Source organism: Oncorhynchus tshawytscha, linkage group LG19 (assembly GCF_018296145.1).
Source record: "Oncorhynchus tshawytscha isolate Ot180627B linkage group LG19, Otsh_v2.0, whole genome shotgun sequence".
Classification (NCBI taxonomy): Eukaryota; Metazoa; Chordata; class Actinopteri; order Salmoniformes; family Salmonidae; genus Oncorhynchus; species Oncorhynchus tshawytscha.
Window position 1 is genome coordinate 31,908,116 of NC_056447.1, and position 60,948 is coordinate 31,969,063.

At 41.9% G+C, this 60,948-nt stretch overlaps 3 protein-coding genes across 9 annotated transcripts; 1 reads left to right on the forward strand and 2 right to left on the reverse strand.

The window, feature by feature from the left end:
- The first annotated feature begins 5,235 nt into the window (after positions 1-5,235).
- sephs1 (selenophosphate synthetase 1) lies at positions 5,236-13,035 on the forward strand. Of its 2 annotated transcripts, none has more exons than XM_024379615.2 (10): positions 5,236-5,355; positions 9,702-9,830; positions 10,143-10,239; positions 10,318-10,421; positions 10,607-10,714; positions 10,854-11,008; positions 11,193-11,283; positions 11,483-11,582; positions 11,720-11,932; positions 12,043-13,035. In XM_024379615.2, exons 2-10 carry the CDS (start codon positions 9,735-9,737, stop codon positions 12,255-12,257), a joined length of 1,179 nt encoding a protein of 392 aa, XP_024235383.1. In that variant the 5' UTR covers positions 5,236-5,355; positions 9,702-9,734; the 3' UTR covers positions 12,258-13,035. The 2 variants fall into 2 exon arrangements, with proteins under 2 accessions (XP_024235383.1, XP_024235384.1); XM_024379616.2 differs by having other exon boundaries at positions 5,304-5,369.
- Positions 13,036-15,614: 2,579 nt separating this feature from the next.
- On the reverse strand, positions 15,615-26,543 carry cpt1b (carnitine palmitoyltransferase 1B (muscle)). Its single transcript, XM_024379617.2, has 19 exons — positions 26,368-26,543; positions 25,321-25,480; positions 24,938-25,077; positions 24,611-24,782; positions 24,377-24,478; positions 24,080-24,217; positions 23,874-23,951; positions 23,666-23,773; positions 21,663-21,747; positions 21,273-21,468; positions 20,994-21,179; positions 20,011-20,116; positions 19,207-19,323; positions 18,888-19,052; positions 18,657-18,791; positions 17,890-18,042; positions 16,628-16,741; positions 16,370-16,462; positions 15,615-16,251 (listed from the first exon to the last, which is right to left on the reverse strand). Exons 2-19 carry the CDS (start codon positions 25,459-25,461, stop codon positions 16,165-16,167), a joined length of 2,316 nt encoding a protein of 771 aa, XP_024235385.1. The 5' UTR covers positions 25,462-25,480; positions 26,368-26,543; the 3' UTR covers positions 15,615-16,164.
- A 5,522-nt stretch (positions 26,544-32,065) lies between these two features.
- On the reverse strand, positions 32,066-51,339 carry chkb (choline kinase beta). 6 transcript variants are annotated; one of them, XM_024379623.1, is made up of 12 exons: positions 51,187-51,339; positions 50,510-50,871; positions 50,162-50,270; positions 46,042-46,155; positions 44,439-44,572; positions 44,169-44,273; positions 39,338-39,396; positions 38,855-38,942; positions 37,561-37,669; positions 34,909-35,015; positions 34,485-34,566; positions 32,066-34,227 (listed from the first exon to the last, which is right to left on the reverse strand). In XM_024379623.1, exons 2-12 carry the CDS (start codon positions 50,854-50,856, stop codon positions 34,171-34,173), a joined length of 1,311 nt encoding a protein of 436 aa, XP_024235391.1. In that variant the 5' UTR covers positions 50,857-50,871; positions 51,187-51,339; the 3' UTR covers positions 32,066-34,170. The 6 variants fall into 6 exon arrangements, with proteins under 6 accessions (XP_024235391.1, XP_024235390.1, XP_024235389.1 ...); XM_024379622.2 differs by having other exon boundaries at positions 51,127-51,338; XM_024379621.2 differs by having other exon boundaries at positions 50,510-50,907; positions 51,127-51,338.
- Positions 51,340-60,948: the final 9,609 nt, after the last annotated feature.

The window sequence follows — 60,948 nt, forward strand, 5'->3', positions numbered from 1 at the left end:
AAAGATCCTTGATGAAAATCTGCTTGCCGAGCGCTCAGGACCTCAAACTGGGGCAAAGGTTCACCTTCAAACAGGACAACGACCTTAAGCCCACAGCCAAGACAATGCAGGAGAGACCTGGAAATAGCTGTGCAGTGACACTCCCCATTACAATCTGTCAGAGCTTGAGAGGATCTGCAGAGAAGAATGGGAGAAACTCCACAAAAACTGGTGTGCCAAGGTTGTAGTGTCATACCCAAGAATACTTAAGGCTGTAATCACTGCAAAAGGTGCTTCAACAAAGTACTGAGTAAAGAGTCTGAATACTGTGATATTTCTGTTTTTTATTTTTTTAAATAAATTACCTAAAAAATGTAAAACCTGTTTTGGATTTGTCATTATGGGGTATTGTGTGTAGATTGATGAGGGGAACAAAACTATTTAATCCATTTTAGAATAAGGCTGTAACGTGACAAAATGTGGAAAAAGTCAAGGGGTCTTGAATGCACTTACATTTTAATTAGGTTTTAGAGTCATAAAGCAACAAATGCTATTTTTGTCAACTCTGTAAAACATCAACTCTGTCAGATTTTTGTCTAACATCAGCTCTGTCAGAGTGTTCTATCTGATACAGTGGTTATGGTTTTATTGGGGATTATCAAATTAATAATTTTCCGTATTTTACAAATGTTTGTATTGAACTTTTATTTTTAGAGGCAAAAATATGTCTGTTTTGAGTATCTGTTGTCAACTGATTGCTAACTCCCTTTTTTAATAATAATCACAGTGGTTGTAGAGGGTGCAACAGGTCAGCACCTCAGGAGTAAATGTCAGTTGGCTTTTCATAACTGAGGATTCTGAGGTCAAGATAGCAGGTGCGGTAGAGAGAGAGACAGAGAGAGGGAAAGTCGAAAAAGCAGCACATATTCTTCCCATCACTCTCTTAATCTCTGCCTACTCACAGGAATCCTCTCAGGATCCCTCACCCTGTACCCATCTTCCTCTACCACTCTCTTCACTGCTTCGGCATACAACACTTTCTGTACTACTGTACTCTAACCCTGGCAACCTCAACCTGCCTTTCTTTCACCGGACACCTCCGATCTCCAGCCCCATGATCACCCCCACAACTAACACACACAACTTTCTCCACCGATACCACACTCCAGAGAACAAAGCAGGTTACAATTCTTGAATTTGGTGGTCCTCGCCGAAGTCCCGAATTTGGTGGTCCTCTCCTTCACTCTCATCAGGTTCCATTTCCTCCTCAAGCTCTTCCAATAGTTCTGAGCGATCTTGCGTTCCATATCCACTCAAAGCATAATCCATATCTCTCCTTTTTTCTTGTCCATCATATTCTTCACCAGATCTTTCAGAGGGCCTCTGTAATCCCCCACTCCGTGTTTATTCAGAATATCCTTGTCTTTCTTCCTTATTTCCTTTTCCGCCATCTCCCCACCCTCCTTCCGTTGCGTTGACAGCAGTGACACGACCAGTAATAAATATTACCATCATGAGATTTTTAAACCCAGCCCTCTGCTACTCTCAGCCCATCTCACCTATCTCCATAGATCACCCCCTTTTGATTTCCAAACGCCATATATTTCTTTACTGTGCTGTGATGTCTCACATGAATCATGAACTTCTCTAATCGCATAGTACCACAGATTGCACGTTAAAGATTAACATTTTTCCTAAGAGCATTATTATATTGTTGATGGATTGACTATGGCTTTCCAAATCACCCAACACTGCTATTTGTAGGGTTCATTTAAATTAATGTTTAGATTTTTTGGCCATTCCTGAACCTGTGACCAGAAACAAGCTACATGCGGACAATACCTGAATAAATTATCTAATGATTCTGTTTCTTCACAGCAAAATCTGCAGAGCTGAGATCTTTGCCAGGGGCCCAACACCTTTTTGGTTATGTTGGAACATGTCAAAAGCCTTCTCCCCTTTACTATTCACAGGGGAAAACATTTTGAAATTAGGAATTGTCTACTGTAAATTATGGTTTATGTTCTCGTGGTTTAACCCTCATATTCAATGTGGTCTCAGGGCATGTCGTATTATTCTGTATGTAAATCCAATACACTCCATTTAGTATAATATTGTAGCGACCTTAACACAACACCTAGTGACTGCGTCAAGCAGTTCATACCACTTGGCGTAACAGTTACGGTGTTGGCTTGACAGTCGCTGGACCGATTTCGAATCCCGTTTGGAGCTACCCCAAACATTTGCTACAGTGGTGTCAAAAGTGGGATTGCGGGCGTGGGGCCATTGGAAAGGCGTGTCCATGTGAGGGACTTAGTATATAGAAGCATGGGGGGACACTCTCCCAGAGGAAGGGGATTATGTAGTGACCTTACACAACACCTAGCGACTTCATCAAGAGGTTTGGGACTCTTGGCATAACGGATAAGACGTTGGTTTGACAATCACTGGACCCGGATTTGAGTTCCGGTTGGAGCTACCCACCCAAATTTGCTACAATATATGTTACATTTCGTATGGTATGTATTAATTTGTGGATGCCCATCATCCATTTCACATGATATGTTACGAATGTAAGTCAAACAATATTCTAACGACCCTGGGTTTCATTATATTGGTGTCAGAAGTGACCTTGCATCCACGAACGTGCTTGTGCTTGGCCATTGAGCATGTTCCTATAAGACGTTGAGTTGTAAGTGTGGGAGCAAGATGTACATATAGGGAGAAACATAATACTGTACCACAAGAGAAGGATACACTTAGAGTGCATTTGCCATTCTGGTAAAATGCATTGTCTATTGTATAGGACAGGAAACCAAAGTAAGGCCATGAGAGCATAGGACAGCTGGACATACCAAGGTCAGAGGGATACACAAAGGAGGGGGTGTTGGATCCTGTGTTTTACATTATAGCCATTACCATATATATGATTGAATATTATCTGCTGTTGGCTTGTGTGGATGTATGTATGTGTTATGCAACATAGCTGACTTGAAACATTGTTAAAAGTGTCAGGGCCATGGGCCTTTCTCATGATGGAAAAATACAGAGTAGCATGAAGATGAACTGTTCAATGAGTTTGGGGGGGGCACATTCAGAGCGTGGGGTTGCAGAACAAGCGGTCATTTGTTAGATAACAGGAGCCAGGTGCGAGATAACGGTATCGAGCATGAGCACATGGATGTTCTTCACAGCAACAGTTACATCTATCAACAGAAGCGCCAAGAGGCGGGGACCCGCCTGAGCGCCTGCAATAGGCTGAGCAAGTTTAAACCACGCCCAGCCTCTACTGTGATAGGCCAACAGACGGGTTGGAACTATGTCTATCACAGTATAAAGAATACTGTTTACATACATCCTGCCAGTTCTCTGTTCTGCCCTGCGTGGCATTACAGTGAGCCCGTATATACGAAAGTTGCATTTGCCATTTATTACTTAGCTAATAAAAAATACATAGTATAAAATCGGTGACTCATTGTTATATTTATCCTGATACCAGATTCGAATTTACGCAACTCTAACAGGGGTCAGCCAAATGACCAACGGATGGACTATAGACATAGGGGATATATTTTTAGGACATGAAGAGAAGAGAAACATAGTCTACTAGTCCTAATAAGGACAGACAAACCAAAGAACAAACCAAGCTAAACTTAAGGGGCCCATAGGATAAGATGGGCATGTATTATTTTTGGGACATGAAGAAGTCCTGTCACCATTATAACTTGACTAAAAGCAGATATGGGCGTTATTGGGCGTGAACAAGCAGGATGCACAGATTGGGATATAATGGTGGCAGATGGACTGAGGGAAGTAACTTCATTCGCATGTGGGATGGACTCATATGTTGTATATGTATAAAAACAGAACCAGTGCTCTGGAAAAGTGTGTGTTCCGCAGACCATCTAGGCTTCTGATATGTTTGTATTAAAAGCCTATATTGAATTCACAAGTTCTTGTAAGTGTTATATTTTGTAACGATCCTCCACGACATAAGCTAGCACGAGGACGCGCACTTTGAAAGGAGGGAGTTGTGTAACGACTCTGGGTTTATAAGCGCGGATATCGACTCTGCCACTCGAGCATGCTTTTGGGGCACAGTCGATGGCGCACTGGATTTTGGGCCAGAAGGTTGAGGGTTCGAGACCTGCTCCCTGCCTGTTTCATTACAAAATGTTATGAATTACATTTGTACGATATGTAACAAATTTGCAATTCGAACGACATGTTACGAATTTGCAAATTTGCTAAACGTACAATATGTTACGAATTCCAATTTGTTATGGCTAACGTTAGCTAGAGGTGGCTAACACTAAAGTTAGCTAGCTGGCTAATGTTAGCTAGGCTTAGGAGTTCAGTTAAAGGGTTAGGGTTAGCTAACATGGTAAGTAGTTGCAAAGTTGCTAATTAGCTCAAATGCTAAAGTTTTCAGTGATGAGATTAAAACACAACCTTTGGGTTGACTAGATGTTCACATTATATGCCTACCCATCCAACCCTGCCAACCACTGTCCTTTTGTTTGTACCTCATTAAGTAATGAGTAGCTTCCTTATGTAACCACACCAAACATAACATATACCAATTTGAACGTCCCGGATTTACGTTTACTATGTTACGTCTACTATGTTACGTCTAGTCTATGAGACCAGTCTGTCATATCAGGTCTATCCAGTTATTATCAGATGCATCAATGCTATGGTAACCCCTAATTTTATCAGTGTCTTAGTCCTGACATATAAGGTGTATAATTGTATGCGCTGATTAGAATTACATTTAGCAAGTCGGCTAATGCAAACCTTTAATTCAGGCATTAATTTAAAAGGAAAATGATCAGTCTCTTTCTACATGGTTAAAACCACACATTTTATAAAAACAGATACTGTACATATAACCTGGAATTCAGAGTTAATGTACAATCATATAACATTATGCATGCACTGTTTCTATTGTAAACGCTATAAACTTGATTAGAACATTTGTGATTGCATACTGATCTCTATCATATTGGAGGGAAGACTAAATTAAAGGTACAATCCATTGTTGACTTTTTATTGCCAGACTCTGCGGTTCTTTAAAGGGGAGTTAAAGGCGCCAGTCTCCTTGCGAAGGACCCTTTGTGATCTCGTGCTTTTACCTCAAGATTTCCCCCGTTGTGATGACGGTCCTCACCTTGTGATATTATCTGATGCATGTATATCTATTTATTTTATGCATTTCCCAAAGCGATAAATTGAAATATATTCTGTTGTAAAACAAAAAATAAAAGTTAATAGATTTTTCGTCAGGCTATCTTCAAGGACACCCGATTTACTCCAAATGCATTCTGGTACTGTCCCTTCTCTTGTTTCTGGAGACCCGCCGCTAAAGCAAAACCGGTAAGGATAAACTGGTGAGCGCAATTAAAGGGGAAATGTTATACGAATATAACTCTGGTTCAGCCCTATAAATGCAAAGGGGGGGTATTTTACATATATGTAATGCAGCATATGATTACAAACTGTGTGCAAATTGCATGTATGGCGTTATTTTATTGTTACAAAGTCTGTTGTAGCACGTCTCGCATGGCGCTGTACAGGAAGGGGTTAATTTTTTCCACCGCCGACATTTTTATGCACTGCTTTCCCGGTTACTTCGAAACATAAACTGCTATTTTTCGTTCTGTTTTCGCTAATTTAAATGATTAATAATACAGTTTTGTTTTATCTGCATTTTAACTATTGTATGAAGCTCGCTTAGTCACACAAACGATGTCCCACTTGATTAATAGTTAGCACATCAGCTAGCTAAAGTCATTGATTAGCAAACAGGCTATTACGTAGCCAATGTTAGCTCCCTGGCTGGCTACAAGCATGCAGCTGCAAGACAGGAAAAACTCACACAATTATTGATAACTAATTATTTTAATGTCTGTAGTTAGCTAATTGATTAATATTGGTAACTTTTGACTGCCGAAATTGATTTGGCTGAAAATGTCTGCTGCATGATTTAATTTGAGCCGGCGCACACCAGCCCAACTTCACATCCTCCTCGCACTGTTTCAGAAGCCAAACTCTGACTAGGACCCCAAGCGCAACTATTTATCCGGAGCCATGATAAAATACTGGATCACACAGTGACGCCTGGGATTGTGTTTAATATTTAATGTATTCTATTTTTGTTTTATTTAGCCATCAAATTGCCCGAGACCAGATCGACTAGTTAGGTCTGATTCTATGTCCAACGTCCCCGCTTCTCATCAATGGTATATTCTAGATGACTGACAGAAGGCGCTGTTTTGAATCCACCATCTTGGCACTCCCCCAAAGTTAAAAAAATAAATAAATCTATATTTTTGAAAGCTATAGAAATGCATTTATTAATGTCTAGATTTGTTTATTCTATTAGACACCTTCATGCATAGTTTAATGTGTGCCAAACATAAAATAAACAAATATACACAAAAACATTTGTCATTTACAGCTACCTTTTTTGAAAGTTTCAATGTTACTGTCTGCACTACAACAACAAAATACTTAAATACATGTAATTTTGTCCCAGAAACATTTAATTGAAATACTGTAGAATTCCATTCATTCCTATGGAGGGACTGCTTCTTCTGGTGAGTGCCATTATGGCTAACTTGTGGCTTCAAAGCCTCTTATTGGCCAATACATAGAATCAGCAAATCAAGGTTTATATATAAATCATTGCTTTTAATATGTCACAGCAAAGTGAAACAGATATGTGAATAAATAAATGGAAACTGGTCTCTGGTTGTTATGTCAGTGAGTGGTCAACAAAAGCACAGTTTTTATACTCTGCAGAACTAGAGGAAAACATAGCTCAATGTGAAACCATGTTTAGTCTATGTGTTTTCTCGGCTGTACTTGTCACTGTAAACAGGTGTTTATGTTAAAGGGTATAAATGGAAGACTTGTGAATTTGGCCAAAACTACAGGTAACTGCCAAAATAAAGAAAACACCAACATAGTGTCTTAATAGGCTGTTGGGCCACCTCGAGCCACTAGAACAGCTTCAATGCGTTTGGCATAGATTCTACAAGTGTCTGAAACTCTTTTGGAGGGATCCGACACCTTTCTTCCTAGAAAAATTCCATAATTTGGTGTCTTGTTGATGGTGGTGTAAAACGCTGTCTCTGGTACCGCTCTAGAATATCCCATAAGTGTTCAATTGTGTTTAGATCTGGTGACTGAGACACACAACCTTTAAACCCCCTATGCTACTTTGAGACCTCTCTTTCAAAGTGACTGAGACCTCTTCTTGCTGTGGTAGCCTGGGCAACTGGGCATTTTTACACATGGCCCAAAGCATGATGGGATGTTAATTGATTATCTCAGAAAACCACACCTGTGCTCTCTAGAACAATCAAATACTAGCTCTCGTTTCCTTAGAGGATCTTTGAAACAATCTGTGTGGATGGACTTATCCCGCATATAAAAAATCTAACGCACACATTATCACATATGTACACACATACGCTGCTGCTAGTTTCAATCTATCCGATGCCTATTCACTTTACCCCTGTCTACATGTACATATCTACCTTAATTACCATGTATCCCTGCACATTGATATGGTATTGGTAATCCTTGTATATGGCTTCATTCTTGTTTTATTTCTTGTTCTTTTTTCTTATTTAACTGCATCGTTGGTAAAGAGCTTGTAAGTAAGCATTTCACTGTAATGTCTACAACTTCTATTTGGCACATTTGACAAATACAATTTAATTTGATCTAAGAAATTAACTTTTCCCTTTTTTTGAGTGACTCATTTATGATTTATTGGATTTTGCAACAAGTTCAAACCATTGATCAACTGATTCAGCTTTAAAGATAGTGGCTTGCGAAAGTATTCATCCCCCATGGCATTTTTCCTATTTTGTTGCCATACAACCTGGAATTAAAATGGATTTTTGGGGGGTTTGTATCATTTGATTTACACAACATGCCTAACACTTTGAAGATGCAAAATATTTTTTGTTAAACAAATGGAAAACGGAAAACTTGAGCATGCATAACTATTCACACCTCCAAAGTCAATACTTTGTAGAGCCACCTTTAGCAGCAAACTACATCTGCAAGTTTCTTGCGGTATGTCTCTATAAGCTTGGCACATCTAGCCACTGGGATTTTTGCCCATTCTTCAAGTTGGATGGTTTCTGCTGGTGTACAGCAATCTTTAAGTCATACCACAGATTCTCAATTTGATTGAAGTCTGGGCTTTGACTAGGCCATTCCAAGACATTTAAATGTTTCCCTTTAAACCACTCGAGTGTTGCTTTAGCAGTATGCTTAGGGTCATTGTCCTTCTGGAAGGTGAACCTCCGTCCCAGTCTACAATCTCTGGAAGACAAACAGGTTTCCTTCAAGAATTTCCTTGTATTTAGTGCCATCCATCAAAAAAATGATGCTGCCACCACCATGCTTCACTGTGGGGGATGATGTTCTCGGGGTGATGAGAGGTGTTGGGTTTGCGCCAGACATAGTGTTTTCCTTGATGGCCAAAAAGCTACATTTTAGTCTCATCTGACCAGAGGACCTTCTTCCATATGTTTGGGGAGTCTCCCCCATGCCTTTTGGTGAACACCAAACATGTTTGCTTATTTTTCTTCTGGCCAATCTTCCGTAAAGCCCAGCTCTGTGGAGTGTACGGCTTAAAGTGGTCCTATGGACAGATACTCCAATCTCCGCTGTGGAGCTTTGCAGCTCCTTCAGGGTTATCTTTGGTCTCTTTGTTGCCTCTCTGATTAATGCCCTCCTTGCCTGGTCTGTGAGTTTTGGTGGGTGGCCCTCTCTTGGCAGGTTTGTTGTGGTGCCATTTTCTTTCAATTTTTGAACAATGGATTTAATGGTGCTCCATGGGATGTTCAGTTTCAGATATTTTTTTTTATAACTCAACCCTGATCTGTACTCTCCACAACTTTGTCCTTGACCTGTTTGGAGAGCTCCTTGGTCTTCATAGTGGTGCTTGCTTGGTGTTGCAGACTCTGGGGCCTTTCAGAACAGGTGTATATATACTGAGATCATGTGAGACTTAGATTGCACACAGGGGGACTTTTTCACTAACGATGTGACTTCTGAAGGTAATTGGTTGCACCAGGTCTTATTTAGGGGCTTCATAGCAAAGGGGGTGAATACATATGCATGCAACACTTTTCTGTTTCTTCTTTCTTTTAAATTTATTTTTTGAAACAAGTTATTTGTTTCATTTCACTTCACCAATTTGGACTATTTTGTGTATGTCCATTACATGAAATCCAAAAAAAAAATCCATTAAAATGACAGGTTGTAATGCAACAAAATAGGAAAAAACGCCAAGGGGGGTGAATATTTTTGCAAGGCACTGTACATACATGCACAGCTATTTTTAGTTAGATTCGTTTTTTGTATTTTTACTTACTTTGGACATTTTTGAGATATAACCTAATCTTCATTAATAGCACTTTGAGGTACAAAATTGTTCTCATCAAATGTCTGCATAAGAATCCACTATGCCTTTACCTTTTCAGTTTAGTAGTAGTTACACCAAAACAGAATATTTCAAGTTTCACAACCTCTTTCCTTTACTCATCCCTCGGTCCTTCTCTCCTTTTTTGCTGTATCCTGATCCTGGATGCTAATTGGTTGAACATAGAAGAGATGTAGTCAGGGGTGACTGTCCAGTGTTACTCCAGCCATGTTTCTCATCCCTCTCTCCCCTTCTCCCTATCTTCTGTCCTCAGGTTATTGACTGAGGTCCCAAAGTGTCTCCAGCCATGTCTGTCAGAGAGTCTTTTAACCCAGAGAGCTACGAGCTAGACAAAAGCTTCAGACTCACACGCTTCACTGAGCTCAAAGGAACGGGCTGCAAGGTGGGTTTCTCTACACCCCTGGCGCTGTGAACAGAGTTATTAGGGTACATCGAAGACCGGCTACTGGTATAATGGCAGTGAATAGAATGTTATTGGCCACTTAGTCTTTGCTGCTTTCAAAAGTTTCCTTGCTGTGTCTCTAGCGTCGACAGTAAGTCATGTTTGGGAGCAATGAGCAGACATTTACTTTATTTTCATAACTATACAATGTAACGTTTGGTGAGTTTGAGAAAAGCACTACAAATGCAACACATTAGGATGATGATTAAGCTTGACTTGTAGTTCTGAGGTAATCTGCTTGTTATTCCATAGGTACCCCAGGATGTGCTACAGAAGCTTCTAGAAGCCCTGCAGGAGAACCACTATCAGGAGGATGAACAGTTCCTTGGAGCCGTCATGCCCAGACTTGGTATGAACACACACACACTTTATTCACATCCATTCTTCAGATAACTTTTACAGTTTTAATAATAACTGTTCTTTGCAGGCATTGGTATGGACACCTGTGTCATCCCCCTCAGGCACGGGGGCCTTTCTCTAGTCCAGACGACAGACTACATCTACCCCATAGTGGACGACCCCTATATGATGGTAGGTTCTCATTCTCTACCCCTCTTTGTGTTAATGTTTTCAGGCATACCTTACATGCTTTAGGTCCTGTGAGTATCGTATCCTGTGAGTATTCTTTCACCTTGAGCAGAGTATGTGTTATCTTCATTCATATCTACAGTAAATCATGTCAATAATGCCTTCTTTATTCCTGCCTGTGTCTATAGGGGCGAATTGCATGTGCCAATGTTCTAAGTGACCTGTACGCAATGGGAGTGACGGAATGTGACAACATGTTGATGCTGCTGGGGATCAGTAACAAACTGTCAGAAAAGGTGCATGGCCACACACACACACACACACACACACACACACACACACACACACACACACACACACACACACACACACACACACCAATGTGTAGCACCCAGCCACTAAATAGTCCCTCCCCTGTCTCTGAGTCCCTGTCAGGAGCGGGACAAGGTGATGCCTCTGATCATCCAGGGGTTCAAAGATGCGTCGGAGGAAGCAGGCACGTCTGTTACGGGGGGACAGACGGTTCTTAACCCCTGGGTGGTCCTGGGTGGGGTGGCCACCACGGTCTGTCAACCCAATGAGTTCATCATGTAAGAACCCTCTCCTCACAGACAGCTGCCCTCCTGTCTTTCACTCTTTGGGGGATTTCACTGTTATTCAGATCTCTCTCTGAGCCTCTAAACTCTAATTGCTTTGATCATTTGAGCTGTGTTCTGTGTTGTGATAGTAATGATAGCTATGGTCATGATGTGATTGATGTCTTCTGTCTTCCAGGCCAGACAACGCAGTGCCAGGAGATGTGTTGATTCTCACCAAACCTCTTGGGACTCAGGTGGCTGTGGCGGTACATCAGTGGCTGGACATTGTAAGTCTCAACACACAAACCTCTCCTCTGATTTACTGTATTGTAACTTAAACACTAAAATGTCAATGTAATGAACAAGACGTCTGTATCCCTCAAAAAAATATCAATGGGAGGGACAGCTGGACCCAATCAGCGCTTTATCAGTCATTGCTGTGCCTCAAAAGTGGTCTAAAATCGTGTGTATATGTCTGTCCCTCAGCCTGACAAGTGGAATAAGATCAAGCTGGTGGTGACTCAGGAGGATGTAGAGCTGGCCTATCAGGAAGCTATGATGAACATGGCCCGGCTCAACAGGACAGGTACACACACCGCCCGACTCAACAGAACAAGTACCTGTCCTCAAGTTGTTCTCCCCCTTCTCCCCTGTCTAACTTCTACCATTGTTTGGATGAATGTAATGTGAATATTGATGTATTTGTTGTTTTTATCTCTCCAGCTGCAGGTCTGATGCACACCTTCAACGCTCACGCCGCCACTGACATCACTGGCTTCGGGATTCTGGGACACGCCCAGACGTTGGCACGGCAACAGCGTAGCGAGGTCTCATTCGTCATTCACAACCTCCCTGTGCTCGCCAAGATGGCTGCTGTGTCCAAGGCATGCGGGAACATGTTCGGACTCATGCACGGCACCTGCCCCGAGACATCAGGTATGTGTGAATGTTTGTGTCTCTGGCTGTGCATGTGTTTTTGTCGGCCTGTTGTCTGTCTAGGTTCTCTCACACACATACTCATCAGCCATCTCTGTCTCTATCTATAGGGGGTCTGTTGATCTGTCTTCCCAGGGAGCAGGCAGCTCGTTTCTGTGCTGAGATCAAATCTCCTAAATACGGCGAGGGCCACCAGGCCTGGATCATCGGCATTGTGGAGAAGGGCAACCGCACCGCCCGCATCATCGACAAACCACGAATCATCGAGGTCGCTCCTCAGCTCTCCACACAGAATGTCAACCCCACACCCGGTGCAACCTCATAATACCTTTCCTCTCCCCTGCAATGCAGACCGGAACCACAGAGCTCGGCCGAGTTTTTTTTTTAGACTCATAGAAAACCATCCTAGAGTGTGTCAAATGTATACACGTATATATATATATATATATATATACACAATTAACTGGGTTGAGGTGTATGTACACCTGCCTCAGACCGAGAGAAGCCTTAGGGGCAGGTCATCACACAATGGACGCACTATCAACGAAAACAAAAAGATCCCTAAAAAGAAAACAAGTAAAAATCCATTTGCCTTTTGTAATCTGTTATGTTTGACTGAAGAGGCAGGCAGCTTCTGGGTTTAAGAATAGATTATGATTATCCGATTCTGTTGATTCATTTAGAATCTTTAGGAGACTCGGGTGTCCGTTGCCTCCAGGGCTCTTTTTAAAGGGTGCTTGTTCTCGACAAGTATGTGTAAGAGTTTTTTTTTTTTTAAAGCGATGGGTAGTGATATAGCGTTTTTGTTTGTCCGTTCACTTTGTGTACAGTTTAAAAACTTAGTTGTAGTTTAAAGCTGTAACAGATGCCTGGAAAGAGTGAACATAAGGGTTGCTTTTTTACTTTCACATTTTGTAATCCCCCCCCAAAAACAAATAAATCAAATAGATTTTTATTTTCTTGCCAGTTTTACAAGAGCACTATCAAATTGGACTCCCTCTGTTCATATTGCTGTTTTGTACTTCTAATCAGTGATAGAATCAGTTACAAGGACATTAAATCCATTCTGTCATCTTACAGGCAATAAACAGAACGTCCTGGTATAATTTGGTATACTGGCCTATGGAGATGTGATCATACTGAGTAGGATTCAGAAGAAGTCTGAGCATGGTGTCTCAACTCTGTTGTATTGCACACACCTACCTTTTTAAGGAAGCAGGTATTGTAAGAGGCAGATGAAATGGTGAGTGTTCAAGTCTTGGTTGACACTTTGCTCCATGAAAATAGTACAAGTGCATCCATCTGCAGCAGAGCTTACACTAGCTGATTTTCTATAGAATCTTCCAGTACCTAGAGGTTCCATACAATTTGTATACCGGTAAAGTACTTTGCTCAGATTTGTCAACACTAGATTTGCCACACTATCCCAATAAATGTACAATCTGCGTCTAATCATCCTGGTTGGGATAAGTGTAGTCTTAGATTCAAATCAGATGGAGCATTAACCAGCATTGGCCGACATCCGCATAGCAGATGTTTTAGAGTTGTAACTGCGGTATGAGATATTCTATCGGTGAGTTGCTGCTTCTGTATGTCACAAACCACTCCCTTAATCCTACCGGGTTAGAAGTTCAAAACGGCTCTAGAAAGTGTAGGTTATCGGTGTTAAGAAATAATTAATCAGATGTCAAACCATTGATGTTAGGCTAAAGCATGTTTTCATGTTAATTTGAATGGGGAATTTATAGCGTATCAGTCTAATTCAAGTGTTTGAACTTCTAACGTGGCTGCATAGGATGTTGCATTATAGTCGGGTGTGGTTTCAGTGTATCCAACGGCAGTGTCCACAATAAGGTAACACAATGAGACGCTTGTGGATTTGACAGCTCTATGCAGTTCCAACATCGCCAAAACAACCGCTATGCAGATGTCAATCTGATTGAATCTAGCCCTTAGTACTCCAGTCATCTGATGTAAGGCCTTTTCTCATGTCTGGTACCATAAAGGGTTGTATGGCACTCTGCTTACAAACTGAAATAACACTGGATCCTCTCTTACACTGAAGGACTGCGTTTGTTCCCTCCTATTGTTTCTTAAAGCAGGATGTTGTCATTATGCCATGTAGTAACTAAGCATTTTGCACACCAGAATGTACTTCCTCTGCTATACATGGCAACTGGAAATGTATGTGTATGAAATGTATGTGGTGTAGTTGGCCACACAGTTCAGGTATGAGAGTATACATTTTTATGTGTTCAAGTCCAAAGAAGAGGTAAAACAAACAATCAACATATCCTTTATTATAATACATTCTAAACACATAGTTGTTTGACCTGATACAGTTGAATTCTTAAGTTTACATACACCTTAGCCAAATACATTTAAACTCAGTTTTTCACAATTCCTGACATTTAATCCTAATAAAAATTCCCTGTCTTAACTCAGTTAGGATCACTTTATTTTAAGAATGTGAAATGTCAGAATAATAGTAGAGAACTATTATTTCAGCTTTTATTTCTTTCATCACATTCCCAGTGGGTCAGAAGTTTAGACTCAATTAGTATTTGGTAGCATTGCCTTTAAATGGTTTAACTTGGGTCAAAAGTTTCAGGTAGCCTTCCACAAGCTTCCCACAATAAGTTGGGTGGCTTAAGGACTTTGTTGTCCTTAAGCCATTTTACCACAACTTGGAAGTATGCTTTGGGTCATTGTCCATTTGTAAGACCCATTTGTGAATAAGCTTTAACTTCCTGACTGATGTCTTGAGATGTTGCATCATATATACACATAATTTTCCTCCCTCATGATGCCATCTATTTTGTGAAGTGCACCAGTCCCTCCTGCAACAAAGCACCCCCACAACATGATGCTGCCACCCCCGGGCTTCACGGTTGAGATGGTGTTCTTCGGCTTGCAAGCTTCCCCCTTTTCCCTCCAAGCATAACGATGGTCATTATGGCCAAACAGTTCTATTTTTGTTTCATCAGACCAGAGGACATTTCTAAAAAAAATACGATCTTTGTCCCCATGTGCAGTTGAAAACCATAGTCTGGCTCTTTTTATGCCGGTTTTGGAGCAGTAGCTTCTTCCTTGCTGAGCGGCCTTTCAGGTTATGTCGATATAGGACTAGTTTTACTGTGGATATAGATACTTTTGTATCAGTTTCCTCCAGAATCTTCACAAGGTCCTTTGCTGTTGTTTTGGGATTGATTTGCACTTTTCACACAAACAAATGTTCATCTCTAGGAGACAGAATGCGTCTCCTTCCTGAGCGGGTATGATGGCTGCGTGGTCCCATGGTGTTTATACTTGCTTACTATTGTTTGTACAGATGAACGTGGTACCTTCAGGCGTTTGGAAATTGCTTGTCTTGGCTGATTTCATTTGATTTTCCCATGATGTCAAGCAAAGAGGCACTGAGTTTGAAGGTAGGCCTTGAAATACATCCACAAGTACACCTCCAATTGACTCAAATGATGTCAATTAGCCTATCACAAGCTTCTAAAGCCATGACATAATTTTCTGGAATTGTCCAAGCTGTTTAAAGGCACATTCAACATAGTGTATGTAAACTTCTGACCCACTGGAATTGTGAGAGTGAGTTATAAGTGAAATAATCTGTAAACAATTGTTGGAAAAATTACTTGCCAAAACTGTAGTTTGTTAACAAGAAATTTGTGGAGTGGTTGAAAAACGAGTTTTAATGACTCCAACAGAAGTGTATGTAAACTTTCGACTTCAACTGTACATACGATTCAGATAACAGATTCAGATATACCACCTTATATATTACAACACTTAAATACTCAAAACAGTGCTATTTACAAGTGTACACATATTACAATCAGATGCAAATACAACTGCCTTTGAACTAAACAGATGCCTTGCCTATCCTTAACCTACATTACTATATCATATGAATCAATGTTCTTTAAGGCTACCAAGGCATTTTGTGCTTCATTGCTCTTGCCAAAATTGGTTCAATACTATGTTAAAAATTCACTGCCATTATAGAAGGGATAGTGCGAAATAAAGTCATAATGCTTTATTAAATATTTATTTCTACAAAACAATTCCCTCCTGCTAACTGAGTAAATATCCAAAAGATCTATAACTTGACCCATTCTAAAGGCATTACCCAGAAGAGACTAGCCGTTTTGGAAATAATGTAATGTCACAGAGCATGAAAATGTGGTATGAAGTCTATAAAGACCTTTCAGTCTGTCTACTCATCACATCTCTTTCTTGTCGTTTTGGTCGAATAGCGCACGAATGTCCAGCATGGCCTGTCGAATGTTCTGTCCAAAGCGGTACGAGTCCTACAGAGAAAGAGACAGTTGTTTGACCTGATAAAGATCCAGCTAGATTGTCATTAAGGTAGTATGTAAGTGCTATATACTCTATGGTTCATCATGTAGTGTGACACAATGGTCTCACCGTCTCAGGGCTGGAGAACTTGCTGGAGATGTGGAATGTGATGAGGTTCTCTCCTACAATGATGTAAGAGACGCCATAGCCGTCATCAGCCACCTGGGGGCGCAGGAGAGACGGTACCAATCACCCCTAACACTGACTACTTCATAGAAGTCAGAAGCAGACATAGAAGAAGTAACAAAGGACACAATGGCAGTAGGACTTGAGAATCTGGTCCCAGCTAATTTCTTAATGTGTGTTGTGTGCGTGCGGCAGACTCACAGGGCCAAACCCCCCTCCTGCACCCACGTATCTTGGGAACTTGTTGATGTCGACCATGTTGAGCTGCTGTTGAGGAGTCTGACTAGTGGACAACCTCCAGGGCTCTGACAACACCTACACAGGGGGAAGGGGGAAAGGGGGGGGGTCAATTGAGAAGATGGGTAAGTGTAAATCTCTGATATCATATCACTTGGCTGCCAAAGTATAATTTAAGACATACAGTGCCTTGCGAAAGTATTCGGCCCCCTTGAACTTTGCGACCTTTTGCCACATTTCAGGCTTCAAACATAAAGATATAAAACTGTATTTATTTTTTTGTGAAGAATCAACAACAAGTGGGACACAATCATGAAGTGGAACGACATTTATTGTATATTTCAAACTTTTTTAACAAATCAAAAACTGAAAAATTGAGCGTGCAAAATTATTCAGCCCCTTTACTTTCAGTGCAGCTTTTTGGCAACAACGCAAAACGTTATGTTTGGTGTAAAAGCAACACAGCTCATCACCCTTAACACACCAGCCCCACTGTCAAACATGGTGGTGGCAGCATCATGGTTTGGGCCTGCTTTTCTTCATCAGGGACAGGGAAGATGGTTAAAATTGATGGGAAGATGGATGGAGCCAAATACAGGACCATTCTGGAAGAAAACCTGATGGAGTCTGTAAAAGACCAGAGACTGAGACGGAGATTTGTCTTCCAACAAGACAATGATCCAAAACATAAAGCTAAATCTACAATGGAATGGTTCAAAAATAAACATATCCAGGTGTTAGAATGGCCAAGTCAAAGTCCAGACCTGAATCCAATCGAGAATCTGTGGAAAGAACTGAAAACTGCTGTTCACAAATGCTCTCCATCCAACCTCACTGAGCTCGAGCTGTTTTGCAAGGAGGAATGGGAAAAAATTTCAGTCTCTCGATGTGCAAAACTGATAGAGACATACCCCAAGCGACTTACAGCTGTAATCGCAGCAAAAGGTGGCGCTACAAAGTATTAACTTAAGGGGGCTGAATAATTTTGCACGCCCAATTTTTCAGTTTTTGATTTGTTAAAAAAGTTTGAAATATCCAATAAATGTCGTTCCACTTCATGATTGTGTCCCACTTGTTGTTGATTCTTCACAAAAAAATACAGTTTTATATCTTTATGTTTGAAGCCTGAAATATAGCAAAAGGTCGCAAAGTTCAAGGGGGCCGAATACTTTCGCAAGGCACTGTATAATGGTGTTGACTACACAAACACTCAGAAGCGAGCTGACCTGTTTGAGGAATGGTGAGTCGATGTTGAGGTACTTGGACATGATGTAAAGACAGAAGAGGTGTCTGTCGATGCCAGCGCCTGTCATGGCCAGACGATACATATTCTGGTGTTTGTCTGCAGCCTTCCGGAAGAGGTCCAACCTCTGGGCACTCTGCTCACAGAGACAACAACAGATGATATTTAATCAAAACCTAAAAAACACAACAGATAGTGCAGTGGTGACCAGTCCTCCACCTGCAGAGCTACTGGGTTTGCAGGGTTTTGCTCCAGCCCTACTCAGACACACATGATTGTACTAATCAACTGTTTATCAGCACTTTGAATACCTAAATCAGGTATGTTAGTGCAGGGCTGGAACAAAAGCAAAACGTGCATAGCCAGTAGCTCTCCAGAAGGAGGGTTGGTCATGCTTGCTCTAGAGGACACCCACCTCTGGCTAGATAGGTACAAGAAACAGACATTTGGGTCCTGGTCACCTAGTTCTCAGTCAGAATGACCTGAGCCTCACTGGCAGAGTTACATCATGTCACTGTCTATCAGTAACTCCCACAGACAAGGCTACTCACCTGCAGTGCTGCACCCACACTGTGTTTAACCACAGATATAGTCAAACATCTGATGATCTATATCTAACATGCATAGCATGTATGTGGAAGGGAACTGTTACTGCTCCTGTGCTGTCATTAGTGCATTCTATATTGCCTCTGAAATGATTAACAAAGGTACACAGTAAGAGAGGTGTGTGTTTAAGGTGTGTGTCCTCACCTTAGTGTTCTTGTCTTGCATGGCTCTGACGAAGGCTGTGGACTCTATGGTGCAGGAGCGAACCGTCTCTGTCCTACCCTCCCGGAACATCCGGGTCATCGAGGCCTCATACGTCAGACAGAACTCCCCCTTATCCTACAATACATAGACAACAAATACATTCAGCTTATTAGAGACATGATATTGTTTGTCTTTTGTCTATTCATGACTCTCACACACACACACACACACCCTGAATTGAGCCAGCTGCAGTGCTAGCTGTATGAAGGCATCAGGACTGGTCCTACTCTTCTTGATCAGGCCTTTCCCAAACTCATCAAACAGACAGCCATGGAAGTCCACGTCATCAGCTATCTCCTTGGCAACCATGTAGGAATCCTCAATGACCTCCTGGCACTGAGGGATGAGGAGAGACCAGAGAACAGAAAGGCTCAGACAAGACACAAGACAGCCTGTAGAAACTACTGACTGGTCTACTGAACACAATAAACTAGCTTTTCCTCTTTACTATAGCTACAACTTTTGATCCCAAACACATTAGAAGCCATACCTCCAATGGAATGTCCCATTGTAGTTTGGCGGTGGGAGGCAGGCCCTTGTTGATGTCTCCTTTGCAGTGTCCCTCCTCTGTGTAACCCAGATGGAAGCAGTCTGTTGCTAGGACGTACTACACAGAGACAGCAGCACAGCAACCATTAGATTCACACAACACACTTCCCAATGAATCACACCATGTCATATATTGTGTTTTAGAATAACATGTTTGTAATACATCATTAATACACCATCAACAGGGCCGGTTCCAGACATAAGCGGTCGCTAGGGGGCCCCCGACCCCAAAAAAAGGAACTCAGTCAGGGTCTCAACTAACTGTTCAGAGTAAGAATAGTAGAAAACACCAGGTGCAATTAGCTGACACAGCCATGCACATTTTTTGATTTGTTGTTAGTCTAGCCATCTTGTAGTAATCATGGCCGAATACCGACCGGGCACGTGCCCAGGGGCCCTGACCTCCTGGGGGCCCACATAGATTATGTTAGTCATTCTCAATCAGATGTCATATTAATATGGGGCCGCGGCTTTTATGGAGCGATGGGTAATGATGCTTTGTGGGTGACTGTTGTTGATGTGTGCAGAGGGTCCCTGGTTCGCGCCGGGTATGGGCGAGGGGACGGTCTAAAGTTATACTGTTACAATAAGTCATGGAAAATTGTGTAGAATTTGTGGAAATTAGCTTTAAAACTGCAGAAATGTCTCTCCACCACCTTCAAAATAGGTAGAATTGCAGGAAATTAGATATAAATTGTACATTTTTCACCACATTTTTTTTTGCCGTGAGCATCAATAACATTACCTCCCACATGTGTCCTACAATGGGAGCGTCTGCCCACGAGTGTTCTGCATTGACCCCTAGTTTACCATTCTTATAAGCGATCAGGGTGAAGGATTTGTCAAACCACCTGAGAGAGAGAGAAGGCATATCAGGTTAAACACTGAAACACACATCATAAAGGCAGTGCACAGAAAAGCAATATAGCACTAAACTATCCTCACTGAAATAGGCCTACTTTACAACGCATCTTTTTTTCTTTTCTGTCCCGTCTCACCTGTCATAACACTTCCCATTTGTCTCACCTGTCATAGAACTTCCCATTTGTCTCACCTGTCATAACATTTCCCATTTGTCTCACCTGTCATGACACTTCCCATTTGTCTCACCTGTCATAGCACTTCCCATTTGTCTCACCTGTCATAGCACTTCCCATTTGTCTCACATGTCATAACACTTCCCATTTGTCTCACCTGTCATAACACTTCCCATTTGTCTCACCTGTCATAACACTTCCCATTTGTCTCACCTGTCATAACACTTTCCATTTGTCTCACCTGTCATAACATTTCCCATTTGTCTCCCCATTTGTCTCACCTGTCATAACATTTCCCACCTCCCATTTGTCTCACCTGTTATAACACTGTTATAACACTTCCCATTTGTCTCACCTGTCATAACACCTCCCATTTGTCTCACCTGTTATAACACTTCCCATTTGTCTCACCTGTTATAACACTTCCCATTTGTCTCACCTGTCATAACACTTCCCATTTGTCTCACCTGTCATAACACCTCCCATTTGTCTCACCTGTCATAACACTTCCCATTTGTCTCACCTGTCATAACACTTCCCATTTGTCTCACCTGTCATAACATTTCCCATTTGTCTCACCTGTCATAACACTTCCCATTTGTCTCACCTGTCATAACACTTCCCATTTGTCTCACCTGTCATAACACTTCCCATTTGTCTCACCTGTCATAACACTTCCCATTTGTCTCACCTGTCATAACACTTCCCGTGCAGCAGGGACTTGGCGTACAGGTCCAATGATCTCAGCTTGTCAGGGTCGTAACCGTGTGCCTCGTCGTCAAGGGTGAGGAAGAAGGCTGACGTCTCGATGGCCTCCAGAGAGGCTTTGTTAACACCCTGGCTGAAGTACTTCAGACGAGACCGCGCCCAAGGAACTCTGGGAGAGGATAAGAGGTGGACATTTTATTTCTGATGTGTGTGTGTGAGGAAGGAGGGGAGGTTGCGCTTTCGTGCCTATATGTGTGTATACCTGTTGCCGGCTGTGAGGGCAGCCAGTTTGAGTTCCCCAGGCTGTGGCACCGTGGTGTCGTCGAGGATCCTCTGGAACTGAGTCTCCAGCTCAGAGGGCCAGAGGTGACGCCCCCCGTAGTACAGCCACACCTTAAAGAAGCGTCCCTTATGGTACACCACCAGGTGCTTCCGGTCACTCAGGTGCTGAACAAAGTCTGGACCAAGGAGTAGGAGAGGGATGAGGACATAGAACATTATGAGGGGGAATGCACACTTCTCTTGAATGAAAGTTTTTGTTTAAGATGGTCAGAAGATGTGTCTGACACAAACTCATGTTCATATTGATTCATGAAACTACCCAACGATAGTTTGATAGTGTTATGCCCCCAGAAGGCAGCAGTGTGCTCACCTGTCTCTATGCCAGGGATACGTGTGGTGTTGAACATCCTCTCCATCTGATAGGAACACATGGGCACCACCCCCAGAGCCCTCAACTAGAGAGAGAGTATGCCAAACAAAAAACATTGACTGCAAAGATAAACAAACCATACAACTCTATGCACAAGGACTACATTTAAAAGTCCAAAGCAGCCATTTTTATCACCACAACAAATAATTTCTGGGTAACAATTAAGTACCTTAATCTAACCACTAGGTGGGGGGTAGTCTAGTGGTTAGAGCATTGGGCCAGTAATTGAAAGGTTGCTGGATCGAATCCCCGAGCTGACAAGGTAAAAATCTGTTGTTCTGCCCCTGAACAAGGCACTGTTCCCCACTGTTCCCCACTGTTCCCCGGTAGGCTGTCATTGTAAACAAGAATTTGTTCTTAACTGACTTGACTAGTTAAATAAAATAAAAACATGTATAAACCTTACTACTATGCTTGGTCAAAAATGCACAGAAAAAGCTTCTTAGCAAAGAGCAATTTCTCAAGCAGGAATTTCGCTAGGACTGTCTGGGAGTGGTCTGAGTGGGGAGGGGAAAACTGAAAACTAGCTGTTAATGGAATCCTACCAAAATATGCTGACAAAAACTCTTAAATATCTACTCCGAATTATGATTCAAAGATCTTTGCAGAAAGAATCGGGTGACAGCTATAATATGACCACTTGACAGCCGGTGGTAACATAACATAATGGGTTCATTTCATGACATGTTTTAATCACTTAATATATCATCAACAAAATTGTTATCAGTAAAAACACTAACTATTTGGTAGGTCTACCTTTACTTTTTACCTCTGTGAACTTTCATTATCCTCCCTCCTCATAAGAGATATATTTTCTTTTTATCTCAAAGATATGTGGGTATTTGGTCACAGAAATACAATATATATGAATTAACCTCTTGAAACTAGGGGGCACTATTTTCATTTTTGGAAAAATAACATTCCCAAAGTAAACCGCCTTTTTCTCAGGACCAGATGCTAGAATATGCATATAATTGTCTGTGAGTATAACAGAACTGATATTGCAGGTGAAAGCCTAAGAAATATCCAATCAGGAAGTGACTCATGTTTTGAAACCGTTGTCTTCCTATGCACCCCCATTGGCCACTGAAAGGGATATCAACCAGATTCCTTTTTCTACGTATTCCCTAAAGTGTCTACAGCATTGTGACGTAGTTTCACGCCTTTATGTTGAAGAATGAGCGTAAACGACTACATTGCATAAGTGGCCAGCTGAGGGCTCTCAGAGTGATTCTTGCGTAAAAGACAGAGGTAGTCATTCTTCCTCTCGCTCCGACTGAAAAGCCAATTGTCCCGGTTGATATATTATCGAATAGATGTTTGAAAAAACTGTGATTTCATGAATATGAATATTTTCTAGTAATATTTTTTGACCGTTGCGCTATGCCAATTAGTGTAGTTGATGACAATTCTCCCAGATCCGGGATGGGTAGTTCTAAGAGTTAAACTTACAGAAGGCAAATCATTTCTACAAAACAAAATATAAGTGTTGATATTTGTTATTGTGTTTTTATGTATTTCTAATACCTTAAATTATTTTTCTGCTAGATGTTTTCTAGGACCTCTTTTCCATGAGTTTGACCAAAGATCTAAGCCTTTGCTTATTCCTAATTTTTAGCAGAGAAAATGTATATTTGCCTTAATTTTTCAAAAAATAGACTCTTAGCTTTCATTTGACACCAAATTTGATGTGTTCCTATGGACTTCATATGTTAGTGCTCATGGGGCATTTGAAATGGAAATGCCCAAGACCAGAAACAAGTCGAAGGCAGTGGGAGGAGGATTTAGGTTAACAGAGAAGGAGGGAGATGACCTGGGTTATTTAAGTGGTAGAAAGAGGGCTGAGGGCCAAAGGGGAAATGGGGGAGGGAGCTGAATACTCTCAAGGGTACAAAGAGGGAGGGAGAGGGGGTGAGAGAGACAGAGACAGGGGTACTCGTTACCGGTGCATGTTCTCCTCTCTCTAGTTTGCGTCGGTACTGCAGCATAGCGTGAACCACATTCCCTGCCCGAGCTGCCTGTCTGTGTGTGGGAATCATGTACAGCAGATCCTAAAGCAGATCATCAAATACATCATTAGGTAAAGGTTACTGGATACATCTCAAGCAATGCCATGTTCCCTGTATGAGTACCCATATAGACATGTCTTACCATGGCGTAGAAGTTACTGTTGACCATGATGGGACTCCTGCCTCTCAGGTAGATGTACTCCTCCCACCAATCACTCACCTGTAAAAACAATCTATTACAATCATTTGTTCTAAAGAGCACTTTGAGCACTCACCAAAACAACTTAATAAATAAAGTTACTACATTATCGTTTCATGTAACCTGACATCACACTTCAGAATACGTACGTAGTTAGTAGCCCACCAGGATTTGAGGATGAGGTATTTCTGGAGTTTGGGTGCCTCATCTCTCTTGAAGTCATTGGCCACCACCTCCATCTGGTTGTACTGCTCATCATCCAGTAGGGGGCGCACTGACTCCAGGTACTGCAAGGTCACAAAGCGATTATATGATATAATACTGATATGTAGTGTACATATATGGTTCTACACTGGTCCTGGTCCATCACTTTCCTGAAAAAATTTGATCCGTTTCATATTGTATTTAATCTAAGCATATGAGACACATAACCACCTCTCTCTCACCCTGGTTATGGTGTCGTCCACGCTAGGCACAGGTAGTCTGGGTAGGGAGGCCTGGAAGCTGTAGAGGAGAGGTCTGCGCCCAGAGAACATCTTGACCAGACTCTGAAGAGAAACAACAGAATAATCAAATACTCATAGATGACAGTAAGAGCTCAGAAAATATATTGTCTTGATTCTGAACTATAAGTGAGCTGCTCTTTTGGTCATGTTTCTAGAGACATTTGACAGACGTACCAGCCAGAGTTTGGTGCAGAAGCTCATTTTGCCGTGGGACTCAAAGATCCAGGCGTGGTAGGAGAGAAGGGCCTTGAGAATGTACCTCAGCATGAGGATGAGAGAGAGCCACAGGCCCGTGGCAAACAGGATGGCACTCAGCACTGTCTGGGTCTGCACTGTCATGTAGTCACTGGAGAGAGGAGAGAACCTCACATCTAAATGATGTTTATTGTCCTTTAACAGAAAATTCTATCAACGGATACCCACAGTTACATACTTAATCTGAAAAAATATTCACCGCTCTTCCCCAATGTCTCTTCATCATTATGTTATTTGCTCACTAACCTGACAGGCAGGGTCCTCTTGATGGTATCTATCATTCCCAGTGATGGGTCTATCCTGGCATACATGGTGCTCATGATGGCTATCACAGCGATCAGCCAACTGGATGGGCTGGCAGGGTAGACCCCTGTCAATATCCCATTCTGAAATAAAATAATTTCATGTTCATTTAGATAGTTAGCCTACAAACAGACCAACAAGGCTATTCCTGGATGTGCTAGCCTATGTCCCAGCCAAGCACTAGGCTACACACACCTGATTCAATCAAGGCCATAATAATAACTTGAATCAGTTGTTTTAGTGCTGGACTGCAACAAAAACCAAACTAGCTATCAGGTTCAGGTTTGGTAATGACTGTAGGGCTACTTAATCATTCGAAAACAAACCTTAAATCTTATGGCGCGCTTTATCCATGATGTCACTCCCGACAGGTAGATGTGTTTGAGTACCTCGCGGCTCAGGTGGAGGTCGATGCCATCTGGGGTGACGGTGAACTGGAAGCCAACCGCCTGATGTGCCTCCGCCATTCCGGTGACGTTGAAGACCCTGTTAAGAGAGATAGATAGACAGAGAAGTTGAACTTCAATTGTTTACACAAGTGAATTTATTTGAAAATGTTTGCTCTTGCACAATTATCCAACCAAACCAACTTTAGGCTAATGGATGGATGTGGGAATCAAAGTCAACCCTTAATCAATTTCTGGTGAGAGAAACAGGGCTGCATTACCACATTTGCTACCTCCTTTTTTTGATGTTGTTGCAGTTTTAAAGCTAATTTCCTGGAATTCTACACATTTTGCCATTGCTTATGAGGTGTTCATATGCCTTCTCAGGGGCCACGTGGCACATGCCCTGTGTGCGCGTTCGGTAATCCGGCCTTCTTGTAATTTCAGGGATTTGTTAAATATTTTCTAACTGTATGTGGAGGTCATAAGTCTGTTTATGTTGTGGCCCGGTTGACTGAAAAGTGGGCTTGAATTTCTTTTTCCATGTCATATGACGGGCCAGCAGCTAAGTGGGGCAAAGTTGAAATGCCAGATATAGCCTAGGCTACTGGCATGCGCTCAGATGTAGGACTGGTTTAAAAATATAAACACTGCAGACTAGGAAGAGCATGTGAGGTCTACTACACCACAAACCACATAATGAAACATTTTGCAAGGTGAATTCATCAAAAAATATTCCAATAAATAGGCTTTGTGCCACACAAATATTGTGTGGCACAAGGAGCCTACACAATTACTAACTTTTGGCTTGCTTTGTTTGTCAAACATCTGAAATGCACAATAGCCAGCACCAACAACAAATCCATATGGTATCTAACTATACTAGGCTACAGTATTACATACATTAGTGTGTCATGGACAGCTACAGTAGCCTAAGAAATTACACATTATAGCAATCTAAAAACCAAACATTCAGTAATTCCATACCTTTTTGCTTAGGGATTCAATTCAAGCTTGCTGAAGTGAAACAGAAGAAGGCCTTGACTGTGGTTTCTCTCAGTGGAATTCCTCTGGACTGGGGCTGAACCTCTCTGTGTTCTGTGTGTGATTCCTATGCCCTTGAAGTGGCTTTCCTCAGGTACTGAGAGCAATACTATCCCCTATGCTTTCTCCCTCCCTCCCCCCTCCCTCTCTCTCTCTCTCTCTCTTTCTCTGTACTTCCCCTATGCCCCCCTCCCAGACTTTTCTATCTGTAACTGGACACTATCTAGAGCTAGACTGTAACCTCACGTGTCTGCTGACCACATAGTGTTCAAACCCCTACAGAGTACACCTATAAATACATTATGTTGATTCATCAATCTATTTACACATATATATTAAGTGTCATTCAGGGCAACCAGGGACAAATGGTTAATTAATAATAAATAGTTATAAGGCATGTTTCATCTCGCTGTCTCTCGGTAAGCAGTGTGTCTATAGTGGCTATGTCATGTAATAACCCACCACGTTCCCTTTTAATGTCACTACACTTGTGGATATCTCACTCACTGTTTCTCTCATGGTCTGACAGGCTTTAAGCTTTAGTCAGGCACCCAAGAGTCCTGGGATTAGTGAAGATCAATGGCTTTATGTTTCAAATATGTTTAATTGCTCTTTAACCTCTATTTCACAAATACATTTGTCACAAAGTGCTTATTAGTAAGTAAACCCGCAAAAAAGAGTAAACAAAGTCAACGGTGGGAAAGGCTAACTCCATAGGAATTCTTTAAAAGGACGGAAACGAGATTGGGAACCCATCCTCCTCTGGGTAGAGATTTAAGGCACGTACAGATCGGTAGTATTGTCTGCCAGCTGAGAGAATTTAGCCCCTCTGAACAGAGTTCCGAACGTAATTTGCAAATCGAGTCAAACTGATTCGATATGTAGAAACGGGAGAAAAGTATTTTTTATACATGCATGATATTACACAACGCGCCGCCACCAAGTGAACGAATGGGAAACAAATGACCCCCTACTGTACCGACAATTGTCTGGTGAGTTTTCTCCTTTAGACTACTTTAGTTCAAGTTGTCATTAAAGGCAGAGCGAAAGCATGGCAAGGCTTATTGTTGCTGACACAGAACGGATACAGTCCTCATATAGCAAAGACCCACGTTGCCTTTTTCCAGATACGCTCAATAAATATCTGGGCCTGAACCCCAAACAGAGCAAACCAAGGCAAATCAGATTGATTGATTAACGTTTGTGTCAGAAGGAGAGTTGAAGTAGGGCTTCATAGCGGGTGCTTCATAGCGGGTGCAGATGGGTAGAGAAGGGAGGACAGTGAGAGAGAGGGAGTGACGATCCAACTTTACAGCAGTGCTGTGTTCTATACCTGGCATGTATACCTGGTCACCCAACACTGTCCCCTGTCCAGTGTGGAAGACCACCAGAGGGCAGGCTGGGCTCACGGATAGTAGCCCAACAAGGCATGGGAGACAAGGTAGCCAGAGGCAATTAAGCACAGCTGATGGTACTAATGACATTCTCCTTCCCCTATAAGAGAGAGTATGGAACCAGCAGAGAAGGGGTGAAAACTATCTCTGGAAGATGGCCACCGAGACAGGAGCTATCCATGAAGAACCATTAAGACGGTGACAATCCCGTGACTTTTGTTGTAGTTTAAAGATAGTCATATTGTGTTCCTGTTAAATCTGGAGAAGATGTATGTTTTGTCCTTGGGAGATTTTCATTGATTATGTTGGAGTGTTTGTGTTGCCCAAATGCCCTCAATAGAGAACTGTGTTCAAACAAGAACCTACTCCTGACTCGTTTATTCCACCTTTCCGCTTTAGAGTGACGCCCAATTACTTGGTCTGCTCACACCAGCTAACGCCACCTTCTCAGCCCCTTTCACCTAGGACCAGATACGGGAGGATTAGATAGATAGGCCTATGGCATATTAAACAACTTAATCTCATTCAAGATAACACTCAGGTGGTTGTCTCACCTGCCCCCACTGCCCAGACACCACACAGAATGATGCCACCACATTCTCTGAGTTATTTCCTCCAATCACAAACAGCCGGTCGGTGGTGCCCAGGAAGTAGAGACTGGGAAGGTCAACAGTGGTTTTGGTTAGGGTAGGGAGCAGCTCAGACCACAATTCTGGGAAAGAGAGAGAGAACAAGTGTGTGTACACGTGTGTGTGTGTGTGTGTGTGTTAGGTGGTTCAATGCTGTTATTCATTAGACTGCAGCTTGCAATTGACCAACTCCACTCACTACCTGAGACAAGACTGTTTGACCTTGCCTGGAGTCACACTGTAGTAGCAGCTTTTCTCCAGTCCTCTGGATGTTCCCCAGGACATAGAGACAGGGGCCCAGGCTTGTGGCCGGAGGGAGGTCATGGGACAGGAACAGGGTGAACTGAAAGTCAGTCAGAGGCAGAAAGGAGACAACCTGCAGCGGAGCACACACACACACACCTATGGTTGGACAGAGTTCAACTCGAGTTCACTATTTGTCATTTTAGTGCACACATTTTTTTGTTATCGCGATTAATCACATTGTCTGAAAGTGTTAAATAGACTGAAAACATCCAAAATACATCATGCATACAGCTAAAAACCACAATGCGATGTCCAAACAAGTTAACATTGAGGTTAAAGAACGTGTGTTTTATCAATTTACCTGATTTTGCTGTTGCTTTGGACAAAATCAAGACATCAATATTCTTGTAATGCTTTTTGTATAAAAAATGTACTTGTGTGTAGGCAAAAGGTAGACATTTGTAGAGCCACAAGCTTGATGTGGCCATTGCATGCTATGAAGGGGTTGTACCTAAAGGAGGCCAGTTTAACTCCCAGACCCTCTTGGCCCATTGCCTGTAGCCCCCAATGAGGTAGAGGTAGTTGAATAGAATCACTGCAGTGAAGCACCACTTATCAGCCATGAAGGGGAGCTCTGTTATTGGATGCCAGTCACCGGTGACCTCTGACCCATCCAGGGTGAAGAGGTGGCGGCCGGCTTCTGGGTCGTTCCAGGAGGTCAGGTTCTCCTTCCTCATGCTGCAGAGCCAGAGCTCACCCTGCTACCTCAGAGAGGTCAGTTCAGCCCTGCCTTCACCCGGCAGACACCTGGCAATGCATTCACAATATGAATAAACAGTTTAATTGAAAGGAGAGTTCACTCCTTGCAATTTAAGATTGTTTATTTGGTGTGGAACTTGAAACCCATCAAGTAGGCTGATTGAGGTTAGGTATGGGGGGAATGGGGGTACAGTATGTCATGCTGCACCTGGTGAGGTTAGGCAGCTCCAGCAGGTGCCTGCTGAGGTAGAAGAACACAGTCGTCTCCAGCTCAGTACAGCAGATGTCCCGGGCTAGACCCAGGTAGGACAGGCAGGTGTCTGGGGTTAGAACACCTGACAGGGCCAAAAGGCACTGCGACACCAAGGTCTCAGCCAGCAGGTAGCTGCCCACCTCCAGAGTCAGACAGAAAGAGAGCATTGCCACATTAGAAACATTACAACCTTACAAACAATAAATTGCTGGTGCTGTGTGTGATGTGCCAGCCTGGGCCAGATGAATTTCCATGAATGGAAAATGAAGTATGATATATGAGGAATAATACCCACTTAGATGTGTTCTCCCAGCTCCTCCTGAGGAACGCTGAAGTCATTCCAGAAGCAGAACTCTAGAAGGGAGTGGAAGACTGAGAAGGGAATGTGGTCCAGGAGAATCAGGCTCTCTGAGGTCTCTCTCATACTGGACTGGGACATGGCTCTGAAGTACTCATTACAGTCAGACAGACGACCCAGGCTTACCTTATACACAGAGATGGAAGGTTAGCGTTGTCATTATGTCAAGCTATGGAAAAATGCTGCAAAGTCTGATGGGACACTCTACATAATGGAGAAGTGAGCGTTACCATTTCTAAAGGCAATGCAGGGATGATGTGATGACATACAGTAGCTGTTAACCTACGTGGAAGGTATGTGTGCTGGTCTGCACTGTAACCATGGTTCCGCTTCCATCTCCATAGGTATGATATGCGTCATTGGTCTGCAACTCCTCTGACACCCTGTCCTTCACCTGATGATGTCAGCCAGGTGTGTGGCACCGAGAAGGGCGTTCGCCACACCCTCTCTAAAGCATACTTCTACCACCCGCTGAACCACAGCAGCACAACTGTTACACACTGTCTGAGAAGACTCATCATACTGAGGAGACGAGATTCTTTACTAAGGGTGCGGTCGTAAATTGCCTACAGTGTGTCAGAGTGCTCTCTGGGTCGTTGGTAAATTCAGAGGGTTGTCAGATTGTCTGTTCGTAAATTGAGCATTTCGGAGCACAAACTGGGCGCTCTGGCCGAGGAATAGGGTTGATCCGAGCATTGACCTCACGACAGTCAAGTGCCCAAGGTAACTGGCTAAAGTTGGTTAGCTCGCTAGCTACTTCGACACAAATGAGAGAACACCGTACTCTATTTTATTCTCCTTAGTAGATCTGGTTAGGCTATTTTCATGTTTAGATTGTTAGTGACAAACTGTGCTGCTGGGAACAATTTAATTGCATTTTTACTGACACCAGTCATATTCAACAGGTGTTGAGCGTTCATAAATTCATCAGATATTCTGCACTCTGGCACACTCAGACGAGAGTGCGCAGAAATCAGAGCAGCTAGCCAGAGTTGAATTTACAAATGCACCCTAATATTAAAAAGGGACCTACCTCAATCTCTTGTACAGAACTTTCTCTTAAAACAGTGTTGGGACTTGTCAAAAATCTGTATAATATTTTAAAGAATTATGTAATACTTTTGTACAATTATGCTAATATTGTAGTCATATTTGTCACAGGAAGAGAAACGGGCCTACACTAGACACCAACTGTGAGAAACAGATATTTAACCTCAGATCCTGGAAACATTGAACAACATCCTGCTAGAGTGAACAAGGAGAAGCGCTAACATTATACAGAAACAATCCAGAGCACGATGGAAAATGAACAGACACTCCAGGGTCCTAACAAACATGTATCTCCTTGATAGGTAGCAGCTCAGAGTAACTTGTCTGATAAGTTACAGACCAGCAGCTATAAGACTGGCCTGAACACCACACACCAGTGGATACGCAACAGAACAAATGGCAAGAAATACAATTGGCCTCCAGCAACTGTTGCTTGGACCCCTAAAAATGACATCCCAAACTTGCATAAATCCAGCTTTGATCCCCATGTGAGAGCAGAGTGAGCAGACAGTCAGTTATATACCCGCATTGGAACTCTGTACAGGAAAACAGCTCTACAGGACTGATTTTAGGCCTCATGGGGGATTCGTGCTTATTCTAAATCATGCCCTAGCTCCTCCCCATATCCCCTACCTTCTATGCACTGGAAATGAGGAACAGATAAGTGATACAGTGAAACTCCCAGCTCATAAGAGGTGCAGCTATTGGCATATTGAATATCTATCCAATTCTTGCAGACTGACATGAAGTGCCATGAAGCCAGGGATCGATTTGAAATGGACCAAGTCTGCAAGTTAGAAATAGGACTTCCCAAAATCTGCTATGAATTGTCTCATTAGGGGGAGCTTCCGTTCCTGAAAATGTATTTTCTACAGTATAGATTTGAGATTAAAATAACTTGCCATAACATTAGATTTCATTTCTAATCATCAATAAATGAAGACATATTCAATCAGGTATCAAGCATGTTTATTTGCAGTTCAGTTATACTTACACAGCAGCTGCAAGAACATCAAAGTGTTTTGGACAGGCTTGATGTGCAATGAAAGAAAGTTACTTAATTTAGCTAGTTGACGAGACACTGGCTTCTATACTAGGCAGTTTCATATTCTCGGAAATCGAACATTGGCCTACATCCACAACATATATTCTAACATTATACAAAAGGGTAAACTCACAGGTCCACCTTTATTATAACTCACATCAAAACAAAGAGCACTTCACTGGGCAAAAAATATAACAAATAAATAACAAATTATACTGAAAAACATTTCCATGTGTTCAAATGATTGCCATTGGAGAAAAAAAAAACACCATGATCCCATTTTCAAAATCTTTGGATCTGAATTCCAAAAGCATGCAGATAGTCCATTTGGTTTCTAATAATGTTGGGCAGGCAGACACGCACAGGAGCCAAATGCACATTTAAATAAGATACAACATCTGTTGTTCAAAGTCATGGACAGCTTTCTTTAATCATTGTGGTTCTTGGTCAGAAATGGAAAAGGACAAACATCCAAACCTTGGGCAGAGTCAAACCGTGACAGACAGTTCTATACCAGTTTACTAGTAATGGAACAGCTTTAGAATGAAATGGTAAACCTAGTCAGAATGCAATGACATCAAAGCCAGACAAAAGCTATATATATAGTTTTTTTCATAAACTGCTCTCTTCTGAGAGGTTGTGCAATAAGCTGTTAATGTCTATAACCAAAAAAAATGTTCCTTTTTTAAATCATTTAGTTTCAGGTCTACATTTGCTCATTTATCATTCAAAGTGTAAAATGACCCCCATTGTTGTGAAGAGGTAGAATGACACAAAACACTTGTGCCAGGAGGTGAAATGCGACACCTCCTGGCAGCCATGTTGGAAGACCACCACATCAATTCTTCTGACAACTGAGTGGCAACCCCAAGCTGAATGATAAGTGCCTAAACCTACTTGGTTCATCACCATGGTCAATTTCTGTGCCGTAATTGGCAGCCAAGACATTGTAGCTGAGAAAACAAATTGCCTTGCTAAGAAACAATTGGCAGTGCAATGTGCATGCTCACAAACAGCCAGCAGGCTGCACCATTCTTCCACCACAGTGACTGACTTCCAACATGGCGCCTGGCATGATTGCTAAGTGATTTCTGACAACTGCAACCGCTCTATATATAGTTCAACTAGAGAAAATGCTAAAACAGACAGGTCATACATGGGGTTTAAGCCCAATTCAATCAGATCCAGTCATAGAGAAAGGTCAAAAACAACATCCTGCTTAAGAACATATTTGACTTACTATGCAATGGAGCTTGTTGTTTTCTTACTAGTTCTGAATGAATAGGGCCAAGAGTCCAGATTTCCCTACTGCACTACAAAGAAACAGAACTCCAGTATGAACAGAGTTGTGCTATGCAGCTTGATTCTCTGCCATGCTGTATTGTGTCCATGCATAGAACAGGCATTTAACAAACAAGTCAAGGAAAAAGAAAAAAGACGGCACAAAATGAGCATATATCGACCCTGAAGTCAAGGGCGTTCTGAAGTTCAACAACAATTAAATGACGAGGTGGGGTAAAGAAAGAAGCAGAGTTGAAAGACTAAAATAAAAGCACGTGACTACAGGGTTTGAAACATAAATGTGTGGAACCAGTAGATCGTAAGTAATGGAAACAAATAACATGCTTTTTTTTGCTGTGCATTTTCACAGAATTTCACATTTCATAGTAGGGGAAGATAAGTGCATTTTGTTGGAGTGCAGCTGAGTCCCTGCTTCACTGTTACTTGTCGCAGTCAGAGCAACGTATTGGATGCTACTAGATGGAAAGATACTAGATGGATGGGGTCCTGGTATATTAGAAACATCAAGTTCAAACAATAGATCATTTTGTAAAAATCCACCTAAGACTCTTCAGTGGACGTTTACCCCTCATATTTGGTTTGGTTTCAACACTTAACACATATGCCTAGCTAACTACGTTTCTGCATCAGGACAAGTTGCGTACAGGAAGAATCAGCAGATATAAAAATTACAGTACATTCCATTGAAGTCAATCTGTTCTTTTAGCGATTTAGGAAAATAACTTTTTCTGCTTGAAGTAGGCATCAAATCGTGACTGGGCATAGTCCTGAAAACGACAGAGATCAAATGAACAGGTGTAAACTTCAAGAGGGATCGTGCGTTTTAGAAGCACTATTTAGCCAGGTCATAGAACAAATCGCTCGGCAAATAAACAAGAGTGACAGGGAAGAGTGACCACTAAACACCTGCAATGTCACGTGAATGACAATCAATGTTCCAGTACGCTGAAGCTCTACTGGATCCTTTCATTCTAGTGAGGTGAAGTCTCTCACCAGGTGAAGTAAAGTCTACTAATGTACTTACCATGTAGCCAAACTCGATCTTGGATATCCTGGCTTGAATGATAGACCACAGGCCCCAGAGGAAGTGAGATGCCATGGCGAATCTGTGGGAAAATCATTCATCCCTAGATTAACTGCCAACAGACTGGCTACTTACTGTACATGTGGATACAGTAGCATTGAATAGTTCATACCAAAATCAACACTGATTAGACATTTTCAAAAGTAAGTACCACATTGGTAGTGGTAAAGGTGACTTTTCCCTCTTATGTAAAGCTCTAGGTGGAAAAGCAATATAAATTCAATCATTTATGATTATTGTTACAAAACAGAGCACATATTGTAGACTCCTTTTAAGACAATAATACAATTAAAAAATATATATATTTGATTTAGGAGTGAACTGTCCTTTTTGGATTCATCTGTGGTAGAAGTCTGTGTCCTACCGATTGGCTTCGACCAGCAAGTCTTGCTCTATACGAGCTTGGTCCTCGTGCATGGTGCTCTCTGAATAGCCTCCTGTCTCCTCCAGGTAGTTACGGATGAAATGCAGCTGCAGAGAAACACATTCGCTCAGAGATGAGGGACACCACATAGACTTCATCTATAAATGGAATTCCCTGGCTTGTATCATTAACTTACAAATAATGCATTTGCAATTGCGTCATTGTATTAGACCAGCTGACTTCATGAGTTCTGGAAATGTGCATGCATAGTTTTGTTTCAACTAGACAATGTGGTCAGAAAAACAGTTATCTATAAGACTGGACAGACAAACATTATGTCCCACACTGAGGAAAAATAGATACACACTGAGGCTACTGGTGTGGTTGGTAAAGAAAGTTACACTAGCTATAATGTGTTTATTAGAATAATGATGTAAGATTGGGATACCAACAGTGAACGTGACATGTGCTCACTGGAAGGATTTCTGTGGTGGACTCATGAACATGTTATAGTGACTGATGACCGATAATGGGTGTGTTTGACTGTAGACAGTTAACGATTGAAGTCGGGGGAGGTGCATCTGCGACAGATGAAAGTCAGACATTGTAGTGGTTTTCCAATAGCAAGGCTCATAACAAGGCAGTGTTAATATAGCTGCTATTGTTTAAAGGGTTTTCTTTATTAATATTGTAATACATGTTTCTATATCACACACTCACAAACTGAAAATGTATGTGTACAATTAATTGGTTAGAGAGAGATCTTGAATATCACTTTAATTTGTATCCCCTGTAGCTTTAGAATCGCAGCAAAAGTTGGTTCCTGTTTTAGTCAGGTCATGGTCGCGTTGGTCAACCAAAAACAACCTAATTATCCATTGACAAATAGTGCCTCTCACTAGCCCGTCAATGGCTGCATGGTGAAGATGGTGAGAAGCAACTGCAGCAACTTCATAAACTACATGACCTTTGATTACGATTTTTTAAACAAAAAAAAAACATGCAGTTGACATGTAGTTGCAAGTCAGACAATTTTTATCCCCATAATACAACACACTTTTAAAAGTGGTGACTAATGATGGTAACAGACTAGACAAAATGGATCCACTCGAACGCGCCCATTGATCTAGAAATGATCACTTATTAACTGTATTCCCTTGTATGGATGCTAACCTTTGCATCACACTACTACCAGAAGAAAAGTCAAGAGACAGAAACTTCATACTGATAGTTCATAGGGAGAAAAGGGAGTGTGATAATGGGGAGAAGTATGCATGAGAGAAAGTGGCTGAGTCCAAATACCCACACTTGCATCCTAAATAGTAGGCCGTTTGAGTATGCAAAAAATAACATTTAATAGTATTCCACATTTAGAAATCGAGCATACTTTAAATGCCTGGATGTCATACTCATTTTGGCTTTGACAACAGCTGATCAGTTAGATGTGGGCAAACAACGCAATTACACATGACATTCTCAGTATGTGAAAACAGAATTTTATAGTACGTGAATTTTCTTAAAATCGAGTATGGTTTAAATGCCAGGATGATAGAATTTTGGCTCTTCATCTTGTAAAATTTGATGCACACTTTTCCACAATGCATTGGAAGAGGTGGGCTGCGAGTGATAGACCTTAGTTATCTTTATTTAGCCAAACAACAAAACTATGCTACTTAATTGGGAAGATGCCGAATAGCAAAGCTTCTGCGGTTGTGTTCAAATGAAGTTGTTTTTGTTCTCCTTAAAATTATCACAGATCTTTCATTGTAGGCTACATCTTTCATCGTAGGCTACATCTTTGAAAAAACTTTTTTTTTTTAACCCGAAGTGGATTTCTGTTTTCTCATTTAAAAAAGTGTTTCTTGTTCTCTTTACCTTTGCCAGAGCTTTTAAACTAAATGCAAAACCATATTTTGATTTCTGAATGTGTTGGCACGGGGACTCGGCTGCGTTGTTGATGTCATGTTAAATCAGGCCTTTTGATTTGAACCCATGTAATTATTTAAATTTATGGATCAAGCCTTGGCAATCATTCTGAACCATTAATCAGTGCTTTAGTTTATTATGTTGATGTCCAGTGGTTCTGAATTAGCGCATCACCTGACCGTCCACATTTCTGTGCAGTAGCCTTTTGATTTGAACATTTAAAAAGTGTGTGAACAAAGCAATTGTATTTATATATGTTACAGCACTTTGGTTTCACTAATAAATCATGTTGAAATGGAACCAAATTATTGGTTTCTGTCTTCAGTTATTGGATAGATGGGCTATGGTATAGGTTGAACATGATGCCAATAACCAGCCTGGGTGGGAATATAACTCTTCCTATTCTATTCAGAGAATAGAGAAATTTAGTGAATTTGGAAATGAGCTATTATCAGACTGGTTAATGCGATGCATGTCTGTCAAATTTGAAAAAAAAAATCCACCCGTACTCTGCCCTAGCGCACCCACTCAACCAGTCACCAACCAATATTACGTTACGACCATGGCATACTGCATACTTTTTACAAAACAGTATGTACTAAATAGTATGTAACGACGAGTACATAGTATGCAGTACGCCAGCATGGGTATTCGGACACAACCACTGTGTTTGCATAGATATGTTAGAGGGCATTTTGATATAGGTGTGGTAGAGGTTGTAGTCACCTGTTGTTCTCTGCTGGGGTAGTTGTCAGGTGTACACTTGTAGAAGGGCCACTGGTTGTATGTGTAGTCATAGCACCACTCACAGAAGTGGTTCCCAAAGTCAAAACCCCTAAACAAACAAACACATTGCAGCACAATCTAAGACGACAATCAAAGAAAGAGACAATCGCCACTACATATGGATAATATAATACTTAGATCTGTCCCTTTTACTGTTAGAGACATACAGTTGAATTCAGAAGTTTACATACACCTTAGCCAAATACATTAAAACTCAGTTTTTCACAATTCCTGACATTTAATCCAAGTAAAAATCCCCTCTGTTAGGAACACCACTTTATTTTAAGAATGTGAAATGTCAGAATAATAGTAGAGATAATGATTTATTTCAGCTTTTATTTCTTCCATCACATTACCAGTGGGTCAGAAGTTTACATACAGTCAATTAGTATTTAGTAGCATTGCCTTTAAATTGTTTAACTTGGGTCAAATGTGTCGAGTAATCTTCCACAAGCTTCCCACAATAAGTTGGGTGAATTTTGGCCCATTCTTCCTGACAGAGCTGGTGTAACTGAGTCAGGTTTGTAGGCCTCCTCGCTCGCTCACACACGCTTTTTCAGTTCGGCCCACACATTTTCTATAGAATTCAGGTCGGGGCTTTGTGATGGCCACTCCAATACCTCAACTTAGTTGTCCTAAAGCCATTTTGCCACAACTTTGGAAGTATGCTTGGGGTCATTGTTCATTTGGAAGACCCATTTGTGACCAAGCTTTAACTTCCTGACTGATGTCTTGAGATGTTGCTTCAATATATACACATCATTTCCCTCCCTCATGATGCCACCTATTTTGTGAAGTGCACCAGTCCCTCCTGCAACAAAGCACCCCCACAACATGATGCTGCCACCCCCGGGCTTCACAGTTGGGATGGTGTTCTTCAGCTTGCAAGCTTCCCCCTTTTTCCTCCAAACATAACGATGGTCATTATGGCCAAACAGTTCTATTTTTGTTTCATCAGACCAGAGGACATTTCTCCAAAAAGTACGATCTTTGTCCCCATGTGCAGTTGCAAACCGTAGTCTGGTTTTCTTATGGTGGTTTTGGAGCAGTGGCTTCTTCCTTGCTGAGGGGCCTTTCAGGTTATGTCGATCTAGGACTCGTTTTACTGTGGATATAGATACTTTTGTACCAGTTTCCTCCAGCATCCTGTGTAGTTGTAGCTGAGAGTGTGTGTGGTCACAACTAAAACTACAGGTGTAAGAGTTGAGTGTGTATGTACACAAAAGGCCTTTACCTGTAGTTGTAGCTGCTGTACTCAAAGTCTATGAGCATGAGTTTCCCAGTGGAGGTGTGGTCTCTGTCCTCCAGCATCAAAATGTTACCTGAGGACAAGAGACAGGAGGTTACAACACTCCCACTTCCTCCTCCAGAGTTAAATATGACTGTACATTCACAGTGTGTCCTGATGTGCACTTCAGGAATCAACTGCATGTATACATAGGCAATCTACAGCCACCACCTGTACCATGTACTCTATTGGTTTGCACCTGCCTGTGGGTGTTGCATATGAATGTGTTCAGTCTCTAAAAATAGATACCCTCCACCCCTTCTTTCTCCAACTTCGTTAATATCCTGTCCTTTCAGGAAGTGACGGACATCCACTGTTGAGCCAGGGGGAGGGTCAAGCAGCCCAAATTAGAGGTAAATATGGTTAGAGGGGAGCGAGGGTGATGGGTAGAGAGAGTGAAGGGAAGAGAGCACAAAGATAGACCTTTACCTTCTTGCACATCATTATGACAGAACACCACTGGAGATGGGGTCGCTGACAACAACACTCTGTCAGAGAGGGAGAGAGAACATTACATTAATGTATTATGTACACACTTCAACTTTCAGTGAACTTTAAGTGGCAGAGGTTATGGTACATGTCAACAGCTCATAGGTTATCACTCTGTACAATATCAAAAAATATATGTTTTATTGTAGACAAAGACAGACTACAGAATTACAAAACACACATTCCCTTTACTATTTGGTAGACCTGATTACTCCCTTCACGATTTCAAGTGCATGATCATGACGGTAGAGTAGTTATGGGAAGCAATGAGTACTGGACACCATGACATAGCAGAGGAGTAACTATTTAGTTGGATTGTGCAATAATGGCATGTCATGCATGCCTCTGACTCTCCAAGGGTAGCTCAATAGGAAATGAACTGAGCAAAAGTAAAATACGCGATTGTAATATTTGTGATTGAATGAGCAGCCATGTTCAGAATGCAGGTTCTGTAAGATATGTTGATCTATGCTCCTGATATAGTCACAGGTAGATATACAGAAGAGTCTCAACCACACTAACATTAGCCAACTGTGCAGTGCCTGTAGGTTTAGATGCAGTGCCAGCCAGTGACAAATGTGTTGCTGTTTTGGCTCTGTTCTCCAGCACTTTCGTTTGAAATGATACAATGACTATGAGGTTATAGTACAGATGGATTAAACTCTAAAATTACATCTATTTAGATATTACAGCACTTTTTGTACATAGTCCCTCCCCCATTTTAGGGGACCAAAAGTATTGGAAGAAATTCACTTATGTAGGTATTAAAGTAGTAAGTTTGTGACACTAAAAACTTGTTGGATCCATTTGCTGTTTTTTTTGGGTTGCTTTTGAGATTATTTTGTGCCCAACAGAAATTAATGGTAAATAATGTATTGTGTCATTTTGGAATCACTTTTATTGTAAATAATAGAATATGTTTCTAAACACTTCCACATTAATGTGGATGCTACCATGATTACAGATAGCCCTGAATGAGTGAGGATGCTGGAGGGGTATGATATCTGTAAATAATGTATCATTTCAAATCAAGTGCTGGAGTACAGAGCCAAAACAACAACAAATTGTCACTGACTCAATAATTACTGAGGGCACTGTATGTGGTAACACTTTCAGTAACTCTACAACAATTACAAAGCAATTCGTAGCTAGCACAATGACATGTAGATACACCACTAATGATATAACAAAGCTGTACAGATGCGCATAATATTGGTCCAGGTTGCTACCCATCCCGGATCCGGGATCGTGACTACGGCTCAAGATCATTAGCATAACGCAAAATGCGAAAAAATATTCTTAGACATATTTAACCTCCACAAGTCCAATAGCTCAAATGAAAGATAAACACCTTGTTCATCTACCCAGCAAGTCAGATTTCTAAAATGTTTTACGGCGAAAACATAGCACACATTTATATTAGACCACCACCGAAACAAAAGGCAAGCGGCGGCCATTTTGTCCCAGAAAATATCAAATTTAAAAGTAGGATTAAAAAATAAATAATTCACTAACCTTTTGAAAATCTTCATCAGATGACAGTAATATTACATGTTACACAGTACATTTTTTTTTTTTCAATAATATGCCATTAATATCCATAAATCTCTGTTTACAATGACGACATTTCAAAAATGCTACTCAAAATGTCCGGAGAAATTATGATAGCTCCGACAGATAACGTCAGATAACAAGCAATAAACATGACTAAATATACATGTTCTACATATAGTTACAAAGATACACTTCTTCTTAATACAACCGCTGTGTTACATTTATTTTTAACGTTACAGAATTCGTTCACTAGTCTATGCTATGAGTCGGCGCTCAGATATTAGCAGTGTCTCCTCTACGTTTGGAGTCCACAGAAACCCAAAATAACCACATAAATATTCCCTTACCTTTGATGTTCTTCGATCAGAATACGTAGAAGGAGTCATACTTACCCAATACATCGTTTGGTTTCAAGTTGTGCGTCTTTGTATTAGCATATGCTAACAGCTTCAGCTGAAATGCACCCAAAATAACTTCTGCTCCTTCTGGTCCCGCACTCTTGCGCATCAAAACTTCAAAATGACATATTATATGTCGACTAAACTGGTCAAACTAAGTGCAGAATCGAGCAAAATGATGTTTTTATCATGTAAAACAATGATAATCGCGAACAAACGAACCGGCTTCAACTGGTGTCTATTGGAAAAGAACGTTCTCCAAATCGGCCGCGCGCAATAGAGTGCATGTATTTGAGAGTGACCCGGGCATTTTCGCCCGCCAAAGGATGAGGGAGCGCGAAATTCAAACAATGAACGTGCCAATTGAAAGCAGACATCGCGCTGAACAAATACATACTGTTCCCAGATCGGTAGCTGCCTGGGAAGGGTGGGGGCGATGACGTCAAAGTTGACCCAACTTTTCTCTTGACAAGAGAGAGTTTGGGAGAAAGGCTGCCCTGAGAGTTCTGCTTTACATACAGACATAATTTAAACGGTTTTAGAAACTTTAGAGTGTTTTCTATTCAATTATTATTATTATATGCATATATTAGCAATTTTGGGAAAAAATATTTTCAGTTTACTATGGGCACGCACTTCCTCCAAAGGGGGCAGTATTCAGCCATAAGCTCAAGAGGTTAAGCATGTGATAAAATGTGACTGATCGCTTGAATGCACCTTGACGTAGTATAAAACTACATGAATGTGAGCCATCATTATTATTAGAGCAGGCGACCTTGAGGTGTGTAGGGGACTGGCTGCCAGACAGTAAGGGCACACCATAGACTTAGATAGACATCCCTAGTGCCCAAAAGCACATTTGAGCATGGGCAGCGCCGAAGCACCATTGAGTTTCAACATTTTGAAGTAGTTAACTCAGTGGGACTTCCTATGGGTTACGGAAGGTTCAAATAATTCCATTCAAGTCATTGGGAAGGATCAGCCATTAAATTACACTTGAGAGCAAACATTCCATAAACAGCAAGTGGCAATAATCACCAATCTTTGCCTTATACCTGTTCAAACAACACACTCTGGAGAGGTATACTACAGAGCAATCTACTAAGAATTTTATAAAGCTATCCAGCTTCAGTTAGCTTCACATTCCAGGTCAAGCTTTATCCGTACTACGACGGTGAATATTGCTCGTCCAGTTTCCGCTAACTCTAGCAGGCTTGTAACTGTGCATCTCGCACATGGCTTGTGAAAGGCCGAACTCTTCATTGAGACAATGCTGAAACGTGAATCCTTGGGCGACTCAGTGCCACATTTTCATTTGTGCCGATATCAAAATGAAAGAAACATTATCTTGCAAAATCAGCAGGCTATGGTGTGAAATAGGCCTTTACGTGCCGTCTTTATTTATTGTTAATGCCGTCTTTGGTGTGCTTATTAATGCACGAGCACCATTTTCCCACTCCTATTGCTCCATCTATCTGTGGAACAGCTTGACGTGTTGTGGTCATAGACATCATCTATAGAAGGGTTTTGGAACCTTAATTTGACTGTTAAACTCATGGGTACACTAGCAAAGGCTACAATCACAAGAAAAACATTGCATTACAAACTAAAGCTATCATACTAAATGTGTGATGTGATTTTTAAAATTATATTAGTAAAATATTTGATCAGTTGTCTTCCTCAAATGAAGGGGATGATGACAATCTTTGCCAGAGGGAGGGCATCTGATTTCATTAGTCCTCAACTTGTGGCTCATTCAGGATAAAATGGAGTTAGCCCTGAGTTAGCCTGCCCATAGGAGGTTAGTTCTGAAGGATTCGTTGCCATAGAAATGTACCTGGCTAAAAGGTGAGCCATTTCGTATGACCGGTTATCTTGAGTTGAACTCAGAGTTGACCAATGTTACCTCACTAACTCCTCAAACCTGGTACATGGTATACCCCTCAGGTGGCATTATGCACCCTTTCAGTTTGTTACCAACTCATAGAAGTAGTAGAAGAAAATGTACTACTTCAAAATGGAGATGGCTTCAATGGTACTGCCCATGCTCTCACAGACGCATAATAGGCCAAATACAAAGTTGCGCCCTTCTCTAACTATCTCTATGGGGCACACACTGCTGGTCTGGGTGTGTGTGGTGTCACAGGAAGCTAAAGTCCAACAGTCTCCTGATAGGGCAGTGTCAGAGAAAGGCACTGGGGGAGAGGTCAACTTTCTAACGGCTGCAGAGAGAGAACTACATATTTATTAGAGAGTAACATGTTTGTTGATGTGAGAGATTGCTCATGTGTATGTGTTTTTGTGTGCAGTTGTGTGAGGTCTATTGTGACATGGATCTACCAACGCTCCCGCCTTCCCTAAACATTCCTGTTTTTCCCACTTTTAGTTCCCCCGCCATAGCATTACTTTCCCCCTTTAGCTCCCCCGCCATAGCATTACTTTCCCCCTTTAGCTCCCCCGCCATAGAATCACTTTCCCCCTTTAGCTCCCCCGCCATAGAATCACTTTCCCCCTTTAGCTCCCCCGCCATAGAATCACTTTCCCCCTTTAGCTCCCCCGCCATAGAATCACTTTCCCCCTTTAGCTCCCCCGCCATAGAATCACTTTCCCCTTTTAGCTCCCCCGCCATAGCATCACTTTCCCCTTTTAGCTCCACCGCCATAGCATTACTTTCCCCTTTTAGCTCCCCCGCCATAGCATTACTTTCCCTGGCCACTCCCACCTCCTCCCATAGCCTTGCTATTCCCAGATATCAACATCTCCCTTGCCAGATCATTGTCCTTTCCAGCCATTCCCTTTCCCAGCATCTCCTGACTCACCGGAGACTCTCCAGCTCTGCCGGGAGGTCGTACTTAATCAGCTTGTTGTATTTCTTGACGTGAGCCTCCCGGGCAAACTTTAAGTTCATCACCTGATCCATGTACCTGAGACAACACCAGACAGAGCATTATTGTGGAAAACAGCTGATGAAAAGTACTACCTGCAAACAGTTACCTCAAATTCAAATCAATACATAATTTTACAGTACTCCTCAGGCAATACTTGGTGTAGGCTTTGACTTAGAGAGAGCAGTTCCATCCTATCCTCACCTGCCAATGGTCCCGAACAGCCACTTGGGTTCCTTGTTAAAGGGCATGACCATCCTATGGAAGCGGGCCATCTTTGAGGCGATCTCAGCGGACAGTTCCGGAACAAAGAGCTGCTCTGTACGCAGGCGGTTGCTCTGGGAGATAAGCACAAAGATACAGGACTTTACACTCATATTCACTTAAAATGTATGGGACATTTCTGCAACATCTGCCCAAAAGTCTGGACCTTTATGGAAAAGAAGGTGCACTCGTCAGTCATAAATCCCAGCGCCGGTTGTCCCCCCTCAATCAGTACAAAGATGCTAACTTAAAACTATCAATTGAGATTGTCAACCTGTATGTTGAGTTCGATATGAGTTTGAGAGACATTTTTATGAACACACGACAAGTGCGTTTGGTAAAATAAACACAGGACAAAAAAGGATATGCAGACATTCCTCTACACACATGGAATGTGAAAGTGAATCTGTATACATTTAGCTCACAGTGAAAAACACGAAGGCAGAGCGATACTTTCAAACACATGGTTGAAACGGACAGTTTGCGAATGTCAAATCTATTCGAGGCTTTGTCAGAAAGTGTAAATAAGAAATGACAAGTAATGTGATGGTCATAGAGAAGACCCGTCAACATCATGCATTCTGGAAGCACTTGTGAATGGATTCCATTTCAAACTGATTGATCAATATAGCGATGCATAGGTATTGCACATTGTTAAACTGATACTGTTTTTAAAGGGGCAGTCTGCTGTTCAAACTATAACAAAGGGTTATTCCCACCACTAATTTGGTAAACAGCAAAGAGATGGGGCTGAAGCAAGGACTGACCATTCATGAGATTATAGTTAACCATGTTGGGGGGTATACGTTTGTTTACAATGATATATAAAAAAAAAAAGAGCTTTTATTTGGGATTCTGATCGGGTACTACAGTTAAACTAAGCTCATGAGGCATTCATAAGTTATACTCAAGTAATTATAAATAAAATACATATATTATTATGGTGGGAGATCAGCTTTAATATTGCAGACAGAATGCATCATTTCCAATCCCCCATATATTTAAAAAAAAATATATATATATACAGTGCTTACAGAAAGTATTCCGATCCATTCCCTTTTTCCAAATTTTGATACATTACAGCATGATTCGAAAATGGATCAAATAAAATACACCTTATGGAACAGCGGGGACTGTGAAGCAACAAACATAAGCATGTGTCTATGCCTACACACAGTAACATATGCACTATACACGTACACATGGATTTTGTATTGTAGATATGTGGTAGTGTTGGAGTAGGGCCCCGAGGGCACAGTGTTTGTGAAATCTGAATGTATTGTAATGTTTTTCAAATAAATGTTGCTGCCCTGGCAGCAGCTAATGGGGATCCATAATAAATACATAACTTTAAACCATTGTATGAGATTCTCCAAAATTGAAATATTCTAGGCATTTATATAAATTCCAGTTGTACTTAATTAAAAGCCTTTTCAAAGTTTCACAGGCAGTTATGAATGTGTGCCTACCTAACACAGCAAAAGTTGCAAGGTCTGGATATTACAATATTTATAGATTTTATTATTCTTGTGTGTGTGCATACCGGCAGGTACTGTTCCAGGCGTCCCTCAGGGAAGATTCCATAGAGCCGTGGTCCCAGGGCTCTCTCCGCCAGGATGGCAAACATCACACTCTCCAAGACCAGAGAATCCACTCCCTGTTCACACACACGAGATGAGTCAGAGACCATTGAAGCAATTCATAGGTTGCTGATGAGGACTGAAGATGTTCTGCTCAGGGACTATGTAATGTTGAGTACATAACAGTAATCTGTATGTTTGATGTAAGGTCTAGCCTTTGCCATGTCTTTCTGTCATGAATCCTTCCCTACCGCAGTGCATTTTTTGTACATAAAGCAAATATGAGAACAGACAATAGGCTTATCTATCCATCTGTCAGTTCTACATGACTAATCTCAACACAGGAATTCTCATCCGGTGTAGATCTACAATGTACATATTGTATATGGAATGTGGCAATGCTTAGCTCATGTGGTGTAGCAATGCTTAGCCCATGTAGCTCAATTGGTAGAGCATTGCACTTACAACGCCAGAATAGTCCGTTTGATTCCCGGGATTACTCAAAAGTAAGCACACATCATGACTAAGTTGCTTTGAATAAACACAAAGGCATTGTTTAATTATAATACGATGTGCAAGCGACACGTCATTTTATTTCTGTATTACTTATTTTGTAGGTTAAGAATGAGCCTCAAAGTTGCACCGTCATGAAAATGCGACGAATTAAGATACAGTGCCTAGCATTGTCTTGCATTAGGAGGAAACCTGGGCCAACCGCACCAGCATATGGTCTCACAAGGGGTCTGAGGATCTCATCTCGGTACCTAATGGCAGTCAGGCTACCTCTGGCGAGCACATGGAGGGCTGTGCGGCCCCCCAAAGAAATGCCACACCATGACTGACCCACTGCCAAACCAGTCATGCCGGAGGATGTTGCAGGCAGCAGAACGTTCTCCACGGCGTCTCCAGACTCTGTCACGTGCTTAGTGTGAACCTGCTTTCATCTGTGAAGAGCACAGGGCGCCAGTAGCAAATTTGCCAATCTTAGTGTTCTCTGGCAAATGCCAAACGTCCTGCACGGTGTTAGGCTGTAAGCACAACCCCTACCTGTGGACGTCGGGCCCTCATAGCACCCTCATGGAGTCTGTTTCTGACCGTTTGAGCAGACACATGCACATTTGTGGCCTGCTGGAGGTCATTTTGCAGGGCTCCTCCTGCTCCTCCTTGCACAAAGGTGGAGGTAGCGGTCCTGCTGCTGGGTTGTTGCCCTCCTACGGCCTCCTCCACATCTCTTGATGTACTGGCCTGTCTCCTGGCAGCGCCTCCATGCTCTGGACACTACGCTGACAGACACAGCAAACCTTCTTGCCACAGCTCGCATTGATGTTCCATCCTGGGTGAGCTGCACTACCTGAGCCACCTGTGTGGGTTGTAGACTCCGTCTCATGCTACCACTAGAGTGAAAGCACCGCCAGCATTCAAAAGTGACCAAAACATCAGCCAGGAAGCATAGGAACTGAGAAGTGGTCTGTGGTCACCACCTGCAGAACCCCTCCTTTATCGGGGGGTGTCTTGCTAAATGCCTATAAATTCCACCTGTTGTCTATTCCATTTGCACAACAGCATGTGAAATTTATTGTCAATCAGTGTTGCTTCCTAAGTGGACAGTTTGATTTCACAGAAGTGTGATTGACGGAGTTACATTGTGTTGTTTAAGTGTTTCCTTTATTTTTTTTGAGCAGTGTATATCGCGCTCAGCCAAGCTCAATAATATATATATATACATATATGTGTATATATATACACACACACACACACACACACACACACACTTAAATGACCACATTTTCATGAATATGATGACAATCTTGAAGCACATTCAAAAGAGCCAGGACATGACCCCAGAAGTATGACTTAGGATAATGTCACTTGCACATCGTCTATTCTTCTCATCTATATATTCTAGGGTAAATGCCAGGGACCTCACGATACTATTGTAATGCGATTCTATATGTATTGCGATGCTATACTATTGAAAATTGATGTTCCAATACAGTGAGCTCCAAAAGTATTGGGACAGTGACACATTTCATTGTTTTGGCTCTGTAAGTGCAGACTGTCAGCTTTGCTTTGAGGGTATTTTTTTACACATATCAGGTGAATCATTTAGAAATTGCAGCACTTTCTGTACATAGTCGATTTAACAGGTGACATCAATAAGGGATCATAGACTGAACATGTGAAAGCTATGTCATAATGTTTTGTATAATCAGTGTGTATGTACAGTAGAAGTCGTTAGTTTACATACACTTAGGTTGGAGTCATTAAAACTCATTTTTCAACCACTCCACAAATGTCTTGTTAACAAACTATAGTTTTGGCAAGTCGGTTAGGACATCTACTTTGTGCATGACAAGTAATTTTCCCACCAATTGTTTACAGACTGATTATTTCACTGTATCACAATTCCAGTGGGTCAGAAGTTTACAAACACTAAGTTGACTGTGCCTTTAAACAGCTTGAAAATTCCAGAAAATTATGTTATGGCTTTAGAAGCTTCTAATAGGATAATTGACACCATTTGAGTCAATTGGAGGTGTACCTGTGGATGTATTTCAAGGCCTACCTTCAAATTCAGTGCCTCTTTGCTTGACATGAGAAAATCAAAAGAAATCAGCCAAGACCTCTGGAAAAAATTGTGGACCTCCACAAGTCTGTACAAACAATAGTACACAAGTATAAACACCAAAGGACCATGCAGCCGTCATACCGCTCAGGAAGGAGATGCGTTCTGTCTCCTAGAGATGAACATACGTTGGTGCGAAAAGGGCCAATCAATCCCAGAACAGCAAAAGACCCTGTAAAGATGGAGGAAACGGGTACAAAAGTATCTATATCCACAGTAAAACGAGTCCTATATCGACATAACCTGAAAGGCCGCTCAGCAAGGAAGAAGCTACTGCCCCAAAACTGACATAAAAAAGACAGACTACAGTTTGCAACTAACTACACATTGGGACAAAGATCGTACTTTTTGGAGAAATGTCCTCTGGTCTGATGAAACAAAAACAAAAATAGAACTGTTTGGCCAATATGACCATCGTTATGTTTGGAGGAAAAAGGGGGAGGCTTGCAAGCCGAAGAACACCATCCCAACCGTGAAGCACAGGGTTGCAGCATCATGTTGTGGGAGTGCTTTGCTGCAGGAGGGACTGGTGCACTTCACAAAATAGATGGCATCGTGAGTAAGGAAAACTATGTGGCTAGATTGAAGCAACATCTCAAGACATCAGTCAGGAAGTTAAAGCTTGGTCACAAATGGGACAATGACCCCAAGCATACTTCCAAAGTTGTGGCAAAATGGCTTAAGGACAACAAAGTCAAGGTATTGGAGTGGCCTTCACAAAGCCCTGACCTCAATCCTATAGAAATGTGTGTGCAGAACTGAAAAAGCATGTGTGAGCAAGGAGGCCTACAAACCTGACTCCGTTACACCAGCTCTGTCAGGAAGAATGGGACAAAATTCACCCAGATTATTTTGGGAAGCTTGTGGAAGGCTACCCGAAATGTTTGACCCAAGTTAAACAGTTTAAAAGCCAATACTACCAAATACTAATTGACTGTATGTAAACTTCTGACCCGGGAAAGTGATGAAAGAAATAAAAGCTTGAATTAAAATCATTTTTTTCAACTATTATTCTGACATTTTAAATTCTTTAAATAAAAGTGGGGATCCTAACTGACTGAAGACAGGGAATTTTTACTAGGATTAAATGTCAGGATTTGTGAAAAACTGAGTTTCAATGTATTTGGCTAAGGTGCATGTAAACGTCCGACTTCAATTGTAATTGTATACAACATTCTGGCTTGTACAGAAACTTGCCAAGTTTTTGCAAAGCTTTAATTCAGACTGTGTTCTAGAAAGCCAGTATCAGCAAGATGTATTTATTTACTTGGCGAATCAAGGCGATTCTAATTCTGATTATAAATTCCCAGTCACTTCAATGTGAACAGGAAGAGTTAAACTAAATCTAGGCTATAGCTAGACAAACTCCATTAGCCATCTGGGACAATTAAATCAAATCAAATCAAATCAAAAAATCAAATCAAATCAAATTATCGGCTTGATTTAAGGTGGCTGACCTGTAGGATGGCCCCATAAACTCGCAACAAGACCCTGCGAGGTTCATCTCCAATAGTGTGGGCATGGTCTGGCAGACTGCACATGAACAGCAGGTTGCTGAGTCCACCACTGTAGACAAACAGAGAGAAAGAGAAATTGGACATTGGATTGTCACGTTCATGTGTGCTAACGTGGACGGTGTGGAGCACAGTACAATACCATATAGGATACTCAAAGTTATGTCAGATAGTGTGGCATTATTTTAAGTGTGTGTTTGAGAGAGAGAGAGAGAGAGAGAGAGAGAGAGAGATTATGATTTGCCTGTGTGAGAAAAAGCCCCAGATCTTTCAATCCTCATCCCAGATTACCTGACAATGCTGATCTGAAAATCTGCCTCGGGAATGCTTTTCCATGACCCGGAAAGGAAGTCTCGACACCAGGCGAACGCCCTGCCTTTCATATCCATGTCCACCACCTCTGTCCGCCCATCCCGGTACGACTCTGCTTCAGAGTCGTCATCACCATTTGCTCCACGGGGACTCGGCGCCCTGAGGTTGCTCTCATTGATGACCAGGGTATCCCCAACATTTTTATTATCCACGGTTGGACCATTGTCAGTCTTCAGAGTGGGAATGTATCTCAAAGTCGCCGTCTTGTCAGATTTGCCAAGCGCCCCTTCGCTGTGACACTCCATCACATTTTGGCCCGACTGCATCGCTGTTTGACTTGGCTGGTTGTAGTTCAGAATGAATTGAGTCCCAACTCGCTGTCAGATTCAGTTAGCTGGCTAAATTAACTTGAATGATCAGACATAGCTAGCTAGTTAACTTGCTACCAATAGCATTGCATAAAAACTGTAAATTAGGCAGTAACAGTTAGAAAACTAACTAGCTAGTTAGGTTAGGTAACTTCAACAAAAATAACTAAAGTTACAGTAGCTAGCTACAAAAATAAAACGGGATGAAAGGATACTGTATTACGTTACCAGTGGTGAGATGTCCACCTTGAAGGCTGGAGAGTAATGTCAAAGATATTTGTAACTAACCTTGTTAGTTTCTAGCTCTTTCTTATAATTGTGGTAATGTCCCCTCGGTAGATTACTGTATGCCACCCGTTAGATACTTTCTCCAGAGATACAGTACTTCATATCTCCGCTTCCTCGTTTTCTGCTGAATTTGACCAGCGTCAGTGTGTCGTCAGCAGCACTCAAAAAGTACTTCCTGGTCACGGAATTTCGGAAACGTTCATAATAAAAGTCTCTCATGTAATAGAAGAGTTCCATTATTAATCTGTATTTATTCATGATATGAAAAATTGTTTAAATGTTTAACATTAAGAAATATTAAATATTGTTGAGTGATATTTTCATTACATTTGGAGTTTAAAACATGTTCCAAGGTCAAATAAATGCCCCCAATGCATACACGGTATATTATACATTGGTTTTTAGAGACAGAAAACTTGTTTAGGTGTTGGGATTATTCACTAGGGTCTGTAGAATCTATATATAATGTTATTTCATGGGACACTTTCTACCCCTCTCTATGACATGTGACCAGGTGAAAGCTATAATCCCTTATTGATGTCACCTGTTAAATTCACTTCAGTGTAGATGAAGGAAGGGGAGGAGACAGGTTAAAGAAGGATGTTTAAGCCTTGAGACATGGGTTGTGTATGTGTGCCATTCAGAGGGTGAATGGGCCAGACAAAATATTGAAGTGTCTTTGAACAGGGTATGGTAGTAGGTGTCCCGTGCACTAGATTGCAACGCTAATGGGTTTTTCACGCTCAACAGTTTCCGGTGTGTATCAATAGTCCACCACCCAAAGGACATCTGGCCAACCCGCAGGCCGGTGGTTGAACACGGGTGATTGATGAAAGAGGACAAAGGAGGCAAATTGTGCAGAGCAACAGACGGGCTACAATTAGTCAACTGACAGTCCAGTACAACATTTGTGTGGGCTAAAGAACGATACAACTGATTTGGAAAAACATTGCCTGGTCTGATGAATCCCGGTTCCCGCTGTTTTTCTCCGATCAGAGGACTAGGTTATGGAAAAAGCATGAGTAAATGCATCCATCATGCCACTTAACATCAAATATACTGATTAATTAAAACATTTTCTGGATTTAAAAAAAATTGTATTATATTATGAATAGAAGCGGTGGAGTTTATCAAAACATTTTATTGGTCATATACATGGTTAGTAGATGTTATTGCGAGTGTACTGAAATGCTTATATATCCAACAGTAATATCTAACAAATTCCACAACAAAACCTAATACACAATCTAGTAAAAGAATATATAAGTAGAAAATATATGGATGAGCAATGACAGCGGCTAAGATGCAATAGATAAAGTCAAGAATAGATAGGATACAGTATATACATGAAATGAGTAATGCAAGATATGTAAACATTCTTAAAGTGGAATTATTAAAGTGACTAGTGTTCCATTTATTAAAGTGGCCAATGCTGTTTCCTGAAGTCCACGATCATCTCTTTTTTGTTTTGCTGACATTGAGTGAGAGGCTATTTACCTGACACCACACTCCGAGGGCCCTCACCTCCACCCTGTAGGCTGTCTCATTGTTGGTAATCATGCCTACTAAGCTATATGGAATTGTTTTAAGGTCATACCAAGGATACTATTGCTGTTTTAATTCTAAGACAGCTTGAAGTATCCCCCAACAATATTTAATAAGTATTTGATGTACATTGTATTTGGACATACTGCTATTAGCCCATACAAACACATTGAATAACATATTCACTACATGGAACAGAAAGTTTTTCTGAAGTGTGTATGTCCTATATCTGGGCGATATAACAAGGATCAGAACATTATTTGTTTTATGTATTTAACCCTTCATTTTTGGCACTATAAATAATTGGTTTTCACATTACTCTTACAGAATTTACGAGAGGGCAAGTATATTGAAAATATAATCAAATGCCTAAGACAACTTGTTTTTAACCAAGACAGAATAATTTATAACTGACTTTTTCCTACATAACATACAGTGCCAGTCACGTTTGGACACACCTACTCATTCAAGGTTTTTATTTATTTAAATTTGTTACTATTTTCTACATTTTAGAATAATAGTGAAGACATCAAAACTATGAAATAACACATATGGAATCATGTAGTAACCAAAAAAGTGCAAAACAAAAATATATTTTATATTCTTCAAAGTAGCCACCCTTTGCCTTGACAGCTTTGCACACTCTTGGCCTTCTCTCAACCAGCATCAAGAAGGCATTTCATTTAACAGGTGTGCCTTGTTAAAAGTTACTTTATTTCCTTCTTAATGCATTTCAGCCGATCAGTTGTGTTACAAGGTAGGGTTGGTATACAGAAGATAGCCGTATTTGGTCAAATATAAAGTCCATATTATGGCAAGAACAGCTCAAATAAGCAGAGAGAAACAACGGTCCATCATTACCTAAAGACATGAAGGTCAGTCTAGACGGGAACTTTGAAAGTTTCTTCAAGTGCAGTCGCAAAAAACGTCAAGCGCTATGATGAAACTGGCTCTCCTGAGGACCGCCACAGGAAAGGAAGACCCAGAGTTACCTCTTCTGCAGAAGAGTTAACTGCACCTCAGAATGCAGCCCAAATAAATGCTTCAGACTTCAAGTAACAGACACATCTCAACGTCAGCTGTTCAGAGGAGACTGTGCGAATCAGGCCATCATGGTCGAATTGCTGCAAAGAAACCACTACTAAAGGACCCCAATAAAAAGAGACTTGATTGGGCCAAGAAACACGAGCAATGGACATTAGACTGGTGGAAATCTGTCCTTTGGTCTGATGAGTCCAAATTTGAGAGATTTTTGGATCCAATCACCGTGTCTTTGTGAGACTCAGAGGATATGAACAGATGATCTCCGCATGTGTGATTTCCAGCGTGAACCATGGAGGAGGTGTTATGGTTTCTGGTGATTTATTTAGAATTCAAGGCACACTTAACCAACATGGCTACCACAGCATTCTGCAGCGATATGCCATCCCATCTGCTTTGCACTTAGTGGAACTATCCTTTTTTTCTCAACATGACAATGACCCAAAACACACCTCCAGGCTGTGTAAGGGCTATTTGACCAAGGAGTGTGATGGAGTGCTGCATCAGATGACCTGGCCTCCACAATCACCTGACCTCAACCCAATTGAGATGGGTTGGGATTAGTTGGACCGCAGAGTGAAGGAAAAGCAGCCAACAAGTTCTCAGCATACAGTGGGGCAAAAAAGTATTTAGTCAGCCACCAATTGTGCAAGTTCTCCCACTTAAAAAGATGAGAGGCCTGTAATGTTCATCATAGGTACACCTCAACTATGACAGACAAATCCAGAAAATCACATTGTAGATAGTTGATTTCTTCAAACCAAGCTGCTTACCTATTGCAGATTCAGTCTTCCCAGTCTGGTGCAGGTCTACAATTTTGTTTCTGGTGTCCTTTGACAGCTCTTTGGTCTTGGCCATAGTGGAGTTTGGAGTGTGACTGTTTGAGATTGTGGACAGGTGTCTTTTATACTGATAACAAGTTCAAACAGGTGCAAATAATACAGGTAACGAGTGGAGGACAGAGGAGCCTCTTAAAGAAGAAGTTACAGGTCTGTGAGAGCCAGAAATCTTGCTTGTTTGTAGGTGACCAAATACTTATTTTCCCCCATAATTTGCAAATAAATTCATTAAAAATCCTACAATGTGATTTTCTGGATTTTTTTCCTCATTTTGTCTGTCATAGTTGAAGTGTACCTATGATGAAAATTACAGGCCTCTCTCATCTTTTTAAGTGGGAGAACTTGCACAATTGGTGGCTGACTAAATACTTTTTTGCCGCACTGTATGTGGGAACTCCTTCAAGACTGTTTTGAAAAGCATTCCTCGTGAAGCTGGTTGAGTGAATGCCAAGAGTGTGTACAGCTGTCAAGGTAAAGGGTGGCTACTTTGAAGAATTTCAAATATATTTTGATTTGTTTAACACTTTTTTCCGGTTATTACATGATTCCATATGTGTTATTTCGTAGTTTTGATGTCACTATTCTACAATGTAGAAAATATGAAAAACCCTTGAATGAGTAGGTGTCCCAACTTTTGACTGGTACTGCTGTTTTTACAGATTGTAAATTAAAGCTAAAACATTTTGCATAGTCTCCTCTGAACAGTTGATGTGTCTGTTACTTGTACTCTGAAGCATTTATCTGGGCTGCAATTTCTGAGGCTGGTAACTCTAATGAACTGAGTTGTTGACAAGCTGAAGGTATACCCATGCATACCCCACAAGACATGGGGGGTCTCTTCACAGTCCAAGTCCAGAACAGACTATGGGAGGTGCACAGTACTACATAGTCATGACTACATGGAACTCTATTCCATATCAGGTAACTGATGCAAGCAGTAGAATCAGATTTAAAAAGCAGGTAAAAATACATCTTATGGAACAGCGAGGACTGTGAAGTAACACAAACAGGCACAGAACATGCATACGCACTATACACACATACACATGGATTTTGTGTTGTTGATATGTGGTAGTGGAGTATGGGCCTGAGAGCACACACTTAGTGTGTTATGAATTCTGTAATGAATGTATTGTAATGTTTTTAAAATTGTATAACTGCCTAAATTTTGCTGGGCCCCAGGAAGAGTAGCTGCTGCCTTGGCTCCATAATAGATACAAAACTTCTCCTCTGCAGCAGAGGTAACTCTGGGTCTTCCTTTCCTGTGGAAATCCTCATGAGAGCCACTTTCATCATAGCGCTTGATGGTTTTTGCAACTGCACTTGAAGAAACTGACCAATCAACATTGTAGTTACTCCACAATACTATTCTAAATGTAAGGAAGCCTGCACAGAATAAAACACATTCCAAAACATACATCCTGTTTTCAATAAGGCACTAAAGTGATGTGGCAAAGAAATATAAACTCAGCAAAAAAGAAATGTCCCTTTTTCAGGACCCTGTCTTTCAAAGATGATTCGTAAAAATCCAAATATCTTCATTGTAAAAGGGTTTAAGCACTGTTTCCCATGCTTGTTTAATGAACCATAAACGATTAATGAACATACACCTGTGGAACGGTCGTTAAGACAATAACAGCTTACAGACGGCAGGCAATTAAGGTCACAGTGATAAACTTAGGACACTCAAGAGGCTTTTACTGACACCGGAAAACACCAAAAGAAAAATGACCAGGGTCCCTGCTCATCTCTGCGTGAACGTGCCTTAGGCATGTTGCAAGGAGGCATGAGGACTGCAGATGTGGCCAGGGCAAGAAATTGCAATGTCCGTTAGGGCTGGGCAATAAATCAATATCAATAATTATTGAGGTAATTATTCCCTCTAACGATATAAAAATGTTGAGATTCATTTTTGATAATGTCGATATAGAATAATTAGGTACAGCAGTCCATTTCACCTCTGACGCAGCAAGAAGGTGCAGAGAAGTGACAATATGCACGTGGAGAGGTATACTGCCACTAAAAACCACTTAGCACCTCGAGTGATGGAGTAGCCACTATTTAACCACGAAAAATTAGTGATATAGGTGAAAACAGTGGCAGTGATAGCCATGGAGAAGGAGCAGCTTCCAACAAAGAAATTATTGATAAAAAGGGTTAAACTGTTTCAGTGGTTTGGCTTTTGAAGTCTGACAAAGAGCAGTCCAATGTTCGGTGCAAATTATGCCGTAGAAAGGTGGCTACGAAGTCTGGTAATACGACAAATCTCTTTCAACATCTGCTACCTGCCTAGTGGTTTGTTCAGGCATGAGGCATTCTTGAGTCTGAAGCAGATACGCACCTTTTTAAATATTATTTGATTCATATCGTGATAAATATCGTTATCGAATGAAAAAAATACATATCGTGATAATTGATTTGCTATTTCGCCTAGCCCTAATGTCAGTAATGTGAGACGTCTAAGACAGCGCAACAGGGAGACAGGACGGACAGCTGATCATCCTCGCAGTGGCAGGCCACGTGTATCAACACCTGCACAGGATCAGTACATCCAAACATCACACCTGCGGAACAGGTACAGGATGGCAACAACAACTGCACGAGTTACACAAGGAACACACAATCCCTCCATCAGTGTTCCGACTGTCCGCAATAGCCTGAGAGAGGCTGGACTGAGGGCTTGCAGGTCCTCACCAGACATCACCGGCAACAATGTCGCCTGTAGGCACAAACCCACCGTCACTGGACCAGACAGGACTGGCAAAAAGTACTCTTCACTGACGAGTCTCGGTTTTGTCTCACCAAGGGGGATGGTCGGATTCACGTTTATCGTCAAAGGAATGAGCGTTACACCGACGTCTGTACTCTGGAGGGGGATCGATTTGGAGGTGGAAGGTCCGTCATGGTCTGGGGTGGTGTCACAGCATCATCGGACTGAGCTTGTTGTCATTCCCATCTCAACGCTGTGCTTTACAGGGAAGACATCCTCCTCCCTCATGTGGTACCCTTCCTGCAGGCTCATCTTGACAAGACCCTCCAGCATGACAATGCCACCAGCATACTGCTTGTTCTGTGCATGATTTCCTGCAAGACAGGAATGTCAGTGTTCTGCCATGGCCAGCGAAGAGCCCGGATCTCAATCTCATTGATCACGTCTGGGACCCGTTGGATCGGAGGGTGAGGGCTATGGCCATTCCCCACAGAAATGTCCGGGAACATGCAGGTGCCTTGGCAAATATGGTGCAGTCCATGAGAAGGAGATGCACAGCAGTACTTCATGCAGCTGGTGGCCACACCAGATACTGACTGTTACTTTTGATTTTGAACCCCCCCCCCTTTGTTCAGGGACACATTATTCCATTTCTGTTAGTCACATGTCTGTGGAACTTGTTCAGTTTTTCTGTTGAATCTTGTTATGTTCATATAAATATTTACACACGTTAAGTTTGCTGAAAATAAACGCAGTTGATAGTGAGAGGACTTTTCTTTTTTTTACTGAGTTTACTTTGTCCTGAGTACAAAACGTTTGGGGCAAATCCAGCACATCACGGAGTACCACTCTCCATATTTTCAAGAATGGTTGGGGCTGCATCATGTTGTGGGTGTGCTTGTCATGGACTATAGAGTTTTGTAGGATAAAAGGAATGGAGCTAAGTACAGGCAAATGCCTGTAGGGGTGCGAAAGGAATAGACCAGAGGTGGCGTTAAGGGGTACTCGGGTTGGGGTGTAGGGTTTGAGCATTATCTAAAGGTAAGGAGGGGCAGTTCCTCTTGCTGCTCCGTAGACAAGCACCATGGTCATGTAGTCGATGCAAGCTTTGACTGGAAGCCAGTGGAGTGTGTGGAGGAGCAGGGTGACATGGGAGAACTTGAGAAGGTTAAAAGTCAGGTGTGCTGCATCATTCTGGATAAATTGCAGGGGTTTGATGGCACAAGCGGGGAGCCCAGACAACAGCGAGTTGCATTCGGCCAGACAGGAGATGACAAGTGCCTGGATTAGGACATGCTCAATTTCCTGTGTGAGGTAGGGTCATACTCTACAGATGTTGTAGAGCATGAACCTGCAGGAGCGAGTCACTGCTTTGATGTTTGCAGAGAACGACGGTGTTGTCCAGGGTCATGCCAAGGTTCTTTGCACACAGAGAGGGTGACACTGTTGATGTCAACTGTGATGGAGAGGTTTTTGAGCGGGCAGGCCTTCCCTGGGAGGATGAGAAGCTCCGTCTTGGTTGAGATGGTGGGCCGACATCCAAGCAGAGTTATCTGCCAGTCATACAGAGAAATCCCACAAAGTCAATGGCCGGGACAGAGAATAAACACTTTTCTCCATTGAGAGTGACATAGTGTTTTGGCAGTGCAGTCAACACGCTTTGTAGGTGCTCATCATGGACCATGGTGGTGGGCCAATGAACAAATTCTGGGATTCCCTCCCATGCATTTGGATTAAGCTCTGCCCCCAGCTGCTGCCAAAAGAACATGACACCTGTAGCGGAAAACCCCCAAGTTGGTTGCGGCTGCTGGGGTGTAGCGGCACCTGTAGGTTTCACTGATGTAGTCCATCTTGGTAAACACAGTGAAGCTGTAGAACAGGTCAGTGGGCTCTTTTGCAGGGGTATTTGTCTGTGATGATGGCCTTGTTTGTCTACACAGGTACGCAGGCCCACTAATGTAACATTTTTTTTTACCACATCCAGGTTTGAGATCCAGGGGGATGCATCGATTTGCTCGATGATGTCTTCCTCTATCTGGCGCCAGAGCTCGGCATCAACGTCTGCGCGAAGGGCCAGTGGGATGTGGCGTACAGGTTGTATGACGGGGGTCTAGTGTGCAAAGGAGGTGAGGCAGTCTAAGCCATCGAACAGTTTAGGGTGCTGCCATGGGGTGGTGACAGTGAGGATCTCTGAACCACTGGTGTCCAAGAGGGAGAAGCCTAGGCAGCTTAACAGGTTGAGGCCCAGGAGGTTGGCACCATGGCAAGACATGTGGAACTGAACAGCAGGCAAAGCTTTATTACTGTATTTAACAGGAAGCTGGAGGGACCCCACAATGTCAATGTTGGAGTTGCCCTAACCACATAGGGAAGTTGAGCAGGTGCCCAGTGGTTGATGGGAGAATAAGTTTGAGGAGGAGGGGCAGGATGACCTCATCAATCATCAGAGTGCATGTTTTAAATGCATCTTGTCCAGAGCTGACATTGTGAATGATGGTGGTTGGAACATACCGTTGTTGAGTGTCAGCTGGTGCAGACCTGCAGACTTTAGCAAAGTGGTTGAATTTGCCACAATTCCAGCATGATTGGCTGCGTGTGGGACAGTTTTGTTCTCTGGAATTGTGGGCAGAGGAGCTGCAGTTTCCACAGGGATGACGTGGTTTTGAAGCGAGTAACACGCTCCCATAGCTTTTGAATCACTTTCTCTCTCGTTGGGGTGAAGCTCCTGTGTGTATTAGTGTCTGAGCTGAGCTGTCCGTGTCAAAGCAAGTGACTGGAGAGAGGGCATTCTACTGCTGACTCCACTTGAAAAGCCAGCTGGAGTGCCTTTGCCAATGACAAATAATCAGGTTTAAGTAACGGTCTTTCACGCACTTTCTCGTTGTTTGTATGCTCTAAGTTGGTCAGGCACCATTTCATCCTGCATTTCCCCAAATTTGCATGCACTAGCTAAGCTCCGTAGATTTGCCACATACTGGTTTGTAGACTCACAAGGCAGCTGGTTTCTCCGTCAGAACAGAAACCGAGGGAGGAGGGCACTTTGGGGGGTGTAGAAAAGAGTGTCTCTAAGATAGTCACAGTATTGCCATATTTTTCAGCATAACAGAGTGTCCCGAACATGCGCTGTCCCTATGCGCCTAGGCAGTGTAGCAGCAATGCATTTAGCCTAGCTTCACTCATGTATTGTAAGCCCAGGGCAGCAATGTACATTTCAAAAGATTTAATCCATCCAATCCATGGAACCGGGGGCTCACCAGGCAGAGCGACAAAGGGAGAGGGTGGTGGTAGGGAAAATTCAGCCATCCTAGTCGCCAAATGTTAAATTTAAAGGATAGAAGCAACCATAATGTCAACTGAACAATACAGAATGTGGAGTGTAACATAACACCAGGGTCAACAACTGTAACAATAACCTGTTGAGTGACTATCGTACTGTACAGACATAACAGGAGCAACTCAGGCCATTTTGAAATCAGAGGGGACACAGCCAGTGGTCAGGGATGAGTTGAGGGAAGTGAGGAATGGGAGACGGTAGGAGGGGATGGGGTTGAGTGGGCAGATTGTCGGGTGCCCAGACATCACTAGTCACAGGATTCTGTCTGGAGAGAGAGGTGAGGAAGAGGTCAA

Bases quoted from the DNA above. Each gene is read 5' to 3' on its own strand.
- cpt1b (XM_024379617.2), bottom strand. From the start codon at position 25,461: ATGGCGGAGGCACATCAGGCGGTTGGCTTCCAGTTCACCGTCACCCCA. The intron at 21,180-21,272 runs GTATACACACAT...ATCCTCTCCCAG, and splicing joins GCCCTCACAGCCGGCAACAG to AGTTCCTTGGGCGCGGTCTC. The intron at 19,324-20,010 runs GTAATGTTATTG...GTCTCTGTGTAG, and splicing joins TTGTAGGACACATGTGGGAG to TACGTCCTAGCAACAGACTG.
- sephs1 (XM_024379615.2), top strand. From the start codon at position 9,735: ATGTCTGTCAGAGAGTCTTTTAACCCAGAGAGCTACGAGCTAGACAAA. The intron at 10,715-10,853 runs GTGCATGGCCAC...AGTCCCTGTCAG, and splicing joins GTAACAAACTGTCAGAAAAG to GAGCGGGACAAGGTGATGCC. The intron at 11,009-11,192 runs GTAAGAACCCTC...TCTGTCTTCCAG, and splicing joins CAACCCAATGAGTTCATCAT to GCCAGACAACGCAGTGCCAG.
- chkb (XM_024379623.1), bottom strand. From the start codon at position 50,856: ATGCAGTCGGGCCAAAATGTGATGGAGTGTCACAGCGAAGGGGCGCTT. The intron at 50,271-50,509 runs GTAATCTGGGAT...GTTTGTCTACAG, and splicing joins TTTCAGATCAGCATTGTCAG to TGGTGGACTCAGCAACCTGC. The intron at 39,397-44,168 runs GTGAGTCAGGAG...CCTCTCTGACAG, and splicing joins GCAGAGCTGGAGAGTCTCCG to AGTGTTGTTGTCAGCGACCC.